At 41.2% G+C, this 72,089-nt stretch overlaps 1 protein-coding gene across 1 annotated transcript; it reads right to left on the reverse strand.

Moving 5' to 3' along the window:
• Window positions 1-5,703: 5,703 nt before the first annotated feature.
• Window positions 5,704-55,594, reverse strand: LOC136768145 (uncharacterized). Its single transcript, XM_066722197.1, has 17 exons — window positions 55,472-55,594; window positions 55,188-55,304; window positions 52,687-52,746; window positions 52,109-52,181; window positions 51,490-51,516; window positions 50,107-50,631; window positions 48,787-48,810; window positions 46,512-46,538; window positions 45,819-46,343; window positions 44,597-44,626; window positions 44,209-44,235; window positions 42,884-43,341; window positions 16,254-16,449; window positions 15,402-15,647; window positions 14,617-14,958; window positions 9,273-9,344; window positions 5,704-6,233 (listed from the first exon to the last, which is right to left on the reverse strand). The coding sequence occupies exons 1-17, from the start codon at window positions 55,592-55,594 to the stop codon at window positions 5,704-5,706; spliced, it is 3,402 nt and encodes a 1,133-aa protein (XP_066578294.1).
• Between the last annotated feature and the right edge of the window lie 16,495 nt (window positions 55,595-72,089).

Consider the following 72,089-nt stretch of genomic DNA (forward strand, 5'->3'; position numbering starts at 1 on the left):
GAATCAATAATAATAATTATAATAATTATAATAATAATAATATTAAGGTATTCACATATGTACTGATTTTAATGCTTAAGTGAAAAAATAACAAATTAATAAATTAGATTTGTCAGAAAGACTGGCCCTTCATCTGTAAGCACTGTATTTTCAAAATATAAAAATAAAATCACTTTCTGAACGAGGTCTATTAATACCCTTTCCTTTTAAGAACTGTATCATATACGATTATTTCTGATTATTTCATGCTGTTCATATAGCCTGTATTATTTTGATTGAATGGCTTCCAGGATAGCGATAAGGCAAAATTATTATTATTGGTTGTAGTATTACAAACCTGTTACTTAAGAGTAGCTGTGTAAAATCCTTATTAATCGCCTTCTAATTGTTCATTCTATCCTGCTAATGTTTAACTCCAGGAAATTACATATTTAAAAAAATTACAATAATCTACCCATAAGAAAATATCATGTAATGATCAGGATTTGAATCCAGATCACCAGGTTCATAGTGCTGTTCCATGTATATATATATATATATATATATATATAGGGATATATATATATATATATATATATATATATATATATATATATATATATATATATATATATATACAGTGAGGGATACAAGTATTTGATCCCCTGCTGATTTTGTACCCACTGACAAAGAAATGATCAGTCTATAATTTTAATGTTAGGTGTATTTTAACACTGAGAGACAGAATAACAACAAAGAAATCAAGAAAAGCGCATTTCAAAAAAGTTATAACTTGATTTGCATGTTAATGAGTGAAATAAGTATTTGATCCCCTATCAATCAGCAAGATTTCTGGCTCCCAGGTGTCTTTTATACAGGAAACGAGCTGAGATTAGGAGCACTCTCTTAAAGGGAGTGCTCCTGATCTCAGCTCGTTACCTGTATAAAAGACACCTGTCCACAGAAGCAATAAATCATTCAGATTACAAACTCTCCACCATGGTCAAGACCAAAGAGCTGTCCAAGGATGTCAGAGACAAGATTGTAGACCTACACAAGGCTGGAATGGGCTACAAGAATGAGAACGGTGGGAATCAACCCAGAACTACACGGGAGGATCTTGTTAATGATCTCAAGGCAGCTGGTACCATAGTCACCAAGAAAACAATTGGTAACACACTACGCCGTGAAGGACTGAAATCCTGAAGCGCCTGCAAGGTCCCCCTGCTCAAGAAAGCACATGTACAGGCCCGTCTGAAGTTTGCCAATGAACATCTGAATGATTCAGAGGAGAACTGGGTGAAAGTGTTGTGGTCAGATGAGACCAAAATCGAGCTCTTTGGCATCAACTCAATTCGCCGTGTTTGGAGGAGGAGGAATGACCCCAAGAACACCATCCCCACCGTCAAACATGTAGGTGGAAACATTATGCTTTGGGGGTGTTTTTTTGCTAAGGGGACAGGACAACTGCACCGCATCAAAGGGACGATGGACGGGGCCATGTACCGTCAAATCTTGGGTGAGAACCTCCTTCCCTCAGCCAGGGCATTGAAAATGGGTCGTGGATGGGTATTCCAGCATGACAACGACCCAAAACACACAGCCAAGGTAACAAAGGAGTGGCTCAAGAAGAAGCACATTAAGGTCCTGGAGTGGCCTAGCCAGTCTCCAGACCTTAATCCCATAGAAAATCTGTGGAGGGAGCTGAAGGTTCGAGTTGCCAAACGTCAGCCTCAAAACCTTAATGACTTGGAGAGGATCTGCAAAGAGGAGTGGGACAAAATCCCTCCTGAGATGTGTGCAAACCTGGTGGCCAACTACATGAAACGTCTGACCTCTGTGATTGTCAACAAGGGTTTTGCCACCAAGTACTAAGTCGACGGGGTCAAATACTTATTTCACTCTTTAACATGCAAATCAATTTATAACTTTTTTGAAATGTGTTTTTCTGGATTTTTTTTGTTGTTATTATGTCTCTCAGTGTTAAAATACACCTACCATTAAAATTATAGACTGATCATTTCTTTGTCAGTGGGCAAATGTACAGAATCAGCAGGGGATCAAATACTTTTTTCCCTCATTGTATTTATACACATACAGATGTGCTCAAATGTGTTGGTACCCTTACAGCTCATTGAAATAATATTTAATTAAATGTAAAGCTATGTCATAGAATAAAGCAAAGAAGCTGTGAAAATAGATTAATTATTGCTCATTCTACAAAGATATTCTAAAATGGCCTGCACACATTTGTTGGTACCCCTTAGAAAAGATAATAAATAATTGGATTATAGTGATATTCCAAACTAATTAGTTTATTTAATTAGTATCACATTCGTCTCTAATCTAGTTATCAGTAATTCAGCCTATTTAAATGGAGAAAAGTAGTCACTGTGCTGTTTGGTATCATTGTGTGCACCACATTGAACATGGACCAGAGAAAGCATAGGAGAGTTGTCTGAGGAGATCAGATAGAAAATAATAGACAAGCATGGTAAAGGTAAAGGCTACGAGACCATCTCCTAGCAGCTTGATGTTCCTGTGACAACAGCTGCAAATATTATCAAGAAGTTCAAGGTCTATGGATCTGTAGCCAACCTCCCTGGGCGTGGCTGCAACAGGAAAATCGACCACAAATTGAACAGAAAGATAGTGCAAATGGCAGAAAAGAACCAAGGATAACTGCCAGAGAGATACAAGCTGAACTCAAAGATGAAGGTACATCAGTTTCTGATTGCACCATCCGTCGCTTTTTGAGCAAAAGTGGCCTCCATGGAAGAAGACCCAGGAGGACTCCACTTTTGAAAGAAAAACATGAAAAAGCCAGACTGAAATTTGCTAAAATGCTTGTCCTTCTGGAATAATAACATTTGGACAGATGAGTCAAAACTGGAGCTTTTTGGCAAGTCACATCAGCTCTATGTTTGCAGATGAAAAAATGAAGCTTTCAAAGAAAAGAACATCATACCTGCAGTGAAACATGGAGGAGGCTCGGTTATGTTTTGGGGCTGCTTTGCTCTGCCTGTCACAGGGTGCCTTGAATCTGTGCAGGTCACAATGAAATCTCAAGACTATCAAGGCATTCTGGAGCGAAATGTACTGTCCAGTGTCAGAAAGCTCTGTCTCAGTCACAAGTTCTCCAACAGGATAATGAGCCAAAACACAAAGCTAAAAACACCCAAGAATGGGTAAGAACAAAACATTGGACTGTTCTGAAGTGGCCTTCTATGAGCCCTGATCTGAATCCTATCAAACATCTATGCAAAGAGCTGAAACTTGCAGTCTGGAGAAGGCACCCATCAAACCTGAGAAAGCTGGAGCTGTTTGCTCAGGAAGAGTGGGCCAAACTACCTGTTAACAGCTGCAGAAATCTCATTGAGAGCTACAGAAAACGTTTGATTGCAGTGATTGCCTCTAAAGGTTGTGCAACAAAATATTAGCTTGAGGGTCCCATAATTTTTGTCCATGCCATTTTGATTTGTTTTATTATTTACAATATTATGTTGAAAAACAAAATCAAAAGCAAAGCCTGTTTCTATTAAATATGGAATAAACAATGGTGGATGCCAATTACTTTTGTCAGTTTCAATTTCAATTCTTCGTTTTTTGTGGAGGGTTACCAACAGATTTGAGCACATCTGTATGTGTGTTCTATGGTTCTACAATAAGTTAATGCACTCATGGTTACAAATTCTGAAGTGGAGAACGTATAATGATGGGGGTGAATTGACGCAGGGACGAATTGTCATGGGGAGCAAATATCATGGGGACGAATTGTCGCCGGGATGAATTGACTGGGACAAATTGATGGGGACGAATTTTCATGGACCCCCATAGAAGGTAGAGACTTTTGCAACTCAACAATTGGAGTTCTGATATGTTGGTAATTTTATATCATATTTGTTGTTTTGCTGAGAATGTTATCAAATACAACCCATACATTGAAATACAAATAATTTAAAACACAGAATATCAAATACTTCTGTAAAAACATTCAACTAGTAATTGTGAAACAGGATACAATTTATATATATATTTTTTTTTGATTTTGGAAAAAATATTTGATGTAATTGGAAATACAGAAAATATATATTTGACCCAGCTCTGACACACACACACACACACACACACACACACACACAGCATTTGTTAATCCAGCACTGCCAAGCATAAAGCACAAATCTTGAATCGAATCTGAATATATACAATACTTCTGCAAACACAGCTGGAAAGATTGGATCCAAGTTTAGCTTCACTGCTTTTAGATGACAGTACTCACAAACAGTGAGCCAGTGCTGGCATAGCAGTAGGTGGGTCTCCATGGAATCAGAAGCTGCCTTTTATTGTTAATCCCATTCACAGTGCTGAGTGAATGCCAGTCAAATATCACTGTGAGCTGTTCATCAGCTATCAGTTTACTTCCACTGTTTTTAGAAAGATGAGACATCAAGAATATATATACACTCACCTAAAGGATTATTAGGAACACCATACTAATACTGTGTTTGACCCCCTTTCGCCTTCAGAACTGCCTTAATTCTACGTGGCATTGATTCAACAAGGTGCTGAAAGCATTCTTTAGACATGTTGGCCCATATTGATAGGATAGCATCTTGCAGTTGATGGAGATTTGTGGGATGCACATCCAGGGCACGAAGCTCCCGTTCCACCACATCCCAAAGATGCTCTATTGGGTTGAGATCTGGTGACTGTGGGGGCCAGTTTAGTACAGTGAACTCATTGTCATGTTCAAGAAACCAATTTGAAATGATTCGACCTTTGTGACATGGTGCATTATCCTGCTGGAAGTAGCCATCAGAGGATGGGTACATGGTGGTCATAAAGGGATGGACATGGTCAGAAACAATGCTCAGGTAGGCCGTGGCATTTAAACGATGCCCAATTGGCACTAAGGGGCCTAAAGTGTGCCAAGAAAACATCCCCCACACCATTACACCACCACCACCAGCCTGCACAGTGGTAACAAGGCATGATGGATCCATGTTCTCGTTCTGTTTACGCCAAATTCTGACTCTACCATCTGAATGTCTCAACAGAAATCGAGACTCATCAGACCAGGCAACATTTTTCCAGTCTTCAACTGTCCAATTTTGGTGAGCTTGTGCAAATTGTAGCCTCTTTTTCCTATTTGTAGTGGAGATGAGTGGTACCCGGTGGGGTCTTCTGCTGTTGTAGCCCATCCGCCTCAAGGTTGTATGTGTTGTGGCTTCACAAATGCTTTGCTGCATACCTCGGTTGTAACGAGTGGTTATTTCAGTCAAAGTTGCTCTTCTATCAGCTTGAATCAGTCGGCCCATTCTCCTCTGACCTCTAGCATCAACAAGGCATTTTCGCCCACAGGACTGCTGCATACTGGATGTTTTTCCCTTTTCACACCATTCTTTGTAAACCCTAGAAATGGTTGTGCGTGAAAATCCCAGTAACTGAGCAGATTGTGAAATACTCAGACCAGCCCGTCTGGCACCAACAACCATGCCACGCTCAAAATTGCTTAAATCACCTTTCTTTCCCATTCAGACATTCAGTTTGGAGTTCAGGAGATTGTCTTGACCAGGACCACACCCCTAAATGCATTGAAGCAACTGCCATGTGATTGGTTGGTTAGATAATTGCAGTAATGAGAAATTGAACAGGTGTTCCTAATAATCCTTTAGGTGAGTGTATGTAAGCAATTGGCAGGATTTACCTTCATTCTGTAGTATTCTAGTTAGTTGGTAAAGGTGAAATGATCAGAGGGTCCAGGTCATTGTCCCCAGGGGAGAAGAATGGACGCACTGTCTTGTCAATCTTCTCCTGGAAAGTATAAATACATGAGCCATCCTCAGCATTGTAGAAAGAGACCTGCATCTTCTTATAGTCAAGATAGACCCCCACTCTGCTGGGAATGGTCTTTGGGTTGAGTATAGTCTCAGGATCAGTCAGGGCCTTCAACTCATTACCTTTCCAGAGTCTGAGGACCCAAAATCCTGTACCAGGGCTCAAGATTATCAGCCCCTTCCTGGGCACAGAATCGTGGGCAATCCCCAGCTCCCAGAACTTTTTTCTCCCAGCCTCCACCTCCCAGTAGCACCCCCACCTGGTCTCTCCCACATTTCCCAGAACATACGGTTCTTCATCAAACCGCTCTGGGTTGTCATACAGATCTTGACATTTTCCTGTCCATCTCAGTTCTTTGCCATCTTCTGACACACTCAGGTAGGGGTTGATGGTGTCCAGATCCAGGGTTATGTCCACTGCATAGCAGAAATTCAAACCAAAATAACAAGTTTTTTTGGGGGGCAAATTATAAAAGAGAAATACAAAGGAGAATTCTCAAAAAACAAATTCCCACAATCATTGCAACTATTCATCATGCTAATCTACTGATTTAAAATTCTAGAGATCCAAGATCAAATCACATGATCAAATTTTTTGTTGTGCTTTTATTTTAAATAAATACAAAATATTATTGCAACAAATGTAACCGTAAAAGCACCAACGGGGGTTATTTTAAACCCAACCCATGTCAAGCGGAATTGCTTTTAATTTGAAGGGGAAATATCCTGGACCAACAACAGTTCAGCCGCAAAGTGCTAGGCCACACAGGCTCACAGAATGGGACCACCGTACTGAAGCGTGCATTGTTGCAACAATCATTCCCAAGTTCCAAACTGCCTCGGAAAGCAATGTCCGCACAAGAACTGTTCGACTGGAAATTCATGAAATGTGTTTCCATGGCCAAGCAGCTGTACACAAACCTAAAATCACCAGCGTTGGCTGGAGTGGTGTAAAGCTCACTGCCATTGGACCCTGGAGCAGTGGAAATGCGTTCTCTGGAGTGATACATCACGCTTCAACATCTGGCGGTCCGACTAACGAATCTGGGTTTGGCAGATGCCAGGAGAACACTGGTCTGGGTCTAGAATGATGGTTTGGGTCATTTCCCCTAGTTCCACTGAATGGATATCTTAAAGCTATAGCATACAATGACATTTCAGATGATTTTGCACTTCCAACTTTTTGACAAGAGTTTGGGGAAGGCCTGTTTCAGAATGACAATGCCCCCATGCACAAAGCAAGGTCCATACAGAAATGGGTTGTAGAGATCAATGAAGAAGAACTTGACTGGCCTGCACAGAACCCTGACCTCAACCCCATCAAACTGGAACGCCGTCTGCGAGCCAAGCCTAATCGCCCAACATCAGTGCCTGACCTTACTAATGCTCTTGTGACTGAATGGAACATCTGGTGGAAAGCCTTTCCAGAAGAGTGGAGACTGTTATAGCAGCAAAGGGGGGACCAAATCCATATTAATGCCCATGAATTCGGAATGAGATGTTTTACAAGCAGGTGTCCACATCCTTTTGGCCATGTAGTGTATTTGAGAGTTATTATGGCACAATATGGGTACAACTGTACACCTACAAAATGGGGGCCAGTGGATTAAATAGAAATCAAAGTTGCAGTTGGCCTTCTGCTACTTGCAGGGATGAGCAAAATCACCCATGAGCCCATCAACATCCTGTGATCTGAGATAGATGAGAGGGTCTAACTCTCTACCATGCCTGTCAGCAGCATGACACAAGTAGTGTGCTTTGTGTTTAGATTAGTGAATAAATATCAAAATAATGTAATGCACCTTCACATGTCCCCACCAGAGGTTGCCATCGCCCTCTCCATACCTGTCTCCTCTCCCAGCTTCATCAGTCACTCTTTCAATATTCACAATTAGGTATCTGGATTACTCATCACACACCTGCTCTCCATCATCTGCTTTTCCTACAGGTATTCATAAACAACTCCATGACTCACTCACTGCAAAGTTTTGTCAGTGTCCACTACAACTCTGAGCAGTGTCCCTTTGTCTTGTTTATTTACTGAATACTCAGCCTTCAGCTTTACCCTTTGACCACGACCTTCCCCTGATTCTTTGTTTGCCTGATCGCCAGACCCTTGCCTGTGAACACGACCATGTCTTGCCTTGCCTTTGTTTGCCCTGTCTCACTAGTATCTGACCCATGCCTGTTCGACCACCTGTACCACGCACCGCAATTGGGTCCGGTGTTCCCCTGACCCACGATCCATGACAACCAGTTTCAATGAATTAATTAGTTAAAAAACAGACCAAAACATAAAAAATATATATGTTTTAAAACACCAAATTTGGCTATGAATGTGTGAAAATGTTCAAATACATGCTTATTGTGGGGATTTAAAACCAATAATTTGTCATACAAAAGGTTAATAAAAGAAAAAAGTATTACTGTGTGACAGAATTTGTAAATGATCCATCATTTCCAATTAGGGTCAAAAAGTTCCCCCTTTGGCGCTTTTAGGGGGCAAAATATATTGGTGCTTTTAAGGTTAAATACTTAGAATGGATTTTATTTAGTAATTTAGTAACAGAAATATTACCTTCTGACTTGCGTATACTGCATAACTCTGTAAGAAAAAAAGTTTTAATTTACCAAAAAACCTTATTTGGTCAGCACAACAATGAGCAAAGGCACTGATTGCAGACAGGTTTGACAGATGGGCAAGTGCATCTGTATCCAGGGACCACCTATGTAGTTTGTCAGGTGGGCAGGTGTATCTTAATGAGAACAATTAAAAGACAACATCTAAGTTGATCAGATATGTTTGTCTTGTATAGGCAGAGTGCACATAACACATGGTTACACCCTAGAATCACAGGGGACAAAATATGTTTCAGATTTACTCCGCTGAATCCAGAGGCAGCAACCTCTGCTCTGTTGCTGCTACATGTCCCAATAAAGAACCATTGATCAGAGTTAAGCCCTTTTTCCTTACAATCATGGCATTATTAGTAATGTGTTTAGTTAGGAACCTTTGAACAGTTTAGTTCAACAAAGAGTTTGAAGTTTGAAGTGTTTGAATTGAACATTAACAGGGTTAAATTGAAATTGTTGTATGTTCCATCAAACTTAGTGTAAGGGATGAAATTATTTACTTTGCTAAATTGTAGTAAAATAATTTTTAATGTAATTTATAGGGTTAATGTCTTTGCGCCAAAACACTGGGACAAACCAATGGTAAAAATGGGGGGGATTCTCAAAACAAAATAAAAATAACTAAGGCATTACCTTCCAATAGGCATATCCCAGAGGAGTCTGACAAGTTCAAAGTTGGTTTCTTTTTTTTAATTTGTTCCCTGCTATGATCTGGGAAAGAAGAAATAAAAATATTTTTATGTTGCAAAACATTTACATTTACACTGAGCAAATTGTACCTGTCTATATCAATGAGACAATGTAAAAACAGGAATATCTGACTAGAGCCCTGCACATCATAGTTCACACTGCTGTTGGCAGCGGCAACAGCAGCAGCGAGCGCCTTCAGCACAGCTGGAAGAGTTAGAGAAGAAAGCAGCACTGAACTGAAACCTTCCGCTGTGGATGCTGTGCTTTTTCTTCATGATGCTCTGTAAGAGACTGCTCTTCTGGCTGCTCCATGTTAAGACTCGGAGGCTGTCTTGTTTTTTGTTTGATTGGACTTTATTTTCATTAGTCTAACTGTTAGAAACTATTGGAAGTAAGAATGGCCATGTACTGTGATGACGCCTTGATTTTTGAGGTAAGGTAAGATGACCTGCATGTTTTCTATTTTATTTTATTTTATTTGTTTAGATAGTACAGCCCGTTCGTTCATTTTTCCGCACGCCGTTGCAAGCAGTAGAGCTGCCTGCCTCAGCTTAGCAAAAACGCCTTTTTACTGTGGTGTTGAGGTTAAACATTTAAACTAACATTGTGTGATATGCTTGAAGTGTTTTATATCTATCAATTTTATTATAGGCAAGTCAAGTGTTGATTTGAGAGGCTAAATTGATTAAACATGATCAACTCACTGTCAGCCGCTGGCCGCTTGGTCGTCACTTTAAAAAACAAAAACTTTAATTTAACAAACAAAAAAGCTTATTAAAGAAACAAAAAGAAATATAACTACTTTGCCATTCAAAACTAAAAATGACTGGAACAGTTGTCTATGTAATGGGAAAAAAATTATACAAAAATCACGGGCTCCAGTCGGACTTGGGCCGAGAATTGTGATAAGCTGTTGGACAAGGGCCAGGCTGGGGCCTGAGCGTCTCGTGCCAGGGCCGTGCAGGGCTTTATATCTGACCCCTGTTTTAGTATACCAGTGCAGGGCAGACACTGGTTGACCCTAATTCTTATTAATGGATACATTACATTCCAACTGTCTCAAGTGAAAAGTGAAGAGAAATATATTCAGGTTTGCTAAATATATTCAGTGGGGAAGACAAATGTAACATTCAGTGATTTTCATTATTCAGATTTAGCTTGACAAACTTGAGGCTTGTCCTCTGTGTCCTAATTTTCTGAGGGTCTTTATAATAAAAACCTGTTAATTCCGTTTGCATTTGTGGAAGAAAATACATCTACAATACCATTCATTTGTCCTGATTTTCTTCTTCTGTAGAGGAACAGGTATATCACACAGACTGTCACTAACAGTCCTGCATACATGAATCCAGTTGGTATATAGCCAGTAAAGGTGAATTCCTGCTCTTCAGGCTCCTGAGCTAGACAACAAAGTAAAAACAGAGACAGTGAATATCTGATCCATGACCAGCCTCTATTAAATCTCTGTGAACAGTCGAAGCTCAAACACTTCAGTCTTGAACACAATTACATTACTATCCATTACTAGTGGTTTTAGTGTTTATTGCATTGCTCTTGGTTTAGGTGAAGACATGGCATGGTTTAAATGGAATCCCCCCCCTTGATGTACACAATCTACGCCACACTTTCAATGTGGGAAAATAGGGGTGGGGTATGATGACAAATCATTTAAAAAATAAAAACCTGAAAAGTCTTCTTTATATAAGTATTCACCCCCTTTGCTAAATAAGCTCCCAATTGCCTTCAGAATTCACACAATAAGTTGAAGTGTGCAATTAAAGTGGTTCACAAGATTTCAGATAAAATACACCTGTCTCTGTAAGGTCCCATAGTTGAGTAGTGTTTTTGTCCCTCATGGGACATTAACAACTAAGAAAATTATAGATTTTCTTTTTTGCTGATGTAGTGTGGCCCAACTTCCCACTTGCGGATCGATCGAGGGCGATCAGGACAAAGGGGGCACTTAGGAAAATAAACGTCAGGAGAATGAAAAGGGGCAGCAGCTCATTACGTCCCTCTATCTGAATATAACTTACAAGCATCCATGCACTGCAGCGTCTTCACTCTCATGAGGTGCTGGCAAAATAAGGCAAAATATACAGCTCTGGAAAAAATTATTAAAAAAAATCCAGATCTGTATATAATGCGAAAGGACTCTTGTATTACAAAAGTTTAATTGTATTGAATAACATCGCCTTTCAACACTACTGTATTATCATCAGGGTTATAAATACCTAATATGTGAGAGTGCAGGTACAAAATCATTTTTTATTTACACTGAGGGAAAAAGTATTTGATCCCCTGCTGATTTTGTACGTTTGCCCACTGACAAAGAAATGATCAATGTATAATTTTAATGGTAGGTGTATTTTAACAGTGAGAGACAGAATAATAACAAGAAAATCCAGAAAAACACATTTCAAGAAAGTTATAAATTGATTTGCATGTTAATGAGGGAAATAAGTATTTGATCCCCTATCAACCAGCAAGATTTCTGACTTCCAAGTGTCTTTTATACAGGTAATGAGCTGAGATTAGGAGCACTCTTTTAAAGGGAGTGCTCCTGATCTCAGCTCGTTACCTGTATAAAAGACATCTGTCCACAGAACAATCAATCAATCAGATTCCAAACTCTCCATCATGGCCAAGACCAAAGAGCTGTCCAAGGATGTCAGGGACAAGATTGTAGACCTACACAAGGCTGGAATGGGCTACAAGACCATCGCCAAGCAGCTTGGTGAGAAGGTGACAACAGTTGGTGCGATTATTCGCAAATGGAAGAAACACAAAATAACTCTCAGTCTCCCTCGGTCTGGGGCTCCATGCAAGATCTCACCTCGTGGAGTTTCAATGATCACGAGAACGGTGAGGAATCAGCCCAGAACTACACGGGATAATCTTGTTAATGATCTCAAGGCAGCTGGGACCATAGTCACCAAAAAAACAATTGGTAACACACTACGCCGTGAAGGACTGAAATCCTGCAGCGCCCGCAAGGCCCCCCTGCTCAAGAAAGCACATGTACAGGCCCGTCTGAAGTTTGCCAGTGAACATCTGAATGATTCAGAGGAGAACTGGGTGAAAGTGTTGTGGGCAGATGTGACCAAAATCAAGCTCTTTGGCATCAACTCAACTCGCCTTGTCCACCGTCAAACATGGAGTTGGAAACATTATGCTTTGGGGGTGTTTTTCTGCTAAGGGGACAGTACAACTGCACCGCATCAAAGGGACGATGGACGGGGCCATGTACCGTCAAATCTTGGGTGAGAACCTCCTTCCCTCAGCCAGGGCATTGAAAATGGGTCGTGGATGGGTATTCCAGCATGACAATGACCCAAAACACACAGCCAAGGAAACAAAGGAGTGGCTCAAGAAGAAGCACATTAAGGTCCTGGAGTCTCCAGACCTTAATCCCATAGAAAATCTGTGGAGGGAGCTGAAGGTTCGAGTTGCCAAACGTCAGCCTCGAAACCTTAATGACTTGGAGAGGATCTGCAAAGAGGAGTGGGACAAAATCCCTCCTGAGATGTGTGCAAACCTGGTGGCCAACTACAAGAAACATCTGACCTCTGTGATTGCCAACAAGGGTTTTGCCACCAAGTACTAAGTCGAAGGGGTCAAATAATTATTTCACTTATTAACATGCAAATCAATTTATAACTTTTTTGAAATGCATTTTTCTTGTTTTTTTTGTTGTTATTCTGTCTCTCACTGTTAAAATACACCTACCATTAAAATTATAGACTGATCATTTCTTTGTCAGTGGGCAAACATACAAAATCAACAGGGGATCAAATACTTTTTTCCCTCACTGTATATATATAATAGATATAAAATGTGATGTTACTCATGCCATCCTAAGCAACTTTTGTTTTATTTAAAGTCACTACACCACTACACTATGGACATGAATTCGGGACCTTTTCTTATTTACAATTGTATTATTTATATCATAAAATTAATATGTAAAATAAAAATCACATTTAATTATGCATATTATTTATTAATACTGTATCTTTTATGGACAGCTGTCATTAAAGTAAAGCTGCTGTGATGTTCACCCACGCATTGTCTTTTGAATGGAAGTGTTTGTGGTTTAATGTACAGTGATACAGAAATGGATATTGCTGTGCCTCATTAATTAACTTCTCGTCATCCACACGGTTTGTTATGGGGCGCGCGCATATACTGTGCATGTTTCCACATGGGTTTACGTCACTTCTGATTGGTCAGATTCTTTCCAGTCGCAGCAAAATAATCAAGAAAGTAGACAGTTTAAATCTTAGCAATGCTAGTTTTCCTTAAAGCAGTGTGGAGCTCCTATTGAAATACAGGCAGTTCTACGATTTCCGCTCACATCCAGTGTGAACCACCAACACACTTTATATTCATGTCTGATGCAGGACGAGCTTTTAGAAGGATGTGGAATTGACTAATTTTATTAAACTGTTAAGGTCGGATTAGGGGTTAGGGAGAGTGTAGCTGATCTCTTTCAAACCCCACAAACAGCCTCTGAACGTTCAAAAACAGCCTTTGTAGACGAATGCAAGCATCAGAACAATCAATAAGTCACTCTGTTGGGTCCTTCAGAAAATAGAGAACCTGCCTCTGAAAGGTTATAACGTGTGTCGCTCAGTGCAGAGTATCAGGTCCGGCCTCGTGTTCGAGTCCATCTTTGACCAGGAAAAGTAAGAGTGATGAAAGCGCTAATGGATGAGAGAGGGAGTAGATTTGAGCCACGTATCCAGCTCACTGATTGGCTCACTACAACGCTGCTCATTATGCTATTGTGTAATTGGTCACAAGTATCTAGCAAACCTGAAACATGTTAATTCCACATATATGTATCTAATTCCTCTCTCCAATTATAATAACAGTAACGAGTCATCTGTCGGAGTAAAAAGTACATTATTTTGTACATAAATATAGTGGAGTAAAAGTAAAAGTACCCACAAATAAAAAATACATAAGTGAAGTACAAATACTCGAAAAACGTACTTAAGTACAGGGACAAAGTATTTGTATTTCGTTACTTTACACCCCTGGCTTTTGACCTCCCTCGCAATGACTTGGTTATACAATAGTCCCATTCCCTTTTGGGTTATATTCTCAAAAGATAACAAAAGTTTGTGAATGCAACCATGATTATGTGAGAAAGAGAATATGACCCAAAGGATTCAAGGTTGGTCTGAGCCTTTTTGGGCTCCAACAAGAAGAGGCTGAGTTGTTGTAAACTAGTTAAAGCAGGCAGAGAGAAGGTTGGTCTGTGACAAATGCATTTATGAGTTCCCATGGTAACAAGCAATGTCCCACCCCCCTTTCAGTAGTTGTCTCTTTCTCAGAAAACTAGGGTTGTATTAGCAACCTATATAAAACTGGACTATAAAATAATACTATCCAGCTGGGTGCCATTTGCTTTTAAACTACACAAGAACTCAGATATACATTAAAACAATAATAATAATCCTGTACTCACATCTAACTTCTAATTTCAGTCTGGACTCTAAGTTGATTTGATGTTGTGAGCTGATGTGACACAAGTAGTTGTCGGTGTCTGAGATCCTGGCATTTCTGAGAATCAGGGAGACATTGCCTCTGTCCAGCTCCTGGAGGAACAGGCTCACCCGGCCCTTGTGCTCTGATCCTTCTGTCTTCTTTCCATCTTTATACAGGTAGATGGGCTCAGTTAGTGTCTCTCTGAACCACCTTAAATCCATGTCTGCAGTGCTGATACTGGGAGAAAGCTGGCAGGGCAAGACAATATCACTGCCCTTATGGACAATTAGAGGTGCCAGTGGGACCACAAGATAGAATTGATCTGCAAGAGACAAAAGGAGATCGTGGCTATGGTGGTGTAATTTTAGATCAGTTTCCTGTTGATTTTACTGCATCACAGCCATCAATGCTCTTCCCCACATTTGTTGCTCCCTCTCCTGTATGTATTATTTCAGATTAAATTGATCTGCAGGAGACCAAAAAAGAGTGGTATATTAGTGGTGGTCAGCAACATACTGCAGAGTTTGAATGTTTGAATCCCATTGTGAGTGCATTAACACTGGAAATGCAGAATTTTGCTTTTTAGGAGTTTGTCAGTTTCTAGGAATGATGGAAGACGACCACAGGAGCTAGTGGGACCACAAGATTAACCTGATGATCCGCAGAGACCAGGTACAAAAGCAACACAGAAAGTCACATACTCACTTATAACAATTAACTGCAGTTGTGACTCCATATTGTTTTGCTGTGCTGAGCTGACACTACATGTGTAGACACCTGCATCTGCGATCCTGATGTCTCTGAGAAACAGGGAGACGTTGCCTTGTCCAAGCTGCTCATGGAACAGGTTCACCCTGCCCTTATATTTGGAATCCTCTGTCTCTTTCCAGTCTTTGTACACATAGATGAGGTCACTTAGTGTCTCTCTGAACCACCTCACCTCCATGGCTTCAGCACTGACACTGGGAGAGAGCTGACAGGGGAGGACAATGTCACTACCTTCATAGACGACTAGAGGTGCAAGTGGGACCACAAGATAGAATTGATCTGCAAGAGACAAAAGGAGATTGTGGCTATGGTGGTGTAATTGTAGATCAATTTCCTGTTGATCTGACTGCATCACAGCCATCAATGCTCTTCTCCACATTGTTGCTCTATCTCCTACAGTATATGTATTATTTCAGATTAAATTGATCTTCAGGAGACTGAAAAAGAGTGGTATATTAGTGGTGGTCAGTAACATACTGCAGAGGTTGAATGTTTGAATCCCATTGTGAGTGCATTAACACACTGTGGAACTGCAGAAATTTGCCTTTTAGGAATTTGTCATTTTCTAGGAATGATGGATGATAGTGTCACTGCCCTCTTTGACAACCACAGGAGCTGGTGGGAGCACAAAATTAACCTGATGATCTGCAGAGACCAGATCAGCTGTTGAGCAATCTTAATTGTGACATTCTATATAACAATAGAAATGGTAAATGGTAAATGATAACAAGTCATTACCAAACTATACAAAAGCAACACAGAAAGTCACATACTCACTTAAAACAATTAACTGCAGTTGTGACTCCATATTGTTTTGCTGTGCTGAGCTGACACTACATGTGTAGACACCTGCATCTGTGATCCTGATGTATCTGAGAAACAGGGAGACGTTGCCTTGTCCAAGCTGCTCATGGAACAGGTTCACCCTGCCCTTATATTTGGAATCCTCTGTCTCTTTCCAGTCTTTGTACACATAGATGAGGTCACTTAGTGTCTCTCTGAACCACCTCACCTCCATGGCTTCAGCACTGACACTGGGAGAGAGCTGACAGGGGAGGACAATGTCACTACCTTCATAGACGACTAGAGGTGCAAGTGGGACCACAAGATAGAATTGATCTGCAAGAGACAAAAAGAGATTGTGGCTATGGTGGTGTAATTGTAGATCAATTTCCTGTTGATTTGACTGCATCACAGCCATCAATGCTCTTCCCCACTTTTGTTGCTCCCTCTCCTGTATGTATTATTTCAGTTTTTCACAATGTTTTATGACAATTATAAATTGCTTTCAGTAATGGCATCTGTGAAAGAAGAAAAGTAGAAGAAGAACCACAACAAAAACTATCGAAATGATAGGTAGTGGTACTTCAGAGTAGCACAGGGAAGGTTCAATAGGAAAGAAACAGAATGGTCACATATTAAAGCAGGCTGGTAATAACAGTGTATTGAGAATGTAAAATAACTTATACCTGGGTATGTGTTGTCAGTTGTTGCTGGTATGTCTGTCCTCTGTCTTTGTACAAAATATCCAACAGAAAAAGTGATCACTACAGTTGCAAGATGCCTGTCAAACAACATATAGTAAAATATAGCTTTAGCTAGAACAAACATACAAATCATTATTATCTATCAATTTAACAATAACACTCAAAGTGGACTATGAGTACATAGCTTTAATGCTGTAATGTATTTGGTAAATAAAACTCATATCAAAGCCACTTTAGTTTGAGATTCACATCCTCTTTTGCCTCTCAGTGGTTGGTGAGTACCCACTGATTTGTTGTGCAAAAGTAGCCTTCAAAAGTGAAAAAAGTGTTTGGATAGAGTAAATATGTACATTTAAATATGTTTGTTGCTGCTTGTCCCACACTGTTCAAGGGGTTACCACGAAAATGGGTAAAAAGGGGAATTTGTAGAAAAGGATGGGGCTGATTTGCTGAAGAAAAACAATAAATGTGTTTATATTAATCTGATTTTTTATTATTTAAATCAAGGGTATCCATAGTATACTACAATTTGGCAACAAGCATACTTTCAAACCTGAAATGAAAATAAATAAATAAAGTAAAGAGGGTCAGTTCAGGATGGAAAGCCAGAGGAAAAGCACATATGTACTCTCTTGTCTATTCTCTGATGTAAGGCTTATGGCTTGTTGAAAAATGTAATAGCACCAGACAAACTGAGTGATAAAACATACAAGAAAATAACAAAAGGATTGAAGGAACATTACAGACCACATCCTTTAGTCATTGCGGAGAGGTTTCGGTTTCACAGAACGGACCAGAAAGAGGGAGAAAACATTGTGGAGTATATTGTGGCGTTAAGGAAGCTACGCACACACTGTGAGTTTGGAACTTTTCTGAATCATGTCCTCTGAGATAGTCTGGTGTGTGAATTGAATTGTGACTCCATACAAAATAAATATATATATGTAACTTAAAAACATCCGTGCACTACATCATCTTCACTTCTATGAGGTGCTGGCCCAAATAAGGCAAAATATATAAAGAAAATTAAATTTTGTAGCCACACTCTCACTTATTAGTTATTTAGACCCTATCACATTTATTTTGGCTTTTAATTCATCCCCATTTTCACCTGATTTAAACTTCTTAGAATAAGTTTTTAGATTTTTTTAAATATTTTATATTATTTTTTTAATATGGACATTATAAGGAATACAAGTATTCAAATGTATTTTATATATTCAAAAACATGACTTTTTTCCATTGGTGTTACTGTAATTCTGGTTGCACCATTTGACTTATTGGTTGCGCCACTTGACTTTTCAAACTCAATTAAAATCTAACAAGCATTAACTTGGACAACTATATTAACTTTTGATCTTGAACTAAAGTGGATACATACATTTTTAAATTAAAAAAATCAAATTGCTACAAAACATTTTTTTAATTTTTTTTTTAGTTTTACTTGGGTCATACCACCTGACATGGTAACTTGACCCACCCTCAACATGGCTCAAAACTGCCAAATTATTAAATGTTTGTGAGAGAATTGCTAATCTTGTTACTGCAGTATAGGGATAATTTGGGGTCTTCTTTTGTGATGCCATATCCTGTTCATAGTTTTCTTAACGTGATATTACATAAAAAGGCAAATTTTTATAGGTTGCGCAATTTGACAATTGGAGAATTGCATTTTTTGGACAAAAGTATATTTTTTAATTTAATACATTTAACATAACACTGTTTCACAACTTGTAATAATTTATAAGCAATTTAACATAGAATTATGCCAAACTATTTGATTAAGAATTGTATTAAGTAAAATAACCTTTTTACTACAAATTTTTTCTCTGCATATATATTACATATATTTCTTTAAAAAATGTTTAGGTAAATAATGGCTTCGGACACAAAAAATGCATGTCATGTCATTGACCTGTCTGTGCACTCTGGGCATAATTGAGAATATAAATAAATAAATAAATAAATAAATAAATAAATAGTGCACAGATATTTAACAATAAAGTAATGGTTCTATTGATTTGAAAGTTTGTATTACTATATCTAAATTGCTGTTGCTGATATTTAAATAAATAAATACAAATAAAATCACTATGCTTACTTACCTAGAACACTAACAAATGTTGATATAACTTTATTTTTAGTTTATTGTCGGGGACATCACTGGTCAGGACAGACACATCTATTTCCAAAAAGCAAATTGCTATTAAGTATGGGTTTGTAATTTGTGATATAGTCTGATATGTCAACAACATTGCTGAATGATGTATTCATTGTGATCGTGTGAACGTTCACTGTGTCAGAGATCAGTGCTATTTTGAAAACTGCTGATTGGCTAAAATGGATATATTGCCTTTTGATATAACTCAGGAATGTCACATCTCACATTGTGGAAAAAACCAATAACAGTTTTTAGCATTGGGATTACAAGAACGAGCCCCTGACCTCCTTTCGGCAATTACTCAAGACATATCTTTTCCCACAGTACTTGTAATTTAGTCATTCATTCTTCTGTAAAATCACACTTATACAACGTTTTGTAATACTTTTGCCTTTGCATTACTAGCACTTGTATTGTTTATTTTGATTTCCCCTATGCTCCCTTTCCCTTAGCTCTTAAATTTGACTAATCATCTTGTCCGCTTTTACAATCTGGGATGTAAGTCCTTATATATTTTTTACTGTATCTCATATACACTAACATTCTAAATTTGTAAAATGTATTATGCCTTGAACTGCACTGTATTATTGTATTATTGTAGTATTGCCCTTATATTTTGTAAGTCGCCCTGGACAAGGGTGTCTGCTAATAAATAAATACATACATACATACATACAAATAATAATAATAATAATAATAATAATAATAATAATAATAATAATAATAATAATAATAATAAAACTGTGTATACTATGTGAAAAAGGTACCCTTGATGAGAGCACTGATATAAATGACAAGGCTCAGTTAGCAATTTTTATCAGGGGGATTAATGACTGTTTTGAAGTGACAGAAGAGCTGCTCAGTTTGAGTGCGATGCATGAACATACAAAAGCCAATGATATATTAATGCATCTGAGTGATGCAATTGAGCGATCTAGCCTTTCTTGGAAAAGACTGGTGGCGATAACCACAGACGTCAATGACAGGGAGAAAAAATGGGTTGGTGGAGCTTGTTCAGAGAAAATTGGAGGATGCAAATTTAGATTCCGCGATTGTCTTGCACTGCATTATTCATCAGCATGCACTTTGCAGCAAATGCGTTAAAATTGACAACGTGATGTCTGTGATAAAATGCATTAATTATATCAGATCCCGGGGTTTACAACAGTGCCAGTTTCATGCCTTTTTGGAGGAAATTGAGTCAGCATATGGTGATGTCCTGTATTTTACTGAGGTGTGCTGGCTCAGCAGGGGTTGTGTCTTGAAGAGATTCTTTGATTTGAGAACAGAGGTGAAGACATTCATGGAGGGAAGACTGCATGTTCCTGAGCTTGATGACTCTAAATGGGTGATGGACCTAGCATTCCTAGTTGACATTACACAGGAACTGAACATCCTTAATCTGAAGCTGCAGGGCCCAGGCCAGCTTTAGACAATGTCAAAGCATTCTCCACAAAACTGAAATTATGGAAAACCCAATTTACAGAGAAAAACCATAGCCATTTCCCAGCATGCAGGTCTTTTGTGGAGGGGGGCACACCATTCAGTGGTGACGAATATGCTGCTTCCATTGAGAAGCTGCAGCAGGAATTTGACCAACGGTTTGCTGACTTTAAGACACATGCTGATATTTTTCAGATGTTTGCAGACCCCTTTTCTGTTTATGTGGACAGTGCTCCAAGTGTGCTACAAATGGAGCTTATTGACCTGCGTTGCAATACTGAACTCAAAGCCAAATTCAGAGAGGCACAGGGAAGAGCAGACACGATTGGACAATTTCTGAGAGAATTACCCCCTTCATTCCCAGAGCTGTCTAAAATGTTCAAGCGGATCATGTGTCTTTTTGTAAGGACATATCTTTGTGAAAAACTCTTCTCCACCAGGACCTTCAATAAGTCAAAATACAGGTCCAGACTTAGTGCTGCCCATCTTCAAGCTATACTGAGGGTTTCCACTACCAACTCCCTTAGAGCAAATGTAGCTCACCTATGTGAACAGAAGCACAGACAGGTGTCTGGCAGCAAGCAATAGGCAAATGTAAAAGAATAATGGAAAAACAAATGTAAATAGTTCATTTTTGATAAAGTGCAGGACATTGTTTTTTATTTTTAATACTTGAAGTAGCCCCCCTATACAAAGACAGTGGGGTCAGTGGCCCCCAGGTAATTTGAGTTTGAGACCCCTGCTTTAAGTAGTTGTAGATTTGCATAAACAGTTCTGGAGTTGTCATGATTGAATAGAGTGAGGTTGTTAGTGGAGTTCCACAGGGATCAGTACTAGGGTCTTTGCTTTTTCTAATCTATATTAATGATCTGGACTCTGGGATAGTTAGCAAACTTGTCAAATTTGCAGATGATACTAAAATAGGGGCTCAGCAGATACAATCTTGGCAGCACAGGCAACTCAAAGGGACTTAGATAATATTCACCTGGCAGATGAAATTCAATGTGGACAAGTGCAAGGTATTGCATGCAGGCAATAAAAATGTCCACTATAATTACACTATGGGAGGAACACAACTGGAAGAAGTAACGCATGAGAAAGACCTAGGAGTCTACGTGGACTCCTCACTTTCTCCATCCAAACAATGTGGGTAAGCAATAAAAAAGGAAAACAGGATGTTAGGGTATATTGTCAAAAGTGTAGAATTTAAAACAAGGGCAGTAATGTTAAAATTGTACAATGCACTAGTTAGACCTCATCTGGATACTGTGTACAGTTCTGGGCTCCACACTTCAAGAAAGATATCACTGCTCTAGAGGCAGTTCAGAGGAGAGCAACCAGACTTATTCCAGGTCTGAAGGGGATGTCCTACTGAGAGACTGATGGAGGGAACTGAAACTTTTCACCCTGGAACAGAGGAGACTACGTGGGGACTAAATTCAATTCTTCAAAATCATGAAGGGCATCGACCACATCAAACCAGAGGAGCTTTTCCAGATCAGCAGGTACACACGCACCCAGGGACACACATGGAAATTGGACTTCAAGGCATTCAAGATGGAAAACAGGAGACACTTCTTCACACAGAGAGGCGTCACAATCTGAACAAACTCCCCAGCGATGTGGTTTAAGCTGAAAATTTGGGAACATTTAAAAATAGACTAGATAAGATCATGCATGCATATACAGGCAATGCTTACAAGCACTACCACAAGCACATAAATAGACAAATATTATGGTTTGGGGTTGACTCCAAGACATGAGTTCAAACTTAGGGTAGAAAAATCAGAAAACACAAATATACATATATTGGTGGGTAAAGACACATTTTAACCTCAAAGAATAATTCCTTTACAATAATTAACATTTATACAATTATTAAGAAAAAATAAAACAATAAAACAATTATTCAGCAAACTACCACAAGTACAGTGTAAAATCAACACTCTTTATTTTAACACCCAGTATTAACACTAACTCTCAAGTGTCAATATAATATTTTAAGTGATGAAACAACACTGATTTCAACACTATATTATTAACACTGGGATTTCAACACTACAGATTTTGCTGTGCTGTAACACACAAATTGAGACCAGTAAGGCTAAAGCAATAAGGGCTTCTGGAGGTGCTGAGCCGGTGGGTTAAAACATGCCATGTGTGGTGACTGGGAGTTGAGAGAAATAAGGCTGAAGCTGCAGCTTCTGGAGGTGGTACCTAGCTTCAATACAGAGCGCAATACAGGCTACATTAACCTGTCCTCATTCTATTACGATGTCTTAAATACACTAAAAATACATACATTCATTAATACAGAAATATATAAATAAAGGCTCCTTCAAGATATCACGTTTAAAATGAAGCCTATCCATTTACCCCTCGATGAGTTCAAATGAAAGGCGACAAATTGAATGCTGTACACACGGAGCTGAGAATAGAAAGGCTGAATCAAATGACTGCAGGCTGGGACTAGCAGAGGGTTGCTGTAGGCTACAATGGGGGGCTATATCGTGAAGGCTCAATGCATATGCCTTTGTTTCTGGAAGCTAGAATGGCGGCCCCCACTCACCCCAATTGCATAACATTTTATTCTACTAGCTGCTTTGATGCATGTAGAATCACAAGGATCAGCTGGATAATGATAGGTTGCATATGTAATCTGAAAAAGAGAATAACACCCAATGTTGTGAGGTTGCTAGTGAACTCAAAGGCAAAAGAGGAGGAGAAATTGTGCTGGGGTTAATGAAAACAGTCAAGAGTTTGCATGAATGCTGCGCACTGGAGTAGTGATTAGGGCTCTGGACTCATGACTGGAAGGTTGTGGGTTCAAATCCCAGGTGGGACAGAGCTGTTGTACCCCTGAGCAAGGTACTTCACTTCGATTGCTCCAATAAAATGCCCAGCTGTTTAACTGGGTACAAATGTAAGTTGCCCTGGATAAGAGCATCAGCTAAATGACAATAATAATGAGTCAAAGGGCAGCTTTGAAATAAGTTTTATTCATCAAAGCAATAGTCCCCTTTAAATGTTATTCTGCTGTTCAGATAACCCTGGTTGCTTCCACAACTTATCAATTTATATATATGGGGTTCAAACTCTACTTTTCGAGCATTCTTTATATCACATTCCTCCATCGTCTCAAAAAAACTATGCTTTCAACAAATTCCCTGTCTTCTAGTGCTGTTATGTTCAATACCGAAGCCTCAAAGCACGTGTCGACCACACAGGTCAGTCTCCAATGAAGCGCCACTTCGAGGCTTGTATCATTTTCAGAGAATCACGTCACTGGTCACAAATGAGGCCTTGCTTTCTGTAGAACCACATGATTGGTTGTCATTGGTTGGTTGTTGCGGAGAGACGGTCGAGTGCCGTTACTGAAGATATTGAAGTTTTTGGAGGAGTGTTGTTTTTAGTATATTTTTGTCAGAATCACATACTTTCCTCAACAACATACATGATGTACCAGGTATTTGTCCAGGAATTATAGTAACATAAGGAAGAAATATAAGAAGAATATATAATATACAAAACACAATTATAAATAATATAATGGTCAAATTAAAGATATGTGCAACGGACAGTTGAATTATAAATATCAGGGATATGTACATCTAGAGTGCACTGGACCTCAATTTAATCTATGGAGATATTATTGATGAATTCAGGCATCAGGAGACTTGCATTCACCTACAAACTACATCAGTGGTGGAAACAGCTGGTCGAAAAATTGTGCATCAAAATAGATCTATTTTGATCAAGCATCTAGTTTGCCTGCATAATGTCGGGTAATATGTGGTTGTGAAGCAAATATATGTTTGAGAATTACACATTTAAGGTTTTTTGTTTTTTTTTTAATAGTGGGGGAGGACCCCCAGACCCCCACCATGAATTACTGGCAATGCCACTGAATATCAGATATGTTCAGTTAAGAGTACAAATGCACAACTGGTCAAAGAATGGGAATGGACCTTATTTGTGAGGGTTATATGGCATGGGGAAATAATCTGTGCAGCTGGCAGTTAAGTCTTAGTATATTACTAATTACTTCAACAACAAACCTAGCCAAACTACAATTATTACTATAGGTTATAAGTATATTATAAAGTGATATCACAAGAATCCTTACTGGTTACAGCAGTTGTACAAGGCTACTGCATGTCAGTAATGTTTCTGTGCTGATCTATAATGATTTAACTGCTCTAACTTATTTTTACAAGCAGGTGTCACTAGTGTACACTGTGTTGGTGAGGCCTCAAGTAATGTGTGATACAATTGGCTGGAAAACCTAATTTCACCATCACTAGTCTATTGCACACCAAGGGGTGGGGTTCTAAAGCCTCATCCACATGGCCAGACTATTGTTCCCTCAGCCAAGTGAGATTGAGCCAAATCCAATCACATTCCACATTCGGGACAAAGATTCAGAATTTGTATTTGTTTATCACATGCATTGAAAGAAGCATATATTCTTTATGTGAAAGCACTCATTATCAAATTATGCATACACTTAAAAAATGCACACTTATTTGTAGTTTCCACACCATACCGTTCTATACAACATAAATATGCATTTCAGAGCCAACATAGCTGAGAATTATTTATTTCGATATCATTATATCTAAAAACAAAATTTCCCCAAAAGCATTTATCCCTTATTAGAACTATAAGCCTGCATTCAAAATAATAGAACATATATTTTCCTTAAAGTTACAAAACACACTCAAAATTGTACTAAATTGTAAGTCACATTTATAATAATAATAATAATAATAATAATCATAATAATAATCATAATAATAATAATAAGTAGTAGTAGTAGTAGTTGTGGCAGTAGTAGTACTAGGATTAGTAGGAGTAGTAGTTTTAAATTCAACTTAAGATCAATATTCAAACAAATGTTGGTTATAGTCATATATTTTTTACCAGTTCAGACACCTAATTTACACACATGCATCCACATACCTTAATTCCATATTTACTTAAACCACATTATAAAAGGCAAATAAATTAATTACATTTCCTATACAAATGTTACTTACCATATGGGTTCCATTGTTGAGAAAATGCATCTGTTCCTGTGATACTCATGCGGCACAGAATCACTACTGAAATAGTAAACATCAAACCGCCCAAAGTTCAAATCTTAGACATCTCGATCAGGTGACTAAATTCAAGCCAGTCACAAAATGCACACTTATCCCTAAACTAACAATACTTAACCAAAACAAAAAGAAACGGATAAACTACTCATTTGATAGTAACTATTTAAACAGATCAAACTTTTGTATAAAAATAAAGAATCAATACTAGTATTATACAATACATAAATAAAAAATCTGAACAATTATAGTGTGATTTTTTAAAACTTAATTTCTCTCTTGAACTTCTCCATACCAATCATTTAGCAAATGAACTCCACACAATTGCATGCACAGAATAAACATGAAAAATGTAACTGCTTGGAATACAAATTATTAAATTACCTGGTTGATATTTCAGAAATGGAGACTTTCACTTCAACACAATAGCAAACTCAGGAGAGCTTTCTGGTTTAATAAGTAACAGACTTGGGACCCAGTCAGGCAGACATTACAATTACTACAAAACCTTTGTGATTGATTATGATTATGATTTGTATTATTCAAAATAATATAAACTTTAATTCTGCACATTACATTCTGAAAAACATTTTTACAAAGCCTATAATTTTAATTTTATTTGACAGATACAATTAAATAGATATTTTCAATAAAGGATGAGAGTATTTCATTTGAAGTTGAAAACTTCAATGTGTGATTATGTGTAAGGAAAATTAAAAAATACAAAAATGTTGTCACTGTAGTGGTTTAGTAAATTCTCAGGATACACAGATGAAGAAGTAATAAGTTTATTACAGAAAAACAGATGTTTCACTTTTGTGAAATTAAAAATGTAACTGAAGAAGCTTACAGAAACAGATACATTTACTCTGAAGTCAAGTTAAAACACATTGATTACAGGGTCCAAAATACTAATTTTGTAACCTGTCAAATTAATGTTGTGCTTTAGGGTTGTTGTAGCAAAGTGGCTGAATACTTATGCAATTGAGAATCTTCAAATTTTCTTTGAAAATGTAACTTATTTACATAATATCAGCCTTTTATTTTAGCTTCATCAGTTTGCTGTAGATTGTGTAGATTCTAAATGTAAACAATATTTGAGAATTTTAGATTGCAAAATCTGAAGGCAACAAAATATGAATCTTTGCAGGGGAGTCAATACTTTTGCATGGCACTGTGTATATATATATTTTAGCATTTTGCATATTTATGACTCTAAATTAAAAGTTTTCACATGTTCACAAAATGATTGAAAATTGGCTATATCAGTAGTAATATAAGGCACCTTTTCAGAATGGGGGGCTGTGGGGATTTGACCTTTGACCTGAACTTGAGTTGAACTCGGGGGGGGGGGGGGCTTCCTAGGGGGGAAGGGGACCTTCCTAGGGGGTGGGGGGTGCTTGTACCGCATCACAGAATAATTACCATATTGATGGGTTCCGAAGGAATGTACAGGATGGTGGGGGTCTTCAACTGTTTTTGAAACCCTCCAAAAGATTTGTCTTTAAGCCAGACTGATTCTTTAGTAAAATAGCTGTTTTTCTCTATACGTGTGAAGCTCCAAAAGAGCGCTATGTATACCCTTCAGATTCTTTAGAAAACATAAATATTTTTCCCTACGCTAGTGAAGCTCCAAAAGAGTTGTATTTAAGTCCTCCCGATTTATTTAGTAGAATAGCTATTTTTCCTCCTACACGCGTGAAGCTCCAAAAGAGCTCTATTAAAGCCCTCACGATTCTTTAGTAACATAGATACTTCTACTTAAGCGAGATCCGCGAGGCTGTCTCTTCAACAGGGCCAAAGCTGTTACCTCTTTCAAATGGACAAGGGTCCTGTCGGTCTGGAGCTTTTTGAGCTAGTGGGGGTGGCGAGGAGATGTCTACGTCTTTAGTATCCTCGGATCGGTGAAGAATTAGTATATTTGGGGGCGGAGTTGACAGGGCACTGAAGAAATAGCCTATCACGTTAGAGTTTGGTTTGAATAATTTAAATATTTGGGGGCGGAGCTAACAGAGCACTGATGACAGGTGGGGTCTGTTTTCAATTTAAGAAGCGGCTCTGTTTACGTTTGAGGCGATGGGCCCCCCGGGCCCCGGATAAGGGAATGTGTTGAGAGATAGCGATCTGTAGAAGCGCTGGGGCTGTGGACAGCTTGAGAGACACAAGATGGACGAACTTTAGAAAATCCTGAATATGAGCAAAATGAAAAGAAATGTAATACAGAAAATGTAAATTAAAACTTTCAGTAATCAGCATAATCTCAGTAAATACTACACCTACCCAAGACCAATATTTTCTTGCATTTCAGAATATATCAAACATATTATTTAAAGAACAGATACAATGTAAAGATTGAATAAATACAATTATGAAGTTTTAAAGGTGTGTGTGTGTGTTTGTGTGTGTGTGTGTATTCACAACAGTGTGCAATGTAAATGAAATGTAACGTTACTAAGTTAAGAAATCCTTAAATATAGAAGCGTTGTAGAATATATATGTTATATAAGAAGCATAGACTATATATGTAGAAACTGGGAATATAACTCAATAAAATCAGCATTTGTAATAATATTAGTAACAAAACATCAAATTATTTTAAATAAATATGTAATATAATTCATTATGCATTAAGATTAAGTAAATACACAGCACAAACCTGTGTGTGTATGTGTATGTATATTTATATAATTTACACATTAGAATAGCTTGACAATATCAAGTTTGAACAGCCTTCAGTACATTTAAGTAGTATCATTCTTACAGAGGGGTGTCTGTGTGTGTGTGTATGTGTGTGTGTGCATGTGTGTGTGTCTGTGTCTGTGTCTGTGTATTTACATATATACTGAGTGCAGGCTGGAATGCTTATCTCAAGGGCTGAGAACGAGCTGTTCTCTAGTCACTTGTATTAAAAAAAAATACTTAACACAATAATGTGATAAAGAATACTACCCGAAACGATGTTGGAAACCTGTAACTATAAGGCTATCAACATATAAGCGTTATTCTTAACCATTAGGCTGTATGAAGATATAAAAACATGATATCAATTTAATTAATGAATGATGGTTACGACAAAACATTTAGGAATCTGGAGGTACATACAGCCTCAATGTGTTAAAAGATAACGTGTGGTAGTGGTGTGGGTTTGTAACATCAATCACACATAGAGAGAGAGAGAGAGACCACTTAATAAGTCCCCCTTGTCTAAAGAGGTATTTTGGTTCTAAAATGTAATAAAATATAATAAGAGATGTATACAAACCTAGAAAAGACAATTTTATTTATTTCATGTTAAACGTGTGTATTTAATGTTGATGTCATAATGTTTAGGGTCAACTGCTTATATAACTATATTCTTTACATAGTTTTAAACATGTGGGGATGTATATTATATATCAAAATAAATGGAAATACCTACAGAAGACTTTATTAAACATATGTCAACAACAAGCGTACATAATCTACAACATACGATAGATACGTGTAATTTACAGAACATTTAAAGATATTAAGGTTAAATAAATCTAATAAGCCTGATATTTTCATGAACAAACTAAGATTGCTTATCCTCGAGATTGTCAAATAAATTTGACAGCGCGGTGTTTAAATGCGGGTTCGCAGCGGAGATTCAGTCCATTTGGTAAACACGCTGTCTGCACAGTCCAGACCACACAAAGAGACATCAAGATGCCCGGCCACGACCATGCGGATTGGAGACTAAACTTCTCAAACTTTGATGGTAAGTATAATTCAATTAATCAATAAATATAATTGCAAAGTGTTTAGATATCCGTACACTGGTTCAGAAAGATTAAAATGTGCTACATTTACATACGTATTTAAGAAATCTAATATTTGAAATGTTTTAAATATATTTGAATTGTATTTAAACGTTTAAATTCTGTTCATAGGAACCATTGATTTTCAAACGTCTCAAGAGCCTTTTACACTAGATATTATTATTTATTGATATATTTTTTTAATATTTATTAATATTAGGCACAGCGCGATGTTTCTAACAAGCACCCGTGTATCTGCAGGATTACAGAGCGCCCCATACAATGTGCTCGATTTCTACACAAGCGAATCAATGAATACGGGTAAGACCGTATTAATTATATGCGTTATGAATGTATGTACATTTTTATTTTCATATAATCATATTTACTTTCAGATTTGTTCACGACATTTGATGACGAGTGACCCAGCACATCAAACTCTGAGCCGCGTAGGTTATACTTTTCATTTTATACATGTAATAAATATCTCGCCAGGATGTGTGATGTTAAATTATGGATCTATAAGGGCGGATTTTTATATTATTTTGTGTTTTTATCAGAGGACCTATCCAGACCGGCCTGTGTCAAGTATTTACGGAAAAGAACGCGTTCCGAGGGTGAGTGAGACCTTTATTTCAGCACTCCAAGAGATGGAGCCATGCTCATATTGTACACAGTGTGCACAATGGCTCTATTGTCTGGTGCTGTCAGGGCATGCTGTGCTGCAGGGCCTATGCTGAGCCATCTGAGCAGAATGATGCGCACGCAGGCCGGCCCCGAGGCATGCTGGGATCTGTAGTGTCTACGTTTGAAAGTGAAAGTAACCTGGCTGCAGCGCCCAGACTAACCTAGGGTATTAACTTATGTTTATACATGTCTCCGTTTAAGACACCGAAAGTGATGACAAGCTTGAATCAGGAACGCCAGATCTAAGAAGACGTCTGCATTTAAACGGTCTGTTTGCATCGTTTATACGCTTTTAGAACCGAGTATTTAAAACTATTATTTATGAAACGATAATATTGTCAGGGTTCTTGTCATTTTACAATGTACTTACTTAGACCGTTATTATTAATGTTTTCGTAGCAAACACTTTATTGAGACATTTATTAACGTTGTTTATTATTGTAATACAACATTCTAGATGTAGTTATTCTTTTAAACATTTTTGTATATTTTTATTATGAATGGTATATAATAATCTGAACACTATTGTATTTCAGACAGTTCATTACTGCGGCTGATTATTCACCAACAACACCCCGAGAAACCGCCCGGGTGTCTCCGCAAGTTAGGAGCCAGGACTCCCCGACGCATATCTAAACACTGCCTGGACGGCCTGCATCACCAACCAGCGTCGTATCGAGTGAAGAAGAAGATCTAACTACAACCTTGCAGGAGACTATCAATCTACAGGTTGAGTTGGCATCTACGGACCTGCGTGAGTTGCTACATATAGTGTTGAATAACCAAAGACAGGTAATTGAGGGTCAAACAATCTTAATTAATGCCTTAGCAAGCTATATAAACAGGATCGGGGATTGAACATGTCTGAATGTAATAAAAGGACCAATGATGCAGACATTCATGAGCAGGAGTCCAAAAGACCTAGAGAGAATGATCCTGATACGAATGACCCTGAGGCCTTAGCAAATGTACTGATTACCCCCGAGCTATTAGAAATGGTGGGTGAAATAAACAACCGACCAGCGCCTGCTATAGACTTGTAACCCTCTGTAAATTCTGACTTGTTACAAATGATTCCTTAGAACACATACCCCTTCCGAACGCAAACAATTTAACAAAACACCCCCAACTTATTACTAGTCCTGCTCCAACAGAAAACGTTCCTGAGTATGCCTCTAACCACGTTGTAAATGACAATTGTGTTGACACTTTTGAAGGTCTTCAGCATGCTTTAAACGATGTACAACAAAAGGGTTGTGGCGGGGGTCAGAACAGTGAAGCTGCAGGTGTTGACAATGGGTTTAGTCGTGAGCTTAGCGATGTTCAAAATATCAACAAAGAGGCTGAAGATGTTCGGGGGAGTAACGATAGAACAAATACTGGTGGTGGTGGGGATTGTCATAATATCGATGCTGATAATAATGATGGGGGTGTAGAGCACGTAGACAGACCAAACTTCCGTACTTTTGAAATTGTTCACAGATTTAGCTTTGCAGAATTATTCAACAGTGACAATTATGCCGAGATATTTGTTACAATGCATGATATTATACAAAATATGCTTGACGGAATTACCAAACGTGTTAGACCCCAAGATGTGGTGCAGTTGGAGCTGAGAGCAGATTCATTATTTAGCAGTGTTTTTACCATAATGAGAGGTGATGAGTTAGATGTTGAGGCTTTTCTATCTAAAATTGAAAACCTGCTTCAGAGTCAAGCCTCCGTCTTGGCCGATGAAAGTCTGGTCTTGGTCATTAATGTTGTTCGTAACCCTGAGGGTGGTGTTCGTAGGCGATTGTCAAGTTGTCTCAAGACTGAAATAATTCATAAGAAACTCGGGCAAATAGTGAATGAGGGTAATACAAATAACAAAACATGCTTTGCGTATAGTATAGTACGCCTGCTCAAACCAAATATAGCTGCAGAGCAGGTTTTGCATGATGCTTTGCAAATGCATCAGGCAGTGGGTCTATCCGAACAGGAGATGGTGACTTTTTCAGATATCCACAAATTTGAGGAGGTGGCAGGTGTTAAGATCATAGTCTGGTACCGTTGTGAGATAAATGATGTATTTGACACATTTCAAACTCACTCAGAGTTTAACCCCCACACATTGTTTCTTTTCCTTCACGAAAATCATTACTATGGTATTAGAAATTTGAAGGCTTTTTTGGGGTGTTCGTATGTCTGTGATTTTTGCTACAAGGGTTTTAACGATAGGAAGAACCATCAATGCGCTGGGTACTGTAATGTCGAAAGGGTGAAGCTCCCACAGTGCGGTGTAAGGATTGTTTAAGGATTGTTTAAAGATCTGTCGGTTCATTACATAGACTCACTCAACTTCTTACCCATGAAACTGAGCACTTTACCTAAAGCGTTGGGGTTTGAAATGCGAGAAAAGGGCTGGTTCTGCCACTTTTTTAACACGGTCGAAACACAGAATTATAGAGGCACCTACCCAGCACCCAGTTATTACAGTGGGGGAAAAAAGTATTTGATCCCCTGCTGATTTTGTACATTTGCCCACTGACAAAGAAATGATCAGTCTATCATTTTAATGGTAGGTGTATTTTTACAGTGAGAGACAGAATAACAACAAAAAAATCCAGAAAAACGCATTTCAAAAAAGTATTTGACCCCTTCGACTTAGTACTTGGTGGCAAAACCCTTGTTGGCAATCACAGAGGTCAGACGTTTCTTGTAGTTGGCCACCAGGTTTGCACACATCTCAGGAGGGATTTTGTCCCACTCCTCTTTGCAGATCCTCTCCAAGTCATTAAGGTTTCGAGGCTGACATTTGGCAACTCGAACCTTCAGCTCCCTCCACAGATTTTCTATGGGATTAAGGTCTGGAGACTGGCTAGGCCACTCCAGGACTTTAATGTGCTTCTTCTCAAGCCACTCCTTTGTTGCCTTGGCTGTGTGTTTTGGGTCATTGTCATGCTGGAATACCCATCCACGACCCATTTTCAATGCCCTGGCTGAGGGAAGGAGGTTGTCACCCAAGATTTGACGGTACATGGCCCCGTCCATCGTCCCTTTGAGGCAGTGCAGTTGTACTGTCCCCTTAGCAGAAAAAAAACCCCAAAGCATAATGTTTCCACCTCCATGTTTTACGGTGGGGATGGTGTTCTTGGGGTCATTCCTCCTCCTCCAAACAAGGCGAGTTGAGTTGATGCCAAAGAGCTCGATTTTGGTCTCATCTGACCACAACACTTTCACCCAGTTCTCCTCTGAATCATTCAGATGTTCATTGGCAAACTTCAGACGGGCCTGTACATGTGCTTTCTTGAGCAGGGGGGCCTTGCGGGCGTTGCAGGATTTCAGTCCTTCACGGCGTAGTGTGTTACCAATTGTTTTCTTGGTGACTATGGTCCCAGCTGCCTTGAGATCATTAACAAGATCCTCCCGTGTAATTCTGGGCTGATTCCTCACCGTTCTCATGATCATTGAAACTCCACGAGGTGAGATCTTGCATGGAGCCCCAGACCGAGGGAGACTGAGAGTTATTTTGTGTTTTTTCCATTTGCGAATAATCGCACCAACTGTTGTCACATTCTCACCAAGCTGCTTGGCGATGGTCTTGTAGCCCATTCCAGCCTTGTGTAGGTCTACAATCTTGTCCCTGACATCCTTGGACAGCTCTTTGGTCATGGCCATGGTGGAGAGTTTGGAATCTGATTGATTGATTGCTTCTGTGGACAGGTGTCTTTTATACAGGTAACGAGCGGAGATTAGGAAAACTCCCTTTAAGAGAGTGCTCCTAATCTCAGCTCGTTACCTGTATAAAAGATACCTGGGAGCCAGAAATCTTGCTGATTGATAGGGGATCAAATACTTATTTCCCTCATTAACATGCAAATCAATTTATAACTTTTTTGAAATGCGTTTTTCTGGATTTTTTGTTGTTATTCTGTCTCTCACTGTTAAAATACACCATTAAAATGATAGACTGATCATTTCTTTGTCAGTGGGCAAACATACAAAATCAGCAGGGGATCAAATACTTTTTTCCCTCACTGTATGGGGGTGAATCCATGATGACTCTGGAAAGGCAGGACTTCTTCAACTGGTATGACACGGTTAAGGATGGCATTTTTGATTTCAGAAAGGACATGACCACCTATTGTAGAAACGATGTGTTGATCCTTAAAGAATCATGTGTTAGGTTCAGGCATGAAGTCATTAAGACAGCGGGTCTTGACCCTATACAGTGTATGACAATAGCTTCTCTCTGTATGAAAATGTTTCAAGCCAATTTCTTGCAGAAAAACACCATCGCCATTACAACTCCGGACAATTACAGGTGCCGACAAAAGAGTTTTTCTACGGCCTCCATCCAATGGTTGGAATACATGTCTGACAATCATAACATCTTGATCAGACACGCTTTGAATTATGGTGAGGTTAGAATGGGTCCCTACTTTCTGGACGGTTTTTCAGAGGAAAATGGGGTTCGTACGGCTTATGAGTTTGCCAGTTGTATTTATCACGGTTGTCCTCGGTGCTTTGACGCAAACACTTTTAATCCTGTCACTCGTCAAATCTGTGGAGATATGCACTTTGATTTCTTACAAAGAATCGAGACTCTAAAAAACACCTATGGTTTAACTGTGAAAGTGATGTGGGAACATGAGTGGATGGCTATGAAAAAGCAGGACGGTAGTAAACGAACATTCATGAAAACCTTTGATTTTCCCGAATGTCTCGAACCGAGAGATGCTTTGTTCGGAGGGTGCACTAATGCAATCTGTTTACATTACGAGATGAAGGCTGAGGAGAGAATAGATTACTATGATTTCACTAGCCTGTATCCCTTTGTTAACAAGACAAAAAATTACCCCGTAGGACCCCACCATAATTTATCACGACTTTCTCGATCTCCAGCAATACTTTGGCTTAATCAAGGTCACGATGTATCCACCCAGGGAGCTTTTCTTGCCAGTTTTGCCTTATAGAGCTTCGGGAAAATTGATGTTTCCACTACGTAGAACGTGCATTGAAACTGAAAACCAGATGGTGGCGTGTCCACATGAGGATGATGAGAGGTCGTTGACAGGGGTGTGGTGCAGCGTGGAGCTTAATAAAGCGATTGGGAAAGGATACAGAGTCGGTAAAGTGTACGAGGTCTGGCATTTCTCTGAAAAATCTGACACGCTTTTTGCCGATTACATCATGACACACCTGAAAGGGAAGCAGGAGGCTTCTGGCTACCCTTCATGGTGTACTGATGAAACCAGTAAAGAGAGCTATATTCAGAAATATCTTGAAAAAGAGGGAATCAGGTTTGATCCGAGCAACATAACTGTAAACCCTGCGAAGAGACAGATATCAAAACTGATTCTAAATAGTCTGTGGGGTAAATTTGGAGAGCAGTCTAATAGAATAAACACTACCTTGATTAAAGATCCGTCGCAGTTTCTTCAATTTCTGTTTTCCAAAGAGCATGATGTGTCACACTTTAGCTTTGTAACTGACAGAGTAGCTCAGGTTCAGTGGCGACGACCTCAAGATTTCCCGACCAAGCCGGGAAATGTCAACGTTTTTATAGCTGTTTTTACAACAGCTTATGCTAGATTAAAATTGTATAGTTTAATGGATCATCTGCAGGAGCGAACTTTATATCACGATACAGACTCTGTAGTCTTTGTCAGCAGACCGGGTGATTGAATGAGTGATTGAATGAGTTAACAAATGAGCTAGACCCCCAAGATCACATCGTAGAGTTTGTTTCTGAGGGTCCAAAGACTTACACTTATAAAACAGCTTCAGGAAAGAGCTGTATGAAGGTGAAAGGTATAACTTTGAATCACACTAACAAGAAACTGATATCAAGTCTCTAACGACTTTGGTTCAAAATTATGTTGCAGGCCTAGATCAAGGCATTCAACCTCAAGAGGTGATTACTTCCGGAAATCAGATCATCCGAAATAATAAGCTCTACACTCTTGAAAACAGGCCACTACAGAAAAGGTTTCGGGTAGTGTACAACAAAAGAGTTCTTTTGCCAGACTATAATACGCTACCCTATGGATATTGACGGGGGATTCGATAACAGACTGCAACACCCCTTTTCATGTATTATATCGGGCCCTTCCAATTCTGGTAAAAAACTCTCGATAATATAGTTTGGTAATACTCATGTTGGCAACCTCTGTATGATGAGCTAATGGTTAAAATTAAAAATCTTAAATTTGTGGAAGGTGTCCCCGCATCGCTTTGCGACGATGATTTGTTACCCAGTGGCAAATGCAATTTAATAGTGATAGACGATCTCATGGAAACAGCTAGCGACAATAGCGATGTGGAGAAAGCTTTTACAAAATATACACACCATAGAAATTTGAGCATCATCTATCTAGTTCAAAATGTATTTTTTCAAGGTAAAAAGAGTCGAACGATCAATTTAAATGCTAATTATATTATTATTTTCAAAAATCCTAGAAATAAGCTACAGGTGAACACTTTGGCCCGGCAAATGTACTCCAGACAATCTAAATTCTTTTTGGAATCATTCGAAGATGCGACTAAAAACCCTTAAGGATACTTGCTAGTGGATTTAAAAGCGCAAACTCCCGGAGACTATCGACTCAGAGCAGGTTTGCTGCCCCCAGATTGGCCAGTAGTATACATGCTAAAGAGAAGAAATAAAAAATAGAATGTCGGCTAGGATAAGAAGAAACATACCACTTTTAAAGATATTATATGAGGGTAATCCTCGTCAGAGGAAAGCTGTCTTGTTAGCCGCCCCTGCTGATCTGATAGAAACTTTATGTGAAATCGCCTTAAACGTTCTACGGGCAATATACCCTTAACAGCTTTTCAACTGGGTGAACTAAAACAACAAAAGTCTGTTATAAAGATCCTCACTAACAAGAAGTTATCTGTTAAAAAGAAGAGAAAGGCTATTAATCAGAAAGGTGGTTTTATCGGCATAGCCTTTTTATGAGCATAGCCTTGCCTTTCTTAACCAACTTTCTAGCTTCCAGATCTGTATAGTAGCGATGGAATGCACCCAAAAAATGTTTTTGGTGCCTAAACAACAACTTGACAAATTAACAAAATCCTCGCCACCTCCAGAATCCCTCCGACAGACTGTGGAAAATAATCTAGACTCTTTATTGTCGCGATGCGATTTAAACCCTTATGAAAATGTACAGCTTTATACAGCTGCCTTACAAATATATTTGAGTATCGTTAAACAGGGTGCAAAAAGCCAGTACTCTAAATTTAATGTTGCCTTCGGAGAAAGAGCAGCATTCTGAAAGTAGTGCGGTTATTGAAACAGAAGAAGAAGACCCTGTAGAGACTGATGTGGTTTTATCAGATGTTTTGAAAAGCATGCCTGTAAGAAGTCAAAGAAATGCAAAATATATTCTACATAAAATGTTTAACACACCTCGGGTGACCTCCTGGAATAACCAAGGTGAATTTATTTTTAAAGGTCGGGTGATTAAAGGATCGCACATGTTTGATTTGATCAAGAATGTAACGAGATCTAATAAGATTTTGGATAGTAGGAGGCCTACGGGGTGGAGAGATTTCCTCCAAGCTTTGGCGTGTCTGAACATGCCTCAATCAACAATCCCTAACCAAACCACCCGTAACAAAATCCGCCTCAGTAAGGCTGGTGAGAGTGATTGGGTTGAACCCCCCGCCAGAAAGAAAAGAACGAGACCTGCATCAAAACATAGATGGACACCTTATTAATGGTATAAATGTGTACTTACCGTTGGAAAGGGGAAAAGCAAAGTCTTTGTATGTAACGTTTGATACTTTTATTACGATGTACACTCACCTAAAGGATTATTAGGAACACCATACTAATACTGTGTTTGACCCCCTTTTGCCTTCAGAACTGCCTTAATTCTACGTGGCATTGATTCAACAAGGTGCTGAAAGCATTCTTTAGAAATGTTGGCCCATATTGATAGGATAGCATCTTGCAGTTGATGGAGATTTGTGGGATGCACATCCAGGGCACGAAGCTCCCGTTCCACCACATCCCAAAGATGCTCTATTGGGTTGAGATCTGGTGACTGTGGGGGCCAGTTTAGTACAGTGAACTCATTGTCATGTTCAAGAAACCAATTTGAAATGATTCGACCTTTGTGACATGGTGCATTATCCTGCTGGAAGTAGCCATCAGAGGATGGGTACATGGTGGTCATAAAGGGATGGACATGGTCAGAAACAATGCTCAGGTAGGCCGTGGCATTTAAACGATGCCCAATTGGCACTAAGGGGCCTAAAGTGTGCCAAGAAAACATCCCCCACACCATTACACCACCACCACCAGCCTGCACAGTGGTAACAAGGCATGATGGATCCATGTTCTCATTCTGTTTACGCCAAATTCTGACTCTACCATCTGAATGTCTCAACAGAAATTGAGACTCATCAGACCAGGCAACATTTTTCCAGTCTTCAACTGTCCAATTTTGGTGAGCTTGTGCAAATTGTAGCCTCTTTTTCCTATTTGTAGTGGAGATGAGTGGTACCCGGTGGGGTCTTCTGCTGTTGTAGCCCATCCGCCTCAAGGTTGTACGTGTTGTGGCTTCACAAATGCTTTGCAGCATACCTCGGTTGTAACGAGTGGTTATTTCAGTCAAAGTTGCTCTTCTATCAGCTTGAATCAGTCGGCCCATTCTCCTCTGACCTCTAGCATCAACAAGGCATTTTCGCCCACAGGACTGCCGCATACTGGATGTTTTTCCCTTTTCTCACCATTCTTTGTAAACCCTAGAAATGGTTGTGCGTGAAAATCCCAGTAACTGAGCAGATTGTGAAATACTCAGATCGGCCCGTCTGGCACCAACAACCATGCCACGCTCAAAACTGCTTAAATCACCTTTCTTTCCCATTCAGACATTCAGTTTGGAGTTCAGGAGATTGTCTTGACCAGGACCACACCCCTAAATGCATTGAAGCAACTGCCATGTGATTGGTTGGTTAGATAATTGCATTAATGAGAAATTGAACAGGTGTTCCTAATAATCCTTTAGGTGAGTGTATACAAGCATTCAATTCCCTATAATTTTCTCAAGACAAGTTCAATGGATACAAAACCTACATACTGTGATTCAGTGCTGGGCAGTAGAGTGAGAGACCATCCTGAACTGTCCTACACCTCCCTGGACCCCGGGGGAGAGAAATTACTTCAGGAACAAATGACCTGCTGTTCTTTCCGTGACTGGCTCCCCCCTCAATAAATCATGAAGTGACAGGCTTCATGGTGAAGCAGAAGGAGTGAGCCTGGCAGTGAGAGAACAAAAACAATAAAAACTGATAAGGAACCCCGGCATTTGAACTTGGACTCAGATTGGATTACAGACTTAGGCTTAGCTGCTGTTTTGTCTTGTGCTTGTGTTTGTTTAGTTATATATTTAAATAGGGGGTAGTTCTATGTGTTTAAATAGTGAGACATTTTTGTTTAAGGATGTTCAGGAACCTGGGGTTGAAAATTCAGGGATATGTGAAAATGTGCATTACTGTTTTTCTTTTTTTCTATTTTGTACTTCATGGTTTAAAATCTTTTAAAAAGAACAAGCTAATTAATATTGTAGGACTGGGTGCACACAGGCATTACAATAGCATTGCTACGATTCTTTACCTTATGTCTGAGTGTTACCAGAGTCAGCTGCTCTTAGATGGAAAGCATAAGGGCCTGGATGAGAGCTCATGAATAGAGAGGTAAATATATATATAAATGCATATGATATTCAATATACGTATGTGAATTAAGGTGCTTTGTTTAGCCCCAGACATGTTATTTTTTAATGTATTGCTGGATTTTGTATTTATGCAGGTGTGGTAAGATAGAATATACTGTAATGCTGGTGTTTGTGTGTGTGTGTGTGTGTGTGTGTGTGGAGGGGGGGTTCCATAAAATAGGCCCAACTCATACTTTCAGGTGAAAACAACAACTTGCTTTATTTATCATTCACAACACTCTCAGGCACTGCACACAGGATTTACAGACTGAACATACATTGACAAAATGAACCCTTCCTTCCACTTCCTTTTTACTTTATCCCAACCTTTGTGTCACTCTGTGTTTTTGTCCTTTGCATCCTCGTTCCCAGCTACTCTCTTAAATCTCCTCATCTTGCCTGTTTGCCATATCGACTGACCCTTGGACTGTTCTTGTTGTTTGCCTTTTGGATTTGGATAGTTTGTCTTATTTACATCTGTTAGTTAGCCTCCACCTGGGTCCACATTCCCTGTCCCTGAAGTGATAACAGGAGTTTTGGTGAGATGGGCAGGCAATTACATTACTCTCCTGGGAACAGCAATAGCAGCATAAGATTGTTCCTGTAATTTTAAAAAATAAATATATTTTACTAATATGTTAAAAGAGAACTGAAAACCAGTTTAAGCTTTAGCTTTATGTTTACTTTATGATATACCTTTAAACTGCATGGTAAATGTTTGTTAGTTATAAGTATAAATAAAGTTATTTAAGTTTATGCTAGAGCAGTAAGGGTAAGACAGGAAGTGTATAATAGGAAGAGGAGTTGTAGTGGGGAAGTAAAGAGAGACACATGTGTGAAGTGTGTGAATAAAAAACATTTATAATAACCAGTCTGTATCCAGCCGAATTATTATTAAAAGGGGGATGTCTTCACCACCTCCCGGACCCCAACATAATAGCAGCAACAAAAAAGGAATATTTTTTTATGATTGAATCATTCCCTTCAATGTTAATATTTTTTTTTCTGAATGTCATGTAGTGTTCTTGTAAATGCCCCTTGGGCATTTATTTAATTGGCTATGTTGTTCCATATCTTATTTCTATATGATAAAGGTTTCTTCTGTGTGCGAAATAGGTCTATTTTATTTTAGTACCTCATTCAACAATAGGTCTACAGTTTGATAATTTAATTTAAGTTTTATTTTCCTTTCATGTGAGGTACTGGAGTTTCCTTCCTGGAGGACAGAAGAAGACCCCTCACTTTGTGCTGTCTCATAGGCAGGTTGCCCCTATTTTAATTTATGCATGAAATTCTGACAGAAATGGCTTTAGAACTGTCGCTATTTCACACTGCAAGTTTGATGAATCGCTCCTGATTTCAGGTGTAAACAAGGACTTGTCGCAAAAACAATCCTTAAACAGTTCTACAGAGCCACACTTTGATGAATAGGGCCCAATGAATTGCACAAACATTTTGGAGTGAAATAGGAGGGGGAGGGGGGGTTATTAAATGTCCTTTATAACCCAGGATTGTAGCCACTGTTTCAGGTCATGTGATCAGCAAGTAGAAACACCCGATCCTCGTGGTTCTACATGCATCGAAGCGGACTAGTAGAAGAAAATGTTATGTAATTGGGGTGAGTAGGGGCTGTCATCAAACACTCCAGTTGCTCCGCGCCCACAGAGGGATCATATTGTATCAATAGTGATGCTGGCCTTAGTTAAGATAGTGATTACATCATTGCCTGGTAAATGCTACTTTGGCAGTGCACTTATTTGTGTTAATTGGTGCTTGAAAAATTGGTAAAATCTATATTATTATTATTATTTATTTATTAGCAGACGTCCTTATCCAGGGTGACTGACAAAATATAAGAGCATTATAAAAGTGCAATACAGTTTAAAATTACAGATCAAAACATAGTATAAATTACAAGTTCAAAATAACATAAGTGCATAATAAAATACACAGTTACAGGTACAGTCTGAATATGTGTGTCTTGAGTAAGCGCCGGAAGGAGGTCAAGGACTCTGCTGTTTTGATGGTGGGAAAGTCGTTCCACCATTTAGGGGCCAGGGATGAGAAGGAGCGGCTCTGGAGGAAGGAGAGTGGAGAGGAGGTAGAGTTAGTCTTCTGGCACTGGAAGAGCGCAGTGGTCTGGAGGGGATGTATGCAGAGACGAGGGTCTGAAGGTAACTTGGTGCAGTGTAGTCGAGACAGCGGTAGGTGAGGGTCAATGTCTTGAACTGAATGCGTGCCGGTATTGGGAGCCAGTGGAGGGAGCGGAGCAGTGGAGTACCGTGTGCGAATCGGGGCAGAGAGAATACCAGACGAGCCGCAGAGTTCTGGATGAGCTGGAGCGGCGGGTAGTAGTTGCAGGCAGGCCGGCCAGGAGGGAGTTGCAGTAGTCCAGGCGGGAGAGGACCAGTGACTGAACGAGCAGCTGAGTTGAGTAGTTGGTGAGGAAGGGACGGATCCGGCGTATGTTGCTCAGGAAGAATCTACAGGCGTCAAGAGTTGGTTTCTTGAACAGTGGGATGACAGCAGCTTGTTTAAATGCAGAGGGGAAACAGCCAGAGAGGAGTGAGGAGTTGAGGGAGGAGATGAAGGGGAGTAGATCAGGAGCCTCGCTTGGAGGAGGCGAGAAGGGAGAGAGTCCAAGGCACACATTGTAGGTTTGTGACAAGGAAGCTTGGTCAGTGGGAGATGTGGGTGTAATGGGAGAGGAGGGGGGACTGTTGAAGAGCTTGTGGATGTCTGTTGCAGTTGGTATGATACATAATAATATTTAATTGTACGACAGAACAACTTCACATAAATCATGGTTATAAAAATCTAATCAAGTGGCTGTAGCTTTCTATGTCACAGAGTCTGAAAGATTTCCACAGAATAAAATGATTTAATTTATACAATTTATTGAATGCATACCCATTCTGTAGTTCCATTTATCTTATTTAACCCACATGAAACACAATCCTATCCTAAATGAATGGCTTAGTGTACTGGGAAACCTTATCCTTGTGTTTTCATTTGGTAGGTGCCTTTATTTGTAAGTCTGTAGCTGGATGTCTGGGTGAAATAATCAGAGGGTCCAGGTCATTGTCCCCAGGGGAGAAGAATGGACGCACTGTCTTGTCAAACTTCTCCTGGAAAGTATAAATACATGAGCCATCCTCAGCATTGTAGAAGGAGACCTGCATCTTCTTATAGTCAAGATAGACCCCCACTCTGCTGGGAATGGTCTTTGGGTTAAGTATAGTCTCAGGATCAGTCACGGCCTTCAACTCATTACCTTTCCAGAGTCTGAGGACCCAAAATCCTGTACCAGGGCTCAATTTTATCATCCCCTTCCTGGGCACAGAATCGTGGGCAATCCCCAGCTCCCAGAACTTTTTCCTCCCAGCCTCCACCTCCCAGTAGCACCCCCACCTGGTCTCTCCCACATTTCCCAGAACATACGGTTCTTCATCAAACCGCTCTGGGTTGTCATACAGATCTTTACATTTTCCTGTCCATCTCAGTTCTCTGCCATCTTCTGACACACTCAGGTAGGGGTTGATGGTGTCCAGATCCAGGGTTACATCCACTGCATAGCAGAAAGTCAAACCAAAATAAGAACATTTTTTTTTGAGGGGTGAATTATAAAAGAGACATAAAAAGCAGAATTCTCAAAAAACAAATTCCCACAATCATTGCAACTGTTCCTCATGCTAATCTACTGATTTAAAATTATTTATAAGCATTTTAAATGCACAACTCTAGTTTCTTAAAAATAATAAAATCCTATTAAACCATGTGTAGATCCTGAGAAGGAAACAAAGGTATCACTTATTAGATTAATTGTTTTTTTTCCCTTTAATATAAATGTAATACACATACCTATCAGAGCTGGAAAACATAACCGAATTATAATATTATCTCTCTTTAATGTATTCCACATGTTTTCAGCACTAATATGACAAGTGTATTTGCTTTTACTGTATTTATACCTGTATCAGTTTGGGTTGGCACCATATATGCAGTGCAGTAAAGACTTAGATGTGTTAAATGGTCCTGCATTGCACAAGCTACTGTCTTTCAGCCTTCATTTCACCTTAGCTCTAATAAAGGATAGTGTTGTAACTCCCTGCCTTTCATTAATGGGGTTTATCAGATTACACAAGATTAAACAGGACAAACTCTGAAAATGGAAATCTTAAATATTGTTCCTTGATTTCACACCCTCTAATGTGGCCACTGCCAGCCATATTCATGTTTTCCTTTGTATTTAGTCAGGTCACCTCATACGATCAAGCATTAACCTTCACTGCTGCCTCATATACTAGAGATCAAATACTAATCTTACATTGGAAGGTCAAAACAGTGTTAGTATTATATTAAAACATACATAATCAAAACTATGTTTCAAATAAATTAAATTCCATGAGATAAAAAAAATAAAAAGTGTAGTTACCTTCAAACTGTTGGATCCTCTTGAAATCTGGAAGGTATAAAGCCAAAAAAGTGAAACAATTATCAAAAGGTGCTCATAGTGTGTGTCTCATCTCCGTAAAGCATGATAAAGCTCACTTGATAAGCAACCTTCCACACTCACATACAGTAACCTGTGCAACACGGCATCTGAACTATACTAAACTATACACTATACTATACACACATACTAAACTATAACAAAACACATAACTATGAAGAAAGCAGAGTCTCTGTTGATGGTTAATTCATGCTGAATATGGGAAATGTATAAATAAATGCAAAACATGTAATGCATGCATGCCTGCTTCTATTTAAGTTTATTTAAAATGTCACTACATTGATTGTTATACTGTTATACTGTTCAGTACCATCTGCTGGATGCTCCTCTTCCTTCTTTTCTACAAGTGAAGAGAGATACACAGTTAATCAATGGGTCAAATATTACATCTAAATAAGGGATATGAATGGAAACCATTTGAAACATCAGTTCAAACACATTTTAAGAGGAGATCTGAAATGCCTCATGTTTGTCTCCTCTTACCAAAAGTAATGTATCTCTTTCTAACATATTTTGAAGCTTTTAGATGTCAATTTATATTTAGAGAGTGATGCACCTCCAGTAAAAAGGTTTTTATTACAAGCAGCTCCAAGGAAGAGGTTCAAGAGGCAAGAACAGTCTCAAGAACAATCTCAAGAACAGTCGTAGAGAAGTTGCAAACTACAGGCACTTTTATGCAGACCAGACAGGAGAGACAGATAACAGGACTCACATGTCTGTCCCGTGATGAGTGGAAGCTCGGTTTCTGCCTGACAACAACGTTTAATATAAGTTGGGTTTGTACAATGTATCAAGCCCAAATTACTGGAGAAAACTGGTTCTTATCAGACTCTGTTCCTCTGGGTATCAAGGTTGCAATATAGCACAGTACCATAGCACAGCAAGGTCATGAGACAGTGACCTTGCTTACACAAACGCACAGGGGAAGACATGCAGTTCTTCACCAATGGTTTGTTATGTTATGTTTGTGTGTGTGTGTGTGTGTGTGTGTGTGTGTATTAAAGGCTGTACCAGGAAGAAATCATTGTTGTTGCCTTAGATATGTAAAATGGAAAAAGAATACATGCTAACATATTTATTACATTAATACTTTATAGGAAATACTATATAATAGGAATTTTGTAGGATTTTAGATGCTTATTATGCATTGAATCTTGAGACCCAGGTCTCTGGATCAATGCCTTCCTTGATCATTAATAACTTACATTGAGTGACCACAAACAACAAATATTCACCTGGTGTACTGCACATTACATGCTGGTTCATATGTAAGTATTCCTCCCAATATGTATTACTTACTGCAGAAAGTCTGCAGGACTTGAATGCACCCCATGTAAACAAACTGACTGAGTGATCGATTAATCAATAAACGGGGGAGAAATTAATGTGTTGAAAAACATTAGGTAAGGGGTGGGTGAAATAAAAGAGTTGAAAAACAGACAACAACTTCTGTCGCTGTAGGATTTGACAAAAGTCTGTTTTGGTTTGATTTACATTGTGAATATATAACCTAAGAACAGACGGATCTGTACCTTCAGTGGGATTGGGTGCAATGGACAGAATGATCAAAGGTTCTTGGTCATTTCTCCCAGGGCAGAAGAATGGACAGACTGTCCCCTCCACATCTCTGAAAGTGTAAATCTTTGACCCATCCTGTGCATTGAAGAAGGTGACCTTTGTCTTCCTGTAGTTCAGATAGAGACCCACTCTCTTGGGGATCCTGATAGATTTTAGGGGGGTCTCAGTGTCAGTCAGGGCCTTCAGCTCCCGATTGTCACATCTGAGGACCCAAAAGCCCTGTTTAGGCCTCAGGGGTAGTTGTCCTTTCCTGCAGGTTGACTTGGTTACCCCCAGCTCCCAGAACCTCTTACTCCCAACCTGCACCTCCCAGTAGCACTTGATCATGGTCTGTATCATGTTGCCCAGCACACAGGGGTGTTCATCAAAGCGCTCTGGGGTGTCGGGGAAATTCTGTCGTTGCTCTGTCCACTTCATTACGCCACCTTGTGACACAATCAGATAGGGGCTGATTGTGTTCATGTCTAGGGTCACTATCACTGTGGAGAAGAAATACAAGTGAAATTCATTGAGATTCATTTTTAGAGTCTTAAGATAAATTATAATTCAGATAAATAAAATTTATATTATATATTATAATATATATATATATATATATATATATATATATATATATATGTATATTATATTTAGTCATAAAAAATTACCTTCTTCTTTTCTTGTCCTTTTTACATCTGGAAGACAAAACCAATACATATCAGCTCAATAAACCCCCCCTTTTTAAAGAAATCACATGGAAGTAATATACTTTCAGTTATTTTCGCCAGTCAAAAATTATCTGAATATTGAACACTTTATTTTAGGAAATAATACAGTCTGCTCTCAATACACTGCTCAAAACAATTAAGGGAACACTTAAATCACACATCGGATCTCGATGAACTAAATATATTAAAGATCACAATCTTTACTGTACATTCTGTAATTCCTTGAGAACAAAATTATATAACAACTGTCAATGGAAACAAAAATCACCAACCGATTGAAGGCTGGATTCAAACTCACACAGAAAATCAAAGTAAACAATTGAGATCACAGGCTGTTCCAACTTGCATGAATTTCATCACAGCAACTCATAATGTGACTCAGTAGTGTGTATGGCCCCCACGTGCCTGTATGCACTCCTGATAACATCTGGGCATGCTCCTGATGAAATGGCGGATGGTGTCCTGGGGGATCTCCTACCAAGCCTGGATCAGGGCATCAGTGAGCTCCTGGACAGTCTGTGGAGCTACTTGGTGGCGTCGGATGCACCGATACATAACGTCCCAAAGGTTCTCAATTGGATTCAGGTCTGGGGAATGTGAGGGCCAGTCAATGGCATCAATGCCTTCATCATCCAGGAACTGCCTACACACTTTGGCCACATGAGGCCAAGCATTGTCCTGCACCAGGAAGACCCCAGAACCCACTGCACCAGCATAAGGTCTGACGATGGGTCTGAGGATTTCATCCCGGTACCTAACAGCAGTCAGGGTACTGTTGGCTAGCACGTGGAGGTCTGTGCGACCCTCCAAGGATATGCCTCCCCAGACCATCACTGACCCACCGCCAAAGCGGTCATGCTGGATGATGTTGCAGGCAGCATAACATTCACCATGGTGTCTCCAGACTCTTTCACTTCTGTCATATGTGCTCAGTGTGAACCTGCTCTCATCTGTGAAGAGAACGGGGCACCAATGGCGGACCTGCCAATCCTGGTGTTCTCTGGCGAATGCCAATCGAGCTGCACGGTGCTGGGCTTTGAGCACAGGTCCCACTAGAGGACATCGGGCCCTCATGCCACCCTCTGGACTCTGGACCCTCATGGAGTTTGGTCAGAAACATGCACACCAGTAGCCCGCTGGAGGTCATTTTGTAGGGCTCTGGCAGTGCTCCTCCTGTTCCTCCTCACACAAAGGAGCAGATACCAGTCCTGCTGCTGGGTTGATGCCCTTCTATGGCTCTGTCCAGCTCTCCTTGTGTAACGGCCCATCTCTTGGTATCTCCTCCATGCACTTGAGACTGTACTGGGAGACATCACGTATGGATGTGCCATCCTGGAGGAGCTGGACTACCTGTGCAACCTGAATGGGTTGCAGGTACCACCTCATGCTACCAGTAGTGACAAGGACACTAGCAAAATGCAAAACTAGAGAAGAATCAGTCAGGAATAATAAGGAGAGAACAATTGTCTGTGACCACCACCTGCAAAACCATTGCCTTTTTGGGGGTTGGCCTGCATTTGCCTCTCCAGTGCACCTGTTGTCACTTTCATTTGCACCAAAACAGGTGACATTGATTCACAATCGCTTAGGCTTCCTAACTGGACAGATTGATATCCCTGAAGTTTAACTGACTTAGTGTGATAATGTGATGATTATGTGTTCCCTTAATTTTTTTAGCACCGTAGAAACATATGTAACATACATTGTTCCATTGTATTAATAGAATCAATATTGTTACCAATAATGACTAAACTACCTAAAAATAGCATTTGTGCCAAACAGCCTAACAAACATTAAACAATTATGAAGAGCTGTTCTCAGGGATTTTTTGTTTTCTAAGCAAATAGTGTTTATCCACAGCAATATTATTGTATATATATTCTATATTCTATATTTTATAAAATAAATATTTTATAAATAAAATATTTTTTTATGAATAAATACATTTTATAAATAAATGTATGAAATAAATGAATGATGAAATAAATTGTCAGTGTCCTCAAACAATAGGTCCATACATAAGAGTTGTTTCCTTTTCAAAATATTTTAAATATTTTAAAAATATACTACTCAAAAAAATTAAGTGAACACTTCAAGTTCAAAATCAATGTTAAGTGTTCCCATATTTTTTGAGCACTATATACATATAAACAAATATTTCAGTATTGAAAAATTCAAGGATTTTTAAATTCACATTTAGTATTAAAAAAGTTACCTTTTTTAATTTTCTGACTGACATCTGTAAGACAAAATCAAGGAACATTAGCTCAATCAGGCTATTTAATATCTTTTTTTAAATACAGGTATTTTATCTTTTGAAGAGCTATACTTTCAGTTCATTTCTCCTGTGTTAATTACCTTTTTGCTTGTCTGAAATTTCACAGGAAAGCTCTTTACACTGAGCAGGGATAGATGTTTCTGTATTTTGAGGAAACTGTGAAGAGTCCAAAGTGGCTTTTGTGTCACAACACTGGGCTAGTTAGGGCATTTTGTGTGAAAATAAAAAATCAAGATTTAACTCAACTCGCAATTTTACATGTAGATGTAGTCAATACATAACAATAGGTTGTGAATACAACCCCGGTTATCTGAAAAAAGCAGCAGGGGAAAAGGTTTCTGCGCACTTCCGAGGGAACCCGATCATAACATCAATCTAACAAAGTTGCCATTGGCCCCTGTGCCCGTCACTCAAACAGGTCCCTACCCACTTCCTGTTTGTATAAAAGGTGACGTCTGCACGGGATCTTCCTCTTTTGCTGGGAGCAGGACTCCCATGCGATCTTGCAACCCTTGGCAACCCACTGCCCCAGGGACACTTTCTTTAGGCACTTTTTGTGCAGCTTTTGCAACGTAAATTTCTCTGCATATGTGAATTTCTCCTGCATATCTGTTCTTAGGCCTTGAATTGAATATATATAAGGTGTTTCAGCAGTTTATGCGATAGGCTATACTGAATAAAATATAACCAAAAATCTGGGGTTTGTAGCATTAGTCATTGTAAAAGAGTTACAATTGTGTTGATTCCTGAAACACCTGATTTACTACACATCATTCATATACTAGCTATTATTATTTCTTTAATTAGCAGATTTGCACCTGATATACTGTAGCTCTCATCTGTCTCAGCAAGTTTCTAACTTTCTTTTGGTATTCAATCTTGAGACCCAGGTCTCTGGATCAATGCCTTCCTTGATCATTAATAACTTACATTGAGTGACTACAAACAACAAATATTCACCTGGTGTACTGCACATTACATGCTGGTTCATATGTAAGTATTCCTCCCAATATGTATTACTTACTGCAGAAAGTCTGCAGGACTTGAATGCACCCCATGTAAACAAACTGACTGAGTGATCGATTAATCAATAAACGGGGGAGAAATTAATGTGTTGAAAAACATTAGGTAAGGGGTGGGTGAAATAAAAGAGTTGAAAAACAGACAACAACTTCTGTCGCTGTAGGATTTGACAAAAGTCTGTTTTGGTTTGATTTACATTGTGAATATATAACCTAAGAACAGACGGATCTGTACCTTCAGTGGGATTGGGTGCAATGGACAGAATGATCAAAGGTTCTTGGTCATTTCTCCCAGGGCAGAAGAATGGACAGACTGTCCCCTCCACATCTCTGAAAGTGTAAATCTTTGACCCATCCTGTGCATTGAAGAAGGTGACCTTTGTCTTCCTGTAGTTCAGATAGAGACCCACTCTCTTGGGGATCCTGATAGATTTTAGGGGGGTCTCAGTGTCAGTCAGGGCCTTCAGCTCCCGATTGTCATATCTGAGGACCCAAAAGCCCTGTTTAGGCCTCAGGGGTAGTTGTCCTTTCCTGCAGGTTGACTTGGTTACCCCCAGCTCCCAGAACCTCTTACTCCCAACCTGCACCTCCCAGTAGCACTTGATCATGGTCTGTATCATGTTGCCCAGCACACAGGGGTGTTCATCAAAGCGCTCTGGGGTGTCGGGCAAATTCTGTCGTTGCTCTGTCCACTTAATTACGCCACCTTGTGACACAATCAGATAGGGGCTGATTGTGTTCATGTCTAGGGTCACTATCACTGTGGAGAAGAAATACAAGTGAAATTCATTGAGATTCATTTTTTTCCAGATACTTCATTGTAGGCTACACCAACCTTTTCATTTGCTGGAGTGAGAATAAGAATTCAGTCTTTAATGAGGAAAACTATTGCAGACCTGCCCAGATATGAAAAACCAAACCTTTGCTACTACTACAAAAAGCAAGCTGATATTAACAAAAAAATACTAATTTATTGAAGACTCATCAAAACTCACAACCATCTCTGTATATCCTTGTCTTGCAGCCCTAAAACAGTGCAGGCCTGAAATCAAATGCTCAATCATGATTTTTTTTTTTTAGAATACACATGCAATATATATTTTCATTTCTTTCTTCCCATGTGACCTTGTGCCTGACAAAAGTGCCCTGTGTAACAACTGGGTGAGTGAGGGTCTCCTTTGCTAAAGTAATATTTAAGATTATAAATTCAAAATTCAACAGGTAACCAACAAGTAATACACTATAGAGTCTGCTCACAATATAGAAACATATTTAACATACATTCTTCCATTTTATTCACATAATCAATATTATCATCAATAGTGACTAAACTACCCAAAATTAGAATTTTGACCAAAAAGTCTAATCAACATTATAAAATTATTAATTGCAAGTTCTCAGGGATTAGACTCTTCTAATCAAATACAGTGTTTACCTGCAGCAACTTTATTTTATCAACCTATATTTCATAATCAAGCCTGAAATTAAATGTCAGTTTTCAAGCAGCAAGGCAATGCTTAAGGGTACACTGCTGTGAGTATTTTCAAATATACTGTTTAAAAAATGTAATTAGTGAAGAATGCAATCATATTTTCATATTTAGTATTAAATAAATTACCTTGTGTTTTTTTTTTCTTCCTGACATCTGGAAGACAAAATAAAGACGCATATTTTATTTCAAGAAACATGTGCAAGTGATACATTTTCAGTTCTTTCCACCTGTGTTAAAAGAGAACTCTTTGCTTTTCTGATATGATTTCACAGGAAAGCACTTTACACTGAGCAGGGTTTGATCTTTCCATTTCTTGAGGAATATGTGAACAGAGGACCTTTTGTCCCATCAAAAGTAGCCCATGTGTTACAACACTGCAAGTTATGGTTTCTTTTTTAAAGATTTTTTTTTTTTTAAATCAATTCAGAATTTCACAGGTAATGAAGGAGTAACACTATTTTATAAAACAAACTATTTTAGTCTGTTCTCAATATAGAAACGTATGTAATATACATTAGTCTAAATCATATAATCAATATTAAACATAGGAAAGAAAACAACACAAATTTAGCAGTTAGAGAATAAAGAATTTATGAAGATCTGTTCTCTAGGATTTTCTCTTTTGTCTAAGCAAATTGAGTGTTTACTTGCAACAATATTATTCGATTACCAGGTCATCATTCACAATACGAAATTGAAAACACCATTTAAAAAATCCTATAAAAAGTGGTATTGTTTAACATACCTTTTATTCCCAAAACATGACGCATTGGCTGAGACATCACACCAAGAGTTAAACAGAAGATGTGACCTTTAACCTTAAGAATACAACAAAAACAGAAATGTTCTGTGGTCCATAATCAGATTAAACAAATCCATAGAAATAAGTGCTTTAACACAGTATAGAAGAATGACGAATGAGTCAATTTTCAAGTGATTAAATTATTACTGAATTATTAAACAAAATATAAATACATCTCAAATATATATATATATATATATATATATATATATATATATATATATATATATACACACACACACACACTGAAATGCAAAAGTATCCATACCACTTACCAACTCCAGTCCCTTTCCCTAATATATGCATTTGTATTACTTTAACTTCTGTAGAATGCTCTTTGATCTTCATTTTCCTTCAGAGTCACAGCCTGGCCAATGATCCTTCAACAATGTTTTTTTTATGCAGAAATGTTTTCAACAGTGCAGAACCACATCTGGACAAATCCTACTGGTTTTATATTGCTAGTCATTTATTCATTTTAATGCTTGAGGAAGCGTCTGAATACAAAACCTAAACCTTACCTGTCTGTTGGCGTTGCTGTCCTTACTCCTTCTCTCACTGTTGTAAATCAGCTTATTTTTCTATTCAGCATTTTCCATGACTAACAGAACTTTGCTCCCCTGGTTAATGATTATTTATCTCCATAAGAACAAAAGTAAAATAACCTACTTATTCTTTTGATATTTTACAATAGCAAAGTTCATTACAATTCATCTTCACTCAAAAGAAATATATAACTTTTATTATTAATTATTGTGTGTGACGATTAACATACAGATGCATGAGATATCAGTGGGTTATTTTGTTTATGCCGGGGCCGCAGAGAGACCCAGTGAGTGCATGCCCTTAGTGAATGTGTAACATCTTTTCTACAGGAACAAAATAAATCTTACTTTCATTTGTAAGTTGGATAGTTTGTGTTTAATTGTAATCGGTTATTTTATTTTGTTTCAATGCATTGGGAAAGGGAGGTTGTGTTTTAAAAATATTTTAACTGGCGGGGTAGAGCTCCACACAGCTTCTGCTACATGTGCGGTCTGTAGGTAAGAGGGGGCACACAGACGTTAATTGTTTATGCAGAATAGGGGATGCGCTTAATGTTAAGTCTACGAGGAGGGGAAGATAGATGGATAATGAAAATCTTTCAAGTCAAAAGCACTGCCCAAGGGGAAGGAGTTAAGCCTGTTTCCATGGTACCTCTTAAGAAACATTTTTCTATGCAAGTTGTCTATAGGCCCGTGTGTGTCTTTCAAACAGCAAATTCCTGTTAAATGGTGATGTACACTCCGAATATTTCACCTGGAAGACCCCGGGTTGTATGACAAAGACCCAGTAGCGGACTGGCCATCTGATGCAGAGGGAGAATTCCTAGTGGGCTTGTTGACCTGTGGGCCTGTAATGGTTATCTGCAGTAAAAGGTATAGGAACTCATTGGGGGCAGGTAATGGTTAGTCAGACAAGCAAGAGGTCAAGAGCCAATGACTGGAACAAAGGAGATGAGGCAAAGATCAAGGTTATTAAAACAGGTGTAAAGGGGATCTTGGGATCAGGCGAGCAGGAATACCAGAATCAGAAAATGAGTAGACAAGCATGGGTCAAAAGCCAGATAAGACTAAGTAATGGTGTGTAATGCTCAGACTGTTACTAGGTAGTGAACAAGACATTGCAGTGATGTGGAAGAACAAAGAGGTTTATATAATGTCATTAACTGGGGGAACTGGGTACAGGTGTGCTGATTGATATAATAATTGGCTTGAATTAACCTGGATGACGGGAGCAAAAAGCCTTCTGAACACATTATTACATTTTGCAGTTACATTTGAGATTTGATTTTGTATGGTATAATTCAGTGCTAGAGTCTTGGTCCACCCATGAAAAACATTAAACATTCAAGTCCATACAGAAAAAGTATCAGTCTTTCTTTTAGTTTTTACATTTATGGATGAGGTTCCTCTTTCCCTTCAGAGGGTCTTGATCATTGTTCCCAGGGGAGAAGAATGGACAGACTGTCTTGTAAATCTTCTCTTGAAAAGTGATGATGAGTGGATGAGTGAGCCAGCCTCAGCATTGTCGAAGGAGACATTATCTTCTGATAGTCCAGATAGACCCCCTCATTACTGGGCACAGTGTGTCAGGGTCTCTCAGGGGAGACCCGCAGGGTAAGGGAGTTAGGACCCAGGTGCAGTTTATGTAGAGTGGGCAGACAAGACAAAGGGGCTAGGCAAAGACATGGTCGAGGAAACAAGCAATGGTCGTGGGATCGGGCAGACAGACTAGCAAAGGCAAGACAGAATCGAAAATGGAAATACTGTTTTATTAGGTGTAGTATTTTACATGACATAGATAAAAAACAATTCAAATTTTTAATGCTTGTGATTAAAAACTTTTAAAATCAATTCTTAAAATCACTTAAAAAAATTTAAATCTTTGTGATTTTAACGAAAAACAAAATAATTAACTTCAAATAAACGTGCACAAAACAACAAAACAAACGTGATTAAAGCAAAACAGCTCACCAACATAAAAGTCAAATACATTGAAAATAACTGAAAATGCATTGGACAAAATAAAGAAACAATTAAAAGGTAAAAATAAAAAACAAACAAAAAAGGTCCAATGCATTTAAAATTAAATCCAAAACGGACAATGTATTTGACAAAAGAATATAACAAAACTAAACCAAAAAACCCTTAAACAATTAGTGATTTAAAAACAACTAAATCTTTAAAAACAATTAAGATTCATTTTAAAATCGTTTTAAAAACAATCATCCATAAAATAATTAAAAGATCTTGGACTCGGGCTCCAGCAGGGGGAACTGACCGTCCCCGGAGGTGGGTCCCATCATGGGATCCTGAGCTCCCCCAGATCTTGTATGCGCCAGTTCTTATAGGCTTCCTCCTTGCCCCTCTGATGGACCTCCAGATTGACGTAGTCCCTTACGAGCACCATGCCCCTCCGCGCGATGACAATCGGGTCCAGCTCCTGCTTGTTGAATAGACAGATGTTCCGTCCCTCCCACAGGGCCTGCTTCACTGCGCAGACGACACGCCACCAGCACCTCAGGGTGGATGATGATAGTCCCCTGGTAGGACCATACAGGATCTGCTGGGCGGTCGCCCGCGCAGGAACGGCAAACCTGTGGAGGAACGGAGAAAACAGGAGCCAGACCCTGTGGGCGGAGGGGCACTCACTAAAGATGTGAGCCTCCGTCTCCTTCCCCAGGCAACCCTTATAGGGGCAGGTGTCATAAGGAGCTATGCCCCTTCTGTGCATGAACACTCGGGTGGGGAGACACCGACTCACAGCCATCCAGGAGACATCTTTCTGCGTATTCGTGAGGCAAACGTGCGTAGCGTAAGCCCAGATAATCCGGCAGGTTTCGGGAGGGAAATCTTCTATCCGGCTGGTCTCCTGGGTAGATCTCATCTGGCTACAGATGGTCTTATAATCCCAGGAGGCCAGCACGACTTTATGGAGGCCTACTTCGAGCGCAAAGGCTCGGAGCGCCCTGTAGAACGGCGGGGGATCCCACGAGTGCGGCCTGGTGTTATCCATGGCGCAGAGGCCGAATGGTCTCAGGCTGCTGGCAAAATAAAAGCGGTTCATGAAACTCACTTTCTTGCCAGCAGCCTGGATGTTCTTGACCACATAGGCCAGCCCCTGTGCCTTTATCAGCCGCACAACGTCCGGGACCCCCCTGCCTCCATCCAGGGTACCCTTCACCATCTGCACTCTTTTCAGCCTCTCCATTTTGCTCCCCCAGACAAACCGAAATATAATTCGGGTCACTAGTTTTGCGATGACCTTGTCTGGGGGGAAGATCATTCCTACGTAGAGGAGTATCGGGAAGAGGATGGCCTTTACGACCAGCACCTTACCAGCCATCGTCAAGGTCCTTGTGCTCCAGCCGTGGATCTTCTTTTGGACCTTCGCTATGGCCTCCTCCCAGCTCCGGGTGCCCGTGTTGGTCCCGTCGATCGTGATCCCCAGAACCTTGACAGACGGCTTCACAGGGAACACGGTCGGCGGGCCCCGGTCGACAGGCCATGCCCTGGAGAGGTAGACCTCGCTCTTGGCCTTGTTGACAGCGGCCCCCGTCGCCCTGCAGAAGCCATCCAGCAGTTCCTCGACCCTGGCCACGGACGGAGCGTCCGTGCAAACCACGGCCACGTCGTCCATATAGGCCAGGGCCTTCAGTTGCTCTCCGCCGGAACCCGGGAGATGGAAACCTGTCACCCGGACGTCCCGGCGGATCGCCTGCATGAACGGCTCCAAGCAGAGGACGTACAGCAGGGCCGACAGGGGACAACCCTGCCGGACCCCCGACCTGACCGGAAATGGTTCGGTCAGGTGGCGGTTCACAAGGACCCTGCTGCTTAGGCCGCTGTAGATGATCTTAACCCACTTCCTCAGGCCAAGAGCGAGACCCATCCTCTCCATGACAAGCTGCAGGTATTCGTGGCCCACTCTGTCGAAGGCTTTCTCCTGGTCCAAGCTGATTAGGACCAGGGGAAGCCCTCTCTCGTTCGAGTAGGCCACGACATCCCTGAGCAGCATGGCGTTGTCGGCCGCCGATCTCCCCCGGGCACCACAGACCTGGTCGGGACCCACGACTTGAGGGAGTGGCCGCTGCAGCCGGAGCGTCAGTGCTTTGGCCAGTATCTTGTAGTCGGTGCACAGGAGGCTGACTGGCCGCCAGTTCCTCAGATCTTTTTGGTCTCCCTTCTTGTGAAGGGAGAGGATACTCTTCTTCATAGAAGGGGCCAATCTGCCCTCTCTGTACATCGACCCCAAGACATGGGCCAGATCTTCTTTAAGCACCTCCCAAAAGATCTTATAGAACTCAGCAGGGATCCCGTCGGGACCCGGTGTCCTTCCAGAGTTAAGACTCTTTATCAGCTGGGAGAGTTCAGTGGTGGTGATCTCTGGATCCTCCTCCTCCTCCTCGTCCCCCTCATTGCGGGACTCCAACAGGGACAGAAAGTGATGGATCAGATTTTGATCCACCACCTTCTGATCGTACAACTCCCTGTAGAAATCCCGCACCACTGTCTCAACAGCCTCTCTGCCCTCCACCTCTTGCCCCGAGGAGTCGATCATGGAGGACATTGCAGGCCGCCTCTCCTTCGTTTTCTTGAAGAAGAAGCGGCTGCATTTCTCATCGTCCTCCATGATGCGGACCCTGGAAAGGACCTTGATCTTCTCTTGCTCCTCCCGATAGAGGGCGGAGAGACTCAGTTTGACCCGAGCCACCTCCTCAGCTAGGTCGAAGCCTCTGAGCTGTAAAAGACTCAGGCGCTGGAGGCGGGCGTTTAGATGGGAATATCTCACCCACCTCTCACGAGCTTTCCGTTTCTCCAGCTGAATGAAGTAGCCCTTGGTTCTTTTCTTCACCATCTCCCACCACTCTATGGGAGAATCAAAAAGGTCCTTCAGGGTCCTCCACTCCTCGAGGCGTCTGCTAAAGGTCTTAATAACACGAGGGTCATCGAGCAGGGAGGTGTTGAGCTTCCAGACCCCAGGCCCCGACTCCCGTGTGCTCGGGATGAGCACCTCTGTCATCAGGAGCCTGTGGTCTGAAAAGAAGACCGCCTCCGAAGACATGGCGGTCCTCTCCAGTGGCTTACTGAGGAGGACGAGATCTATCCTGGAGAAGGAGGAGCCAGAAGAACTCACCCAGGTGAACAAGGGGACCAGGTCCCGACCTGCGTCGCAGAGTTCAAAGTCCTCCACGAACGCAGCGAGGTCCCTGCTGGATCTATCGTTGTGGGGCTTACTCCGGTCTACATCCCTCAGAGCACAGTTAAAATCACCTGAAATGATAACTGGTAAGGTGCCGATCAGGAGCGGGCGTAGCTGAGGGAGAAAGAGGACTCTCTCTCTCTGGCTGGTGGGGGCATAGACATTGACCAGCCTCAATACAGCCCACTTGTATTTAAAATCGAGGCTGGCCAGTCTGCCCGCCTCTATAACCTTGAATGTTTTAACCTCTATGAAGGGGTTTTTCAGGTGTACGGCAATCCTGTCCGCTCGGGACACATTGGACCCCGACCAGAAGGATTCTCCTAGGGTCCAAGTGTCCCGGAGATCTTTATATTCCTTTTGGAACGGGATGCCGCACTCCTGCAAACAGATGACATCCGCCTTCATTCCAGCCAGAGAGTTTAAAACATCGGTCCTCTTTTTCACCTCAGCAATGCTCCTCACATTTATTGATATAATAATTAATGCCATGATGGCTGTGAGGGCAATTACCCACTCCGTAACAATCATGTAAAGAAACCTTTCTCTTCCCCACTCCTCTCTTCTCCCTCACCTAGCTTAGCGCTAGCACCCATCATTTCAATCATTTGCCTCACCGCTTGATCCTCTAGGAAGACTATGGGGGGGGCTCGGCTCCCGCCACCCGGTAAGGCTGGCGAAACTCCACTGGGCTCAGGGCCCGTGGTGCTGGAGGTTCTCCCTGGTTCCTTTGTGGCCGAGGCCCGACGAGCAGATGGCAGGGCAGAGGCTTTGTGTACAACTGGGGAGAAAACTGTGTAGACCCCGCTAGTTGTTCTTTTAACTAATGGTGGGGGAGGGGGTGGTCTCTCCCTTCCCGGCTGTCTGCTGCCGCAGGCCTCCTCCCCCAGCGCCAGTGACCTTGCCATTACGTCCCTAAGGTCTTTATGGGAAAGGACACTGGCGCCGACTCTCGTCTCTTGAGGACCTGCGGCTCTCCCACTACCGCCGGGAGGGCATACCTGACCCCTCCCCTGGGAGAGTCTCAGTTGTGGGGCAGGAGGAATGTTATTTCTAGGGGGCCTCTCATCCACCAGGCTGCTCACTCGGGGCAGTGGAGAAGGCCCACTGCTCTCCTCTCCGGAGTCAGAGTGGGGCGTGTAGAAATTAGAGGGAGAGGTCTCTGCAGCGGGGGAGGAGCTGGCAGGGGGGGAGAATCTGCAGGGTGGATCCTTTTATTCATCATACCCCCCCTACCCATGCTCCTCTTCTCTGCTCTCCTCCTCTTCCCCGCTACCACTGTCCACTCCCCCTCTGCCTCCACTTCTGACCCAGAGTCAGAGAGGGAGCCTATGAGGCTCCTGAGGACTGTTTCCTCTCTACCCCCATCTTGGGGTATCACCTTTGGAGGAGCCTCCACTTGATTCTCTCTCTCTCCACCACCCCCGAGGGCCCGCGCCCTATTTGCATAGGAGGAGGGACAATTCCTGAAGAGATGCCCTCCCCCACCGCACAGGTTGCAGGCCCTCTCCTGCTTGCAGGCCCTGGTCAGATGTTCTCCGCCGCAGACCTTGCACTTAACAACAGTGCAGGCTGCGGCTAAATGACCCAGGGCCCCGCAGTTCCTGCATAATTTGGGCATGCCATGGTAGAAGACAAGCCCCCTATTTGCTCCTAATACCACGGTGCTCGGCAGATGGCGTACTCCGCCGATGGCGGCCACTTCCACCTGCAGGCGCACCTGCCACCGCCGAGCACCGGTCCAGACCCCATCCTCATCATTAACTCTCCTGCTTTCAGACAGGATCTCGCAGTGTCTCCTCAGCCATACCTCCACATCATACTCTGCCACTGCTTCATTAAAAAACTGAATGGTTACTATTTTTATCTCTCTATCAGTCAGGGCATAGACCACAAAGTCACTCAGGGGCATACTATCTTTTTTTTCTCTATACAGATTCCAAAAACTCTCCAGCACTTGAGGGTTCTTAAAACTCACCTCAAACACGTCCCTAGGTCCAGGCAGTTTAACCACGCAGTTCAGCTCAGAAGGGGCAAAGCCCAGGCCCCTCTGCAGCACGGACCTGCTGAACTCCAGCCGGGTGAGGGCCGCGGTCTCGGCTCCAGCCTCACGGCTGAAGCGCACCGCATTATGGCGCCTCACACCGGCGGTTCGCTGGGCCATGCTGTGCTTTCCTACCTGGGAGAAGGGTCCAGAGGCTCTCAATCCGGAGGTCGGGGCAAGTCCACCTGGCTGGGGAGCAGCTTCCACCTCTAGGGCTCTTGCAGGGAGCGGGCCTTGCGGGGAGAAGTCCGGGCCCTGGCTGCAGGAGGCCTCCCTCAGGGACGTTGCCGATCGGCCTGGTCGGTCCCTGTAATCCGAGGCCTCTCCTGGATCCTGGCTGGTGACGTCAGCAGGGAGCAGTCCTGGTCAGGCCGGGCTCCGGGTAGATGGTCAGCCGGGCTTCTGGGTGGGACCCACTCCGTGAGGAGTCCGCCGACTCCTCTGGCTAGGTCCCCTGTCGCTCCCGGTCCGTCCCAATCTCCACTCGCCTCGGCCTCCGGACCGCTCCAAGGACCCAGGACTCTGCAGCTCTGTCAACCGGCACCTCCCCGTCTCGTCTGGTCTGGCCTGATGGATCAGCTCCCTGCAAGGAAAAGAAAAAGACTGTCAAATACAGTTCAATGCCCCCTGCTGGACAAAGGTTTCTCTCACTATTGGAAAATGGAAAGACAGGCAATGATAATCAAAGAGGCGAGGAGATGGCTTGGAATCATAGCAAATGATGACTAGACTGGGACAGGGAATAGGACAGGGTCCGGAGGTCCAGGAGGCGGTCCCAGGATGGGAGCGGGGTCCTGTGGCCGGGAAGGCGGCCTCAGGTCGGGAGCGGGGTCAGGAGGTCCAGGCGGTGGCCCCAGGACAGGAGCGGGGTCCAGAGGCCAGGAAGGCACCGAGGGAGCATCAGGAGGTGGGGTTGCGGAAGGCGGCGCCAGGAGGCAGAGCCGAGGGAGGCGGAGTCGTAGAAGCATCAAGAGGCGGAGTTGCGGGAACCTCGGAAGGCATGGAAGCCTTGGGAACCTTAGAAGGCGGCGCCTTGGGAGCCGTAGAAGGCTCGGGAAGCGGAGCCATGGAAATCAGGGGAGTCTTGAATGGCGAAGCTGTGGGAGCCCCGGGAGGCGGAGCTGCGGGAGCTTCGGCAGGCATGGAAGCCTTGGGAGCCGGAGACAGAGGCACCGGGACCATCAAGGGGGGAGCCGGCAATTGCTTGGTCTGGTGGGCGGCGGCGGCAAAGGCGGCGACCGCTGGGCACTTGGGCTGGGGGCGGCGGCAGCAAAGATGGCAACCACTGGGCACTCGGGCGGGGTGGCGGCATCGGGATTGGGATCTGTAGTTTGGCGGTGGGCAAAGACGTGGTCAAGGAAACAAGCAAATGTTGGGGGATTGGGCAAACAGACTAGCAAAGGCAAGACGGAATCGAAAATGGAAAGACAGGCAATGATAATCAAAGAGGTGAGGAGACGGCTTGGAATCGTAGCAAATGCTGATGAGACTTCGCCCCGAGTGAGGGCAGTGAGGGGTTTAAGACCGGGAGCAGGAACTGGGAAGAAAGGTGCAGAGCCAATGAAAACAGAGGAAGAGTGAACAGGTGCACATGGGAGACCGGAATGTTAATAGGTGATTTACAGATGAGAAAAGAACAATGAGGGGAAAGGAAAGACAGGGAGACAGTGGCCTCTAGTGGAGAGAGAGGGTGTGTACTGGGGAACCATAACATAGTGACTGAGTCCAAGGAGGTCTCAGGTCCGTGACATATTTATCATGCCTCCACTCCCCTCAGGGCCAATGGAAATTTTGAAAATAATTAGTGCTGATGGAGTTCCACTCTTGGGATTCAAACCACACACCTCTGGTTAACTAGAATTGATCATAATATGAGATTGGGCCAAATGTCCATTGTTGAAGATTAAGGTCAGTGTTGGTTTAGCTGTTATAGACTCTACTTTCTTGGTATCTCTGATGTCTTGGAGATCAGTAAACATTTTAGCTAAATAACAATGCATACATTACCTTCTCACTGCTTCAAGAAAGAAACTGGAAGAAATAAAGCAAAACATATGTTAAAACATTATTTACCAGTCAATGTCTGCTAGGTTTCTTTCTGGTTTATAAAGCAAAAATAAATAATTTCCATTTAACAGGATAATTAGCTAATTAGCAAACAGGCATCAGTTTTGAGTTAAGAATCAATAACTTACCAATAAAACATCAGTAATAAATAAATCAAGTGACTTTTTTATGCAACAGAATTATCAACACATTTTATTATAAATTGTCTGTAAAACCTTTATGGGATAATGCAATAGATATTTTTACTTTTAAGTTATTGCCTTAAAAGTAAATTGTATAATGTAATAAGGAAAATGGATATTTTAATAAAATCTTTAACTCACTTCTTCTGTTCAGAGTAGATTTGACATGTGTAGACAACTGTGTCTGGGACCCTTGTGTTGCTGAGCAGTAGGGAGATGTATTTCTTCAACTCCTGGATGGAAAGCTTCACCCTGCCCTGGTGGTCTTGTCCATTTGTATCTTTCCCATTGTGTCCTGATAGAAAAATTCATTGGTCTCTCTCTGAACCACCTCACCTCCAGGGCATTTCCTGTAGTGACATGACACTACACTACGTGACACCTCCATCTGAGATCTTGACCTCTCTGAGCAGCAGGGAAACATTATCGTCCTGTATTACAAATTCTCTGTCTCCTTCCCATCCTCATACTGGTGGATGGGCTCAGTGAGCGTCTCTCTGAACCACCGCACCTCCATTGCTGCAGCGCTGACACTGGGAAAGAGCTGACAGGAGAGGACAGTGTCGCTGCCCATATTGACGACCACAGGGGCTGATGGGACCACAAGTTCCAAACAATCTCCTGCTAACCAAAAGACAGCAGTGTATTAGGGGTTTGCCACTGTGCTGACTGTGGAATAGCAATCAATTCCCACTGATGTCTATCCCCATACTGCTTGTGGAAATGTCCTATCTTCCCAGCATGCTAAATGTAATTGTTCTATAAAAGGCTATATAAACCTGGTGCTACAATACATTGGCATCCCTTTCTGGCTGTACCCTGCCCTGTGATCTGTCCGCACTGGTATAGAACATAAGAACATAAGAAAGTTTACAATCGAGAGGAGGCCATTCGACCCATCGTGCTCATTTGGTGTCCATTAATAACTGAGTGATCCAAGGATCCTATCCAGTCTGATTTTAAATGTTCCAAAATTTTCAGCTTCAACCACATCGCTGGGGAGTTTGTTCCAAATTGTGATGACTCTCTGTGTAAAGAAGTGTCTCCTGTTTTCTGTCTCGAATGCCTTGCAGCCCAATTTCCATTTGTGTCCCCGGGTGTGTGTGTCCCTGCTGATCTGGAAAAGCTCCTCTGGTTTGATGTGGTCGATGCCGTTCATGATTTTGAAGAATTGAATCAAGTACCCATGTAGTCTCCTCTGTTCCAGAGTGAAAAGGTTCAGATCCTCAGTCTCTCAGTAGGACATTCCCTTCAGACATGGAATAAGTCTAGTTGCTCTCCTCTGAGCAGCGATATCTTTCTTGAAGTCAGGAGCCCAGAACTGTACACAGTATCCAGATGAGGTCTAACTAGTGCATTGTATAGTCTGAACATTACTGCCCTTTTTTTAAATTCTACACTTTTCACAATATACCCTAACATTCTGTTTGCCTTTTTTATTGCTTCCCCGCATTGTTTGGATGGAGAAAGTGAGGAGTCCACATAGACTCCTAGGTCTTTCTCATGTGTTACTTCATCTACATTATATTCCTCCCATAGTGTAATTATAGTGGACATTTTTATTACCTGCATATATTACCTTGCACTTGTCCACATTGAATTTAATCTGCCAGGTGTCGGCCCACAACTGAATATTATCCAAGTCCCTTTGAATAACCTGTGCTGCCGAGATTGTATCTGCTGAGCCGCCTATTTTAGTATCATCTGCAAATTTGACAAGTTTGATCGAGTCCAGATCATTAATATAGATTAGAAAAAGAAAAGGCCCTAGTACTGATCCCTGTGGAACTCCACTAACAACCTCACTCCAGTTAGAAGTAGCTGTTGTCTACCTGCCCCCAATTCAACTGGCCCCACCTGGTTCATCCTGCAACAGAATTCCTGCTAGTCCTTGACTAAATCACCTTTCTACAGCCTATTTACTTTCACCAACTCAGCAGCTGAACTGAATTGACTTCAATTAAGGCAAACTACAGACAATGCAAACTTCAATTAAGGCAAACTTAAAACAAAATGAGCAATGCGAAGACTGGTCTGAAACTAGTCAAACAACAAAATGGCTGTCTCTCACCTGTACTCTCCTGTCTCCGTCTGTGGCAACTTGTAAATAAGCACAAATAAGCTCTAGCTCAATATAAACCACTGGATGAATTGTTTATTGTCTCAAAGGTAGGACCACAAATGGCATGGAACAAAATACAAGAAAATGTTTACATTAAACATGAATTTCATATCCTTTGTGGAACTGTTTCAGAATTGAGGTAACCTTGGGACACACTTCCAAACTTTCTGTCTTGACACTATTTCTGTGTCAAAGGTGAATACTCCCTTGGGGAACTGTTTTGGAACTGAAAGATAACCCTAAATCATTACATACACATTTCATTTTGGTAGTCTAACATGAGAATCTGCTCTATGCATTACATTTTAATTTGACCTTAAATACAGTGAAGCCATAAGCTTTTACCTGTGTCAGGTGCTATACTATGCTTTACTATTTTCTGACCCCTATTGGATGAATAAATCACCAGTGAGGACAAAATTGACTTTGACATTCAGCACAACACAGGGTCTTGAAGGTAGGGATGCTATGCGTCTTTAATTTAGAGTAGGCATTTAATAAACATGAGAAGAGTAAGATGTTGATGAGGTTGAAGGAGAAGAGAAAGTGTACCTGCCAGTCTGGTCTCAGAAGGTGCTGGGGGATCCCACCACAGCTTTAGTACAAATAACCCAGCAGTCAAAGCCACAATCAATGTTACCGCATTCCTGTCAAATAACATGTATTCATGCTCTTTTACTCCCTTTACATTTAATAAAATAATAATAGGTCTAACAGTAAGAATGAAATATACTTGCAATTTGGTCTCCTTCAAACAAAAGCATCACTCTACTCTAAGGAACTGTGACGTGCTCTAGGACCAAAGGAAAGGATCCAAGTGCAGGCTTTAGAGTTGAAGCAGATAATCCAATAAGGGCAAAACGAGAGAGCATAAACAGGGACAGTCCAGGTCAAACGATCAAGCGAACAGGCTAGTAGGGAGATCCGAAAGGGGTAAACGAGAGAAGGAAGCAAGAGGTCAAAAATACACGGGAAGGCAATCAAGAAACAAGGCTTAGAATTGATCCAGGAGAGAATGCAAGACTTCGCGATGAATCTAGGAAACAGAGGGGTTTAAGTACTGTGAAGGAGAGAGGGATTGAACGAGGTAAATGAAGGATTGATCAATGATAGGAGAGGAGGACAGAACAGGTGCACCTGGTAGGGAAGAATGTGGAAAGACTGGTTGACTGGACAAAGGAAAGGAGAAGCACTAAACTAGTATTTGGGAGAGGGAGACCTCTGGTGGTGAACTAAGGTAGAAGCAGGGGAGACTGTGACAGTACCCCCCTCCCCAGAATCAGCCTCGGCCGGACCAGAGCGGCGAGGACGGCCACGAGGCCGAGGAGCAGGAGCAGTGGGATGAGCCCTGTGAAAGTCCGCAATGAGAGACGGATCCAGGATATCGGAGGCAAAAACCCAAGAGCGTTCTTCGGGACCATACCCCTCCCAGTCGACCAAGTACTGCAGGCATCCTCTGTGGCGACGAGACCGTAACAGGGTCCTGACTGCATATGCTGGACTGTCGTCGAGATCCATGGGAGGAGGAGGTGGAATAGAAGAAGAAGAGACCGGAGGAGAAATCAGAAGGAGAGGAGGGATCGGGGCGAACAGGTTTTAACAGAGAAACATGAAATGATGATGCTATTTTGTAGTGTGGAGGTAACTGGAGACGATAGGTGACTGGATTAATTTGTCGGAGGATAGGAAAGGGACCGTTGAAGCGAGGACTCAATTTCTTGGATGGGAGTTTAAGTTTAATATCTCTAGTTGATAACCAATCCAACTGTCCTGGATGATATTGCGAAGCAGGTTGTCGATGACGGTCTGCCAAGGTCTTTTGATGGCGAGACGGACATGTGTTGCATTCCAGACATCTGCACTGCGACGGAACCAATCATCAACTGCTGGGATTTCGGTGGATTCCTCATTCCAAGGAAACAGAGGTGGTTGGTATCCTAAGACACACTGAAAGGGGGTGAGGCCTGTAGAAGCACTGGGCATACTCTGGCCATGGCAAAAAACGACTCCAATCATCTTGGGAAGTATTGCAGTAGGATCGAAGAAAGTGTATGATCTCCTGGTTTAGACGTTCTGTTTGTACATTAGATTGTGGATGATAACCGGAGGTGAGACTGACCTTAATATTTAGAGCCTTGAAGAAGACGCGGGATGTGAATTGGGGACCTCGGTCAGACATAATGTCTTCGGGAATCCCATAAATGCGAAACACATGATGGAACAGGACATCCGCAGTTTCAAGAGCAGTGGGAAGCTTCTGTAAGGGTACAAGCCGACATGATTTAGAAAAACGATCTATTGCCACTAAAATGGTAGTATAACCCTGAGAGCTAGGAAGGTCGGTAACGAAATCAATAGAAATATGTGACCTGGGGCGCCGCGGAATTGGAAGAGGTTCCAAGAGACCAGAGAGGGGATGTCGTGAAGACTTAGACTGGGCACAGATGGAGCAAGCGTTGACAAACTGGGTAGCATCTTGTACCAGAGTGGGCCACCAGAATTTCTGTCTTATCAAGGTAATGGTACGATGAATCCCTGGATGTCCAGAAGTAGGGTTAGAATGAATCCATTGAAGGAGTGTGTGACGCTTGGATGAAGGTACATAGATCTTATTAGAAGGACATGTGGAAGGGGAAGGATTAGAGGAAAGTTCCCTTTGAAGTTGATCCAAGAAATTCCATTTGATAGGAGAGACAATACAGGTAGAAGGTAGAATGGGATCATCAGACAGAGGTTCATGAACAGAGTCAAACTGACGGGAGAGAGCATCTGCTTTGATGTTCTTGGATCCTGGGCGATAAGTCAGGGTGAATTGAAAACGAGTGAAAAACAAAGCCCAGCGCGCTTGACAGGGGTTAAGGCGTTTTGCTGCTTGAATATATTCCAAGTTTCGATGATCTGGGAGTACCAGAAAAGGGTGTTTTGATCCCTCCAGCCAATGCCTCCACTCCTCAAAGGCCAATTTCACTGCCAAGAGTTCCCTGTTACCGATGTCATAATTCCTCTCTGCAGGTGATAATTTCCTAGAAAAGAATTCACAGGGATGAAACTTAGGTGGTTGACCGTGTCGCTGAGAAAGCACTGCCCCGACGCCATTTTCAGAAGCATCTACTTCCACAACAAAAAGTAGATTAGGGTCTGGGTGCTTGAGGACTGGAGCAGTGGTGAACAGGGACTTGAGTTTCTCGAAGGCGACTTCAGCAGAATCTGTCCATAATAAATGACGAGCAGGGCCCTTTAATAGAGAGGTTAAAGGAGATGCGAACAAACTGAAGTTTCGGATGAAGCGATGGTAAAAGTTAGCAAAACCCAGAAAGTGTTTTTAATAGTTTGAGGTTGAGGCCACTCAGTAACTGCTTTCACCTTCTCAGGATCCATATGAACTCCACTGGCATCAATGATGTATCCAAGAAAAGCCACGCGCTGTTGGTGAAATTCACATTTCTCTGCCTTGACGTAGAGTCCGTTTTGTAGCAGACATTGAAGCACCTGATGAACCTGGAAGATGTGTTCAGAGAGAGTAGAGGAGTAGACCAGAATATCAACAATGTAGGCTATCACAAAGCGATGAAGATAAGGTCGTAATACCTCATTTACGAAAGCTTGAAAGACTGAAGGTGCGTTGACCAGACCAAAAGGCATGACTAAATATTCATAGTGTCCCAAGTTAGTAATAAATGCCGTCTTCCACTCATCTCCTTTTCGTATCCGGATTAGATTGTATGCACTATGTAGATCAAGTTTTGTAAAGTACCAAGCTCCTCTTACCTGTTCCAGGGCAGCCGGAACTAAAGGTAAAGGATATCTATACTTGACCAGAAGCGAATTATGACCCCTATAATCAATATAGGGTCTTAAACCACCGTCCTTCTTTGCCACGAAGAAGAAGCTTGCCGCAGCAGTTGAAGTGGATGGCCGGATTATGCTTTGTGCTAAAGCCTCCTTAAATGTATTCCTCCATGGCCTGCGACTCTGGAGGAGAGAGTGGAAAGATTCTGCCCCGAGGTGGAGTAGAGCCAGGGAGAAGATCAATTGCGCAATCCCAAGGACGATGTGGAGGAAGAGAGGAGGCTCGGGATTTGCAAAACACAGCAGCCAGATCCTTGTATTCTGATGGAAACTCGGGCGGTGTGGATAGAAACGGACTCACGATGTGGGTGGCTCTGCAAGGTGAAGAAAGACAATTAGGAAGGCAATGTTCTCACCAAGAAATAATAGTCCCCTTGATCCAAGAAATGATGGGATTATGATGTACGAGCCAGGGATGTCCAAGTATTATGTCAGCTCCAGGGGAATCAATCACTAAAAAAGGCAGTTTTTCAGAATGTCGGTTTCCAATGGACATGGTGATTGGTTTGGTTTTCAGTGAAACTGGACTGGAACCGATGGGTTGGTTGTTGATAGCTCTGACATTAAGTGGTGGCAAGAATGGTGAGAGAGGAAGGTTCAAACGCTCCGTGGTTCTTCTGTCTATGAAGTTCCCCGCAGACCCCGAATCTATTAAAGCAGACAAAAAGACGTGTTGTGTGTGGAGCTGGATGCGTACTGAGAGCAGGTGTTATCTGGGGACAAGTATTCACCGATTTCTGTGGAGTGGTCGAAGAAGATCCAGGAAGATTAGGACAGGCGTCTCGGAAATGACTGGATTGACCACAATACAGGCAGAGGCATTGTTGTATCCTCCTCTGTCTTTCCTCAGCAGGTAGTCGAGTCCTTCCTATCTGCATGGCTTCTGGTTTTGTAACAGGGCTAGGCTTGAAAGAAGATCTGGTGGATAACTGGGATGTAGCAGACAATGACCGTTTGCCTCGGGATCTCATAAGGTTGTCGAGTCTAATGGCAAGTTGTATTAACTGTTCCAGATCAAGTGTGTCTCCCTTGCAAGCTAATTCTGCTTGTAAATCATCACATAAGCCACGACAAAAAAGAGCGATTAAAGAAGGCTCACCCCATCCACTTATCTCGGCCAAGGTCCGGAACTCCAGAACATATTCAGCGGCAGAAGAGGTACCCTGATGGAGAGAGAACAGTTGTTCACCAGCGTCCTTTCCGGCTGTCGGATGATGGAAAACCTGCTTGAAATGTTCCAGGAAAGCTGAGAGAGATCTTGAAACTTCACCCTTACGAGCCCATACAGCTGATGCCCACCGAAGTGCCTTTCCGGTAAGTAGAGTAATAATAAAGGCGATTTTAGCATCATCAGAAGGGAAGGAAGTTGGTAAATGGGTGAAATAAAGGGAGCACTGTAATATAAAACCCGCGCAGCGGTCTGGTGAGCCGTCATATTTGTCTGGGATGGCCAAATGTACAGGTCTATCTGGAAGTGGAGAAGCTGACGAGCCTGGGGTTGCTTCAGGCGTTGTCTGTCTTGTGGGCTCGAGAGATAAAGCAGGTAATTTCCTCATTAGCTGTTCCAAAGTGGAGTTGATCTGACGTAGCATCTCGTCATGTTCTCCCAATAATGCCCCCTGAGCCGTCAAAGCTGCAGCAACGTCAGGTAAAGCCGCTGGATCCATGTTAATGGCAAAGTCTTCTGTGACGTCCTGTAGGACCAAAGGAAAGGATCCAAGTGCAGGCTTTAGAGTTGCAGCAGATAATCCAATAAGGGCAAAACGAGAGAGCATAAACAGAGACAGTCCAGATCAAACAATCAAGCGAACAGGCTAGTAGGGAGATCCGAAAGGGGTAAACGAGAGAAGGAAGCAAGAGGTCAAAAATACACGGGAAGGCAATCAAGAAACAAGGCTTAGAATTGATCCAGGAGAGAATGCAAGACTTCGCGATGAATCTAGGAAACAGAGGGGTTTAAGTACTGTGAAGGAGAGAGGGATTGAACAAGGTAAATGAAGGATTGATCAATGATAGGAGAGGAGGACAGAACAGGTGCACCTGGTAGGGAAGAATGTGGAAAGACTGGTTGACTGGACAAAGGAAAGGAGAAGCACTAAACTAGTATTTGGGAGAGGGAGACCTCTGGTGGTGAACTAAGGTAGAAGCAGGGGAGACCGTGACAGGAACTCTATTTAATGGCTAAGAAGAAGATTAAAAAAAAAATAATAATCTAATATTTGTTTTGGAGAAAAATAAACTAAACAATTGTTGTACTGTTTTTTCTTCCATATATTTCTATACAGTAGTGACGCTGGTGTAACGGGGAGACTAACCGGGAAGAGGAACCCAAGTGCGGATGCAGGGAGACCTGGAAACAGGCAGGGGTCGAGGTCGGCAAACAGGAGTGTCCAAGGAAATCCGAGTGTCGTAGTTGATGAGGCAGGCAAGGTCGATTATCAGGCAAACAACAGAGAGTAGGCAATCCAGGAGACGATGGTCGATGGAGCAGGCAAGGGTTGTAATACGGGAACACAAGCAAACATGCAAAAGGGGACATAAGGAGCACCAGGAATTGCTATGGAGAATAGACAAGACTGAGCATAGAATGGAAGTCACAGGAGGTTTATATGCAGTGGAGAGGAAGACAGGATACCAGTGGTGGAAGTGCTGAACAAATGGGAAGGAGGACAAGAGAAACAAGTGCATATGGTGTTGTGGAATGTTAATAGAATAATTGGACAAGAAGCTGAAGTAGATTGAAGGCAATTAGAATTCAGGGGATGAGGACCTGTGGTAGCTGACTGAGGAAGTGTGGGGCACAGATGTGACACCTGGAATGTATGTTCTTGTCTGTTAGCGGGGGAGTTCAGTGCATCGTGTTCCCTTTCTGAGCTGCGATTTCTGTGATAGTTATTGTGAGTGTTTTCTAAGTGTTGTATAAGCCAAATCCATTGGAATAGCTTCTGGAAATATTCCACACATTTAAAGAATAAATTGCTATTATTTAGTAGCAGTATTAGATATATCTTAGGGCTCAACCTACCATCAGCCTTGACATTATTCATATTAAATATGGTTTCACTCAGTTCATTTAAAACTGCATTAAACAATATATTTACACAAACACGTTTAATTATGCACATTAATTGATTAATTGATTAATTAATTGATCAATTAATTAATTGATCTCTTGTTTGTTTCACTTACTGATCTCTCCACAAATTCAAATCCAGTGCATTTGTAACTGAGCCAATCATGTCACTGTGAATCAAACATATAACCAATGTACTTAACTATAAACTGGGAATAGCCAACTCAGAACACATGAAACTTAAAACTACAGATATACATTAATCAACAACAGTATCTGTGTACTCTTGAATAAACTCAGCTACTTCTGAACTAAAATGATAGACATATTAAATTAAAATCAGGCTATGCTTAATAATAATAAGACATCTTTTCAGACTGTACTAGTCATTTATTCTCCTGTAAGATTGCACTTATACAACGTTTGGTCATACTCTTGCCTTTGCATTACTAATACTTGTGTTGTTTATTTTGATTTTCCCTATGCTCCCTTTCCCATAGCTCTAAACTTTGACTTAACATCTTGTCTGCACTTATCAGCTTTAACAATCTAGGACAGGGATGGGTAACTCGCAGCCCAGGTGCCGCATATGGCCCTCATCACCAGTCATAGCGGCCCGCGGAAATATTTTGGACTGCCTAATTGAGGGTGAGTTGTGCTTCATCCTGCCAAGCTCAAGAAGCATTAGGCTAATAATAATATTAAAAGCACTTTTAAGCTTGGATACAATGACTTCTAAAAATATTAAAATTGATCATGAGAACCGTGTATTCCAGCCAAGATGGGAGACAGATTATCTTTTTTATTTAAACTAAAACTAAAGCTTTTGTAAGCTTTTGTTG

The sequence above is a fragment of the Amia ocellicauda genome, chromosome 14 (assembly GCF_036373705.1).
Source record: "Amia ocellicauda isolate fAmiCal2 chromosome 14, fAmiCal2.hap1, whole genome shotgun sequence".
Taxonomy (NCBI): domain Eukaryota; kingdom Metazoa; phylum Chordata; class Actinopteri; order Amiiformes; family Amiidae; genus Amia; species Amia ocellicauda.

Coding starts and splice junctions, on each gene's coding strand:
- LOC136768145 (XM_066722197.1), bottom strand. CDS start 55,594: ATGAGATCTACCCAGGAGACCAGCCGGATAGAAGATTTCCCTCCCGAA. Junction 48,811..50,106: donor TGCACCCAATCCCACTGAAG/GTACAGATCCGT, acceptor TTTGTCTTACAG/ATGTCAGTCAGAAAATTAAA. Junction 14,959..15,401: donor AGATGCAGGTGTCTACACAT/GTAGTGTCAGCT, acceptor TGTCTCTTGCAG/ATCAATTCTATCTTGTGGTC.